This window comes from Triturus cristatus, chromosome 7 (genome assembly GCF_964204655.1).
Source record: "Triturus cristatus chromosome 7, aTriCri1.1, whole genome shotgun sequence".
NCBI lineage: Eukaryota > Metazoa > Chordata > Amphibia > Caudata > Salamandridae > Triturus > Triturus cristatus.
In genome coordinates, this window is record NC_140590.1 from 79002820 (window position 1) to 79074908 (window position 72089).

General features: G+C 42.4%; 1 protein-coding gene across 1 annotated transcript; it reads right to left on the bottom strand.

Moving 5' to 3' along the window:
- Positions 1 to 18923: 18923 nt before the first annotated feature.
- Positions 18924 to 37941, bottom strand: LOC146808866 (phospholipase A2 inhibitor and Ly6/PLAUR domain-containing protein-like). Its single transcript, XM_085615680.1, has 5 exons — positions 37838 to 37941; positions 35944 to 36063; positions 30498 to 30647; positions 22983 to 23129; positions 18924 to 20502 (listed from the first exon to the last, which is right to left on the bottom strand). The coding sequence occupies exons 1-5, from the start codon at positions 37887 to 37889 to the stop codon at positions 20369 to 20371; spliced, it is 603 nt and encodes a 200-aa protein (XP_085471806.1). The 5' UTR covers positions 37890 to 37941; the 3' UTR covers positions 18924 to 20368.
- Between the last annotated feature and the right edge of the window lie 34148 nt (positions 37942 to 72089).

Consider the following 72089-nt stretch of genomic DNA (forward strand, 5'->3'; position numbering starts at 1 on the left):
TTCCAGAAGTTCACCGAGGCCTCCTGCTGGACCTAGGCTGTCGTCGTCAAACCCAAACTCGCGGTCGAGCGAAAAAGCTAAAAAAAAGGGACTAGGTTAAAAGGTAAAAACTTGACTGGGGCCTACAACTCACTATATCTGACCCACGCTACATTTAGGCAATCGACGGGGCAACTATCGCCCATGATATCAAAACCGTTTCCAGAATCGCTCTCAGGGTTTCCAACACAGGGGTCAATACCAGGACCCAGCGCAGCCACAGAGGTATATTCAAACCCGCCAGCACCAGTATTGGAGGACATGAATACTATTCCCATTTTCAACTTATCGAAAAGTACAATGGACCATTCTGCTGTGACGCTACTTACTAAGGGTCTGTCCTTTATTCCTTCCACTAGGATCAACAAATTTGAACTCTTCAAAGATCTGCATGCATTTTTTCGCAAAGTGCGTCTTAAAAAGTTTTTCTTGAATGAAGAATCTAATACTAACCATGACAACTTGTCTGGTCTGAGGCCCCCTTCCAACTTTACTCCGTCCCTAGAGACATTAGGCATGGAAGTTAACTTATTTGAAAAAGCAGTCCTCAACAAAATCCAGAAGGCAGTCAAATATGTTCCCAAGCCTGCCTACAACACCACTAGGGAGGAAAACCTTGCACTCATGGCTCTCAAGAATGATAATGATCTTACGATTAAACCCTGTGATAAGGGTGGGGGCATTGTCATTTTGGATACCGTCAGATATAAAGAGAAAATGCTTGACCTTCTTGGTTCGACTAGACACTATTGTAAAAATGTTGACGAATCCTGAACCCAGAATCAAGCGTCGTATCCTACGAGATGTAGAACAAGCGGTCGAAAGAGGAGACATTTGTCTGTCGGAAGCCCTTTTTCTTACACCTACCCATACCTATAATATATGGTTTACCGAAGACCCACAAGGACCAATATGATCCACCTCTGAGGCCCATTGTCTCTACTATTGGCTCGGCTACGGAACCACTGTCTAAATATCTGGATAGGTTTCTTCAGCCGATTGTGGGCAACCTACTATCTTATGTGAAGGATACAGGTCATTTTATATCTAAGATCGAGGGCCTTGACTATGACCCAGAGCGAGAAATTCTAGTCACACTGGACGTTGAATCGCTTTACTCTAACATTCCCCAAAGGGAGGCTTGCAGGGTGGTAAGCAACATCATTGCCTCTGATCTCTCCTTAGTCAATGGCACTTTTTTGACACAATGCCTCGAGATTGTTTTAGAGGAAAACTTTTTCGAATTTGATGGGCAACTCTATCAGCAAGTGCAGGGAGTTAGTATGGGGGCGGCCTGCGCACCGAGCATTGCATGTCTATACATGGGCGACTACGAGAAAAACAACATCTTCAATGAAGTAGCTCCTTTCTTCGAGAATGTCCGACATTGGTCGCGTTACATTGATGATGTTTTTTTCATTTGGACTGGCGACCAACCATCTTTGAATGACTATATTGAATGGTTGAATGCGGCTGACCATAACATCAGGTTCACTGCCCATGTTAGTACTACCAAACTTGAGTTCCTTGACATCTGGATAGAACACCATAACTGTAAGCTCATGGTGTCACTATATACGAAACCCACTGCCAGAAACACTCTGCTTCATTTTGAAAGCTTCCACCCAAGAAGTCAGAAGGATGGGATCCCCTTCAGCCAATTTCTGCGTCTTCGCAGAAATTGTACTTCTGTTAAGGATTATCTCCTACATGCGGAAACCATGAAGCTTAAGTTTATCAGCAGAGGGTATCCCCCCAGGATGGTGAGAGATGCCTCTAAAAGGGCACGTTTCTACAACCGCGATGCCATGTTTGAACCCAAACTGCAAAAACAAGTAGACAAACTTGTTTGTGTCACAAAACACTCTCCATTCAATAATAAGTTAAGACAAATTATCAATTCAGAGTGGCATTTGTTGAATCTAGGTGAACAAACTACCTCTATACCAAAACCAGTTTTTGCATTTCGCAGAAATAAAAATCTCAGAAATCTTTTGGTGAGAGCAAAGGATTCAGATCAGAAAACCTGGGTGCAAAAATCCATTAACGGCCCATCTCCTGTAAGAGGCAACCACAAGTGTGGCACTTGCCATGCATGCGCTAATGCTATTGTTGGCACCTCCATATGTATCAACGGATATACCGCTGAATTGAGGGAGATGACCAATTGCAGGACATCCAACTGCATATACGTTATTCAATGTCCCTGCTTGCTCTCCTATGTAGGTGAAACCTCTAGAGAAGCCAGGGTTCGGATTGGGGAGCATAAATCCAACATCAGACGGTCCAAACATACTGCACCCATGGTGACCCATTGGATGGAGAAAAATCATAAAGATGATGAACTACGCTGGTCTATCCTTGAGAAAATCCGCCCCCAGAAGGGGTATAACCCAGACAGCATTCGCAAGAAACGCGAGGTGTTTTGGATTTTTGTCCTTAACACGAAGGAAAGGGGCCTGAATGAATCCCTCCCATGGGAAAATGAACTTTTGTAATTATTTTTGGCCTTTCTGCTGTTACTTATGACCCGTTCTTCGCAAGCTTTTGACATCTATCTGTACAGATCTTTATTAGATTAGATAGATTAGTTTTTAGCTACCTTTTCTCCTCTGTGACCATTCTTTTATATTGTGCTATTTGTGCACCTTCTATTATGAGCGATTGTCGACGGTAATCTTCTTCACTTACTACATTGAGGCTGTCCCTTTGACATTCTCTGGTATTCCTTTAGACCCTTCATTTTTATTTATTATTTATTTTTATTTTTCTCCCTTTTTTTAACTGTATTTAATTCGTTAGCGATTAGATTGTTATTTATTTTTGTTCTTCGTGGATTTTAGCGCGATGTGTTTATCTTATGCTTATGGGTTGCTACTCCTTTAAATCTGACGGATCGGTCCTTCAACACACCCCCGATCGACGTTCATTCGATTGGAGGGTTTAAATAGCCTGACTAGAGCGGGCTTTTTCTTGCAAGCGACCGCTTTTCCTAGACGCCGCCTTTGAGACGTCGGTTTATCTGTTCAGACGCTCGTTGAACTTTGAAGGTATTGCTGCCCTCTTTGAGCTCCCTTTTTCGTTTGAAGTTATTTACTTGCGTTGGACGTATTTGTTTGTCCGCGCTTTGCTCAGTTTCCTACGCCCTTATCCTTCCCTTGTTGGTTTGTCTTTTCAGCTTATCCCCAGCTTTCCGCTGTCCCGCTCGGTCTACTAATCATTTGACGAATCCGAGTCTTATCATCTGGCGATTCGGCCTTCTATGACTCTAATTATCTGGCGCTTTTTGCTCCTTTTGGATTAGGCATTTGAAACTAGGTGAGTCCGATAATCTCAACCTCCTTCAAACTTGACCTATCAGTCTAAATCTTCCCTGATGTTTTAGACTTGGGCATTTCTTTTGACCTAAACTATTTCTTTTAATAGTTTGATTCTTTTCTCCCTTTCTTTCCTCCTTTTATTTTTTATTTTTTTCTGCATTAGCGGTGAATCTGCTGGAAGTGAGGTGTCCTCGCCTCTCCCTCCCCGCAAAGATCGAATTTGGCGCTTTGGCTTCTCTCTGTCCACTAATTTTGGAGAATCAGCTACAGTCGTATTTAGTTTAGGTAAATTCCTTTGGAGATGCAATCGCATTATGTTAAATGTTGGTCTATTTGTATATATATCCTCATGTTTTTACATCTATTATTTTTCTGTGTGTTTAGTATGGCATCCCTTGGCCGCATTGAAACATTGTTGTAGAAGCTATTACGCTGAACTATTTCTCTCCTATTGATACAGGTAATTTAGGGTTTGAGTACTAAATGATTTTCTGTCTATTATTCTTCGTCATACGAAGATTCGCCCCTTTTTCTTGTCTGTGCATATTTCCCTATGTTCTCTTCATTTTTTCATTTTTTCTCAAATTTCCGTTATCCTTTGACAGTTTTCCTGTTATTCTCTGGTGCGCACGTTTAACCTCCTGAATTTAATGCTATTATGTGTATCCGTCTCCATGATGCAGCTGAGTTACACTCTATGGAAATAACACATATGAATCTGTTTTTATTTGTTTGATATAGGTTTTCTTTTATGTACATACGTTACTTCCCTCTTCTCTGTTTCAGGTCCCGATTTTGATTTGTGTGGTTCTGTTTGCCCTGAAGAAGGTGGTACTCCGTCTTTCGGAGTTGTTTCACCGAAACGTGCGTCGGCGTTTTGCTCAAGGGCCCCTCCCTCTTGGCTCTCCGCACTGGATTTAACATCAAGTCAAACTGTTTTCCTTTGAAACCCCTGATTCCACCAAGGTCCACATACTCACTTGTGGTTTTGAGTATTTTTTGTGAAGACCCTTCTGAGGGTTGGGATTTCCCTTGCACCACTTATTCAGCACAAGCATAAACAGTACAGTTGTATGAACTTTTGATAAATGTGTGTGTTGGTTGTGAATGAACGTATATGTGATTAGTTCCTTTTTCTTTCTCTGCTGTTTCTGAGTGGGAACCTGTTTTTTCTGATTTTTTTGTCGCACTAAATGTTTCTAATGTGCTAAACTTGTATATATTAATTATTCTAAGTAGTGAAATTTAAATAAAAAGAACTTGTATTAAATATAAACTGAAGTGGTTGTATATATATGTATGTATATATTTTTGTGTTCCATTCCTCTTGAGTGTCTCTAGCTTGCATCCAAAAATATTTATTGATACTGTGTACTTCTTTCATATAAAGGGTAGAGTTTATTTTTCTTTGCACTGAACTGGTTTCCTCCCCATAGTCTCTACCTTTATATTTCACTTTGGGGCCCCCCTGTGTTTATTGGCCCACGCTCCATAGTGGTCAGCTTGAAACTTTGGGTTTGCCACAATCCAGCATTACCAGATGTCTCAAGTTGGCGCATTTGACTTTTAGGCAGTAGAAAGTGTTTATTCTTTAAAAATTCGTATCTCCAGGTCCCTACATTGAATGTTTGCCATTTTGGTGTAATTTTAATCATGAAAATATTTCCTATTTGAATAAGTTGGTGTTGGATTTTTATTGTGTGTTGTGTCTTATTTAATGTATTTGTGATTTTAAATGTTTACACACCTTTCTCCTAAGTTAGCCAGCTACCAAGGGTTGAACATGGGAATAATTTATATAGACATTGACTGAACCTTATATTGTGATTGTGAACGCATTTCTATCGATAGGTCCCTGCTTCATCCTACTAATAAACCACCTTCCATCATTGCTGGTACCCAAAAGGATTATTTTAGAATCCTTATGTCCGGTGCATAAAAGCTTTAACGGAGTTTGACCTCTATACCTACACACAAAAGTGCAGCGATATTGTCAGAGGAGCACATTTCACTCTTCAGATGGAGATCGTTTAGTGGTCTCATGCATACATTACGCTATTCAGATCCCAATATTTTAGTAGTATCAAAGTTTACTCACACTTGACTTGGCAGCAGGGCCTTTTCGGTCCAGATGGCTTATCTCTGGAACAAGCTGCCTGCGAAAAGTTTGCCCGGTATATGATGTCCAGTAATGTAAGTAAGCACCTTGCACCAGTCCAGAAAACCCTTATGGTGATGTAAGAGGTCTTAGACAACCTTTGAAAGCTCTCTAAGTGGTAGCTGGTACATATAGAAATATGTATTTATTATATGATACTCTCTAGTACGTTCCAATATCTCAAACACAGAGATAAACACACAATACTTCAGCAAAGAAGCACAGTGAATAGCCCGAAATACACATTGTCCCGGGGGGGGGGGGGGGGGGGGAGGTGCCCAAGCCATATACTAAGAAAGTGGGATAAGAACCACGACTCGGATCAAGACAATGTTGAGAGGACGTAGAGATGCAGGGACTCCCAAGGAACCACCCAAGGGTAGTAGATAGGGGCCCCACGGAGAGCGTGTGCTGTATGGGAACAGGACCGCGTGCTCCGTACATCTCTACTTGTAAGTCGTGGTTGGATTTTTAAAGATTAAGGTCCCTTACCACAGAACCCTGAAGAAACCCTGTGGCATACTGAAGGTTGGAGAGCCACCCCACCCATGGATTACCCGAGTAATCACGTTACCCACACCAGGGAAGCAGGGTGCATACGCGTGAAGTGGTGTCAGAAACCCCAATCGAACCCAATGGAGGACTTCAGGAAAGTGCCGCTGTTGAAGAAGGAGAAAGTGTCTGGTGGAATCCAAAGATGTATTCTAGATGAGATGTACCTGCAAGCAGAGGGGACAGAGTCTATGTCACTCAGGAGTGACCAGGAGACTTGGAAGACAAATGCCTTCCAATGTTGGGTGTTGCAGAATGGATGACCATGACCTTGACTTTGCATCTGTGAGGACCAGGCGATGCTGAAGAGGACCAATACAAAACACCAAATATATATGTATTGCCAAAAGTTCATTAAAGCATTGATGATCCCCCAGGAAGGCCAATAATTTCGGCCTGTGGTTCTTTGCTGGAGCCACTTGCAAATTATATTGACACTGTTTTGATTCTGTTTGTTAAAAAACAGATTTATATGTTCGTGACACCATGGATTTTATAAATAAGATTGAGAATCTTCCCTATGACAGTGACAAGCAACTATTGGTAAGTTTTGACATAGAGTCACTGTACACTAATATACCGCAGGAAGAAGCGCTAATAGTCTTAAGGAACACTCTTGACCAGCGAGAACAACCCCATCCAGTACCCACTGACTTCATAGTATCTTTGGCTACAATATGTCTCAGGAATATTTTTTTCTTGATGTCTGTGTACATTCTAACAGCGGTGTTTTAGAAGTTAGTCTATATACTAAACCCACAGATAGGAACGCCCTATTGCATTTTTCCAGGTGTCTTCCAAGATGTCTAAAAGAAAACGGGCAATTTCTGAGAATACAGAGAAATTGTACGAATAAAAACGACTATTTTGCAAATGCAGAAACTCTCAAAAGTAAACTGTTGTGTAGAGGGTACCCATGCAAGTTTGTCAAGACTGCATTCAAAAGAGCCTGGTACACACCAAGACAAGATCTCCCCAAAACAGAGATCTGAAACTGCTCAATTGTCATGTGTGCTCACATACAATCCAAAAGCTAGCAGAGTCAAAAAGATCATCCTGAATAACTGGAGGATGGTAAGCCATTTAGGTATCCCAAAACCGCTCTTTGCATTACATAAAGGAAAGAACCTTCGGCAACAACTGGTGAGAGCTGCACAACCAACAGAAAAGAAACATAATCTGAGAGGAATACTAGGTTTAACACCAGTAGTAGGACACTTTCAGTGGCAAAACTGTGCCGCATGTGCACTTACAACAGACTCAAAGGAGGTTAAAGTTAATGGACAACAACACATTCAAAAATCATTCTCTAATTGTAACACAAAAAATTTTATTTACTGTCTAAAATGTCCGTGCAACAGGCACTATATAGGACAAACGACACAACCAATAAAACATCGAATTCTATAACATAAATCCAGGATTAAGTGTAAGATTCAAGGAGCACCATTAGTCGAGCATTATTATAATCACAGCCACACTGAAAACAATATCCAATGGACAGTGTTGATTACACTACAAAATGTTACCAATGAGACTACCCAAGTGAGACTGAATAGGCTTGAAGCTAGATTAATTTAGAAATACCACACAGCGACCACTGGTCTACATGATAGGGATGAAATCTGTGCCCTTCTACAAGAATAAATAGTTTAATGGTAATTCTAAACCTATACTATGGATTAATATTTGATTTGGTTAGACATAACACTGAGTTTTTCTCTATCTCTGTACTTTCCTGTTAAATTGATCTAGATGTAGCACAATAAACTGTGATTAGATATACATTTTTGTTAGGCATGATATGGATTGGTTGATATTTTGTCTTGATACATGTATTTTCAAAACTAAATATTTTTTTCCTTTGTACCTACAAATAACAAATTTTGGATTATTAGGATTCTACACTATTAACCATTACTGTAGACTGTGAGGGGCAACATAGAGCAACATGTCACGGTGATGGTTTATCGGTGTTATTCTTTGATTTACACATTTATTTACTTTTGTGTTTATTTATATTACTCCTATTATTTCCTTCTTTTATTGAATATGACGACTAGGGCGTGATTGTTTAGTATCCTTAATGTAGTGCCGTTCTTTTCTTTCTTTGGAGGCCAGGACAGCAATCCAATAGATAGTTAGCTGCAGTCTGTTTTTAGTGTTTATAACCACAGCAGGTTCATAACGCGGTTAAGTACCCGTCTGCATGGCGTGCTGCTTGGTGCTCAAACAATTCATCCAGAGAGTACTCTAATTCTTTGAATTCACTTCCTCAGTAAGTTTTTATCTATATGTTGAGAAAGATTACCTGTAGTGACGCGTAGTTCGATTTGCCCGGATCACTAATTCCTGTGCGCACTCATTTTTGTAGATCTTCCCAAGGTGAAAATTAGATACCGGGGGAGTCGCCTTTAGCTCCTTCAACTAAGGATTTGTAGAAGTCAGCATATACTACCAGATACGCTTCTGAAAGTAGGTATACACGCAGGTTCCATTTTTTCGGGCCATGTAGTTGCCGGTCTCGATGTGATTGTTTTATAGATTACACTCAACAAGTAGCCTGATGAGTGTTCACCTTGTCTTTTCAGAAACGCTTCCGACATAGCAGTCTTGTGTCCGCCGTGCCGTAATTTTGCCCAGATTGATATAAAACTATTGGCGTGTTACAGAGGTTGGAAGCTAATTGCTGTTTATTTTGTGCACCAATTTTCTATTCACACTCTTTCGTTTATTTCACACTTTTGCACGTTAGGTGATATATAATAGAGGAATTTAGGATATTGGTCTTGTGCACTTACATGCATGGGCCTAGTTCTTACCTTGTCTTATTCAGTATTCATTTCTTTAAACTGAGAGTTGAGTTGCACTCTAGACTCTGTTCTCCTGCACATTACTTTACCATTTATGGGTTGAGATTTACACAGTTGATACATGGGATGTATCTACTTTTGGGACTTTATTTCCTAAAGCTCACTGTTGCCCACAGAAAATATCCTTTTGTATTTAGCACCTGGTAGACCTTCTTTATGGTGAGGTAAATCTCAAAGGTGTTAAATCTTGAACATATTTGTATATATTTATATATGTAAATACAAGGATTGTATTTTATTTGTTGTAGGTTTCTTTTGTGCCCCAGTCCTGATGAAGCCCAGACAAAATTGGCTGAAACGCGTCGACCTTACAGGCTAGAGAAGCCCTTATAAATTTGATTCATAGCAAAAGGAATTACGCAGAATCAGTTAATATAGAAAGGGGTTGAGACATATAATTCCCCTGATTGATGTTGGTCTAAGGGGGATCCTTCTAATATAGATTGTGAACCATAGTTGTTGAAAAAAATGGTTCTTTCGCAGCCCTTTAAGAAATTGTGTGCTGCTTTCTGTATGTTGAATTCATATGTATACAATTTTTGTATCACTCTATTCAATGTATGTGTAGATATTTCATGTGTTATTGCATCTAGACAAATATACATATAGAAACAAACATCTGGTTCACGTACCAGTGTGTGTGTTTTTTCAATAAGACAAATTGTTTGAGGATATTATTTTCCGCTTGCTTTAATCCGGGATTAATTAAAGTTTCCTTCAGATACTGAATTTTTTGCTGATCGATTCCGCCTCATCAATTTCAGTTTTTTCTGCTGAAGAGGGCCAAGAGCCATGCCTGAGCTGTCCTGCGAAGGATGTGGAGAGCTGAGGGGTCGGTGTCCCGCGGGAGCACCAACAAGCCTTGGCAAATGCAACCAAAGCTGGAATCGAAGAAACAGCAACGTCGGAACCACCAAGGACCGGGGGACTCAGCAAGAGCAGGAGAGTCAGGAAAGGCCAGAGCAATCAGGTAAGTCCAAAAGAAAGAACTATGACCTTTAAGTGGACCCACAGGCCGGAAGCACTGGAGTGGCGAGAGGACCTCAAGCAACTCACCAAAAGATGATGGCCAAGATGCACACGATGGGGTGTGGCTGAAGATTCTGGTCACTGGAGGTACTCAAAGCCCAAAGATCTTCTAGGAAATAAGTCAACAAGCCTTTGCAACTGCAAGTTGATGTGGTGCACAAGGGTTTGATTATTGCAACCCCCACAAGGGATACTGGCTTCAAACTTGGTGACAGGGCAGGGCAGGCCTAGGGAGCTGTGGAAATCCAACACCTGTGTAGTAGAGCCTTTGGAGTCCGGAGTAGCTCAGGACCAGGCGACCGGTTATCTTAGTCACGGTGCCTACAAATATAGGGCAGTGACTCCTTTACTCCAAGGGAGATTTCTTCAAGTGTCTTTGATGCTTCACAGGCCTTGGAATGTTCCTGTATGATGCACAGGTACAGACGATGCAGCAGGATGCAAAGAAGACGAAGTCAGGCCCAAACAAAGTCCATCAAGTCCAGAGTGGCCACACGGTAGATGGTAGAAGTGCAGTGGTGTCTGATCTGAATCTTATCCCACAACAAATCTAGGGACCTACACCCAGGTAAGCCCTTAAGTACCCCAGAGAAAGGATTTGGAAGATTCAGAGGACCCTCTCAGGGGGGGTCTAGACATGAAGGAGGTTTCTCCCAAGTCCTTTATCCAGTTTCATTCCAGAGCGGAAGCCAACGGCTCCCAGAACAGGTTTGAACAGGACCAAATGTGCCACTCATGCAGACTGAGTGGAGCTGGCAAGCATATCCACCCCATACCACTACACTAAACCTTGTCTGGTAGGTGGTCACACCTCCCTGTGACAGGATGCCTATTGTTCCACCTTCCTCTGCTCGAGCCTGGCTTAGCAGCAGGAGGGCAGAAATGTGTCTCTGATCAGCAGCAACCATTTTGTGCTGTCCGGGTCTAGAATGCTGGCACCGGAAACACAGAGAGCATAGCGGAGGGCTCTTCCAGTGCTTGGAATCATACCCCCACACCATTTACAGAGAGGGGTTATGATTCCAACATTATTGATACCAAACATGATAGGATTTGTTCCAGCCATTTTCAAGATGTTCATCACATAATTACGCGGTGCCCCTCTATATAGTATATGGCTGCTTACTGACAACACGGAGAATGAACTCTGTGGGCTGCAGGGGTGTTCTGCTCATGCAGGGGCACCCTCTCACTTAGAACCAAGCACCCTGCCTTCAGGATTGCAAAGTTGGGGTTGATTTTATTGTGCTGTTTTGAAATCATTTTGCAATTGTTTTTTACCTCGCATCTGTGTTGCACTGCTCATTTGCTCATTTGCACTGAACTTGGTGAACTTGGGGAAGGAGCTGTGTGCAATGCTCCGGGGGGACCTTTAGGCGGGCTTCTCTAAACGTAGGTCAGCACTCCAGCTGCAAAGGCCTCGACGTTCACCACTCCTCTTACGGGGCGGATGACGTGGCCGCTCAGCGGACGCACGCAGCGGGAACGCCAGAGGCACGCCTAAGACATGCCTAAGGCAAGCCCGTCTGCGTCCGTCCGTGCCTGACCGGGTCCAGGGGCCAAGACCCCTGCATCCCCAACAAGAGGTAAGCTCTTCTAACCAACTGTTTCATCTTAGAGAGTCTGTACCCCTTAAATGTAGTCACTCAATGGTGCCAGATAACAGCTATAACAAATGTTTACGCTGTCCTTTTAAACTCAGATCCTCATTTAAGCCTATCGCTGAAAATACTCAGCATGTCAAGGGGACTTTTTTTAAATGTCCCTCTTGAACTGCCGCTCATTACCCAAACACTCCATCGAACTTCGTCTACTGCTGGAGGAATACGATCTTGATGCCTTGTTTCTTACTGAAACCTGGCTCTCCAGCACTGCAGACACAGCGGTAGTTCAAACCCTACCCTCGGGATATTTAATTCAGATACAAGATCATGAATTGAGTCGAGGCAGGGGTCTTGCTATTATTTATAAAGATAATTTCAACTGCCAAATCACAGCTAGCTTGATCCCTGATTGCGAGAGCTGTTTCTTTGCTCTCGGCTTCTCCCCTATATGTACCTTCTCTGGTGTTCTTATCTATCGACCGCCAGGTTCTATTGGCCACTTTAGTAAGGAGCTCCCAGAAATTATAGCTAAATCAGTGAGCTCTTCCTCTATTTTCTCAGTTTTAAGCAATCATAACATCCATTTTGAACTGTCATTCTCCCCTGACGCCGAGGCTGTAACTGACAATTTGCATGCACTGGCTTTGAAGCAAAAAGTGTCCGGTCCTACTCACTTTACGAGAAAATAAGCGTGTTTAGGATAGGAGAAGGCTCTCAAAGTGGCCATTAACCATTGGAAGCCAATCTGAGCTTGACTTGCGAAAACAAAGCAGAGGAGCAAAAAAACCAAACTGGCATAGAGTATACAGTAAACTATAGACGAATAAGGTGTAAAACGTCAGATATCGAGAAGTTAGCAGTTAGCGCAAAAGTTATCATACATCAAACACCCAGCCCACACTCTAACTTAACTAACATCTGGGCAAATTTAACACAGACACTCGGTGCTAAACATGGGACTGAACTAAAAACCCACAAAGGACACACCTCATGGTCTATTTTCGGTAAAATAACAACGCCAGATATAAAAAACATAAAATGAGGTATAACAAATATCCTCAAGCGGCTCCGGAAAGACCCCAACATCGAAACCCTACAACAGGAGCTTCGCACTCAAAAAGCTCAATTAAAAAAGAAAATTTGGGCAAGGAAAAGACAACTGAATGAGGATCTCTGGGTAAAAATCGCCTACAGTTGTAAACAAAAGAATAGCACCAACTTCTGGAAAATAATTCACAATCTTCAGCACCCGGGCCATAAAGGAATGGACTCTAATATATCAGAATCCGACTGGGCCAACTATCTAGTAGCACATTTCAACACAGTTGCTCTGGAAGAGGAGACCTCCATCGGCGATGATCGGCCAGATGATACGTATATGAACCTAGAAAAGGTCTGTACATCTAACAAAGTAGAGAATTCACCTTACACGAATAAGTCAACTCACCACCAAGCACAAAAGGAGTTCAGAGAACAACTATCACCACCTAATTTATTAGAGCATAAGGAGGAAACCCATTACCCAGAAATAGCGGGCAGAATTATATCCCAAATATCTAAAGGTAAAACAGAGGGAGCACCCGGTCCAAACGGGATACCGCCAATATTGTACAAAAATGATGCAGCATTTTGGAGCAAAATTCTAGCACCAGTCTTCTGTGAAATTAGAACAACAACTATAATTCCATCATCCTGGAAAGGATCAATCATAAGTCCGATCTACAAAAAGGGGGCCAGAAATGATCCTAGAAGCTATCGCCTCATAGCTCTAATCGACCCAGAGGCGAAATACTATGGGGGCCTCATTTTGTAGGATTTAACAGCTTGGGCAACAGAAAGAAACATCATTACAGTAACCCAAACCGGGTTTCGAAGCAGCCATGGAACTACAACAAATATCATGGCGCTAACCCTTTTGATAGAAGCGGCGAAAACCACCAAAACCTCCCTATTTCTAAGCTTCATCGATTACTCCGCCGCCTTCGATAATGTGGACCGGCACAAGCTTTGGCAGAAACTGGATTAATGGGGAATTCCAGGACCACTTATACAGCAGCCGGTAATGCTCCATACCAACACTTGGGTCAGGATCAAATTAGGATCTGGGAGGTTTCTTTCCAGAAAAATACAGACCAACAAGGGACTGAACCAAGGCTGCGTCTTGGCCCCAATGTTATTTAACCTTTTTTTAGCAGACCTTCCAAGAGAGCTTATAACAATCACATCTCATGCACCACGGTTGGGTGACACATCATTGTCTAATCTCCTTTACGCCGATGATCAGGTCCTCATCAGCCGGTCCCCTATTGGCCTTCAACATCTTTTAGACAAAACAAACGAATTCTCCAAAGTTAATTCATTAACAATCAACCTAAACAAAACCAAAATAATGACAATAAATTATCATAAAAAAAGGAAATGTCTATGGCGTTTGGATAGTCAGAGGCTAGAGCAGGTACTTACCTACAAATATTTAGGCATTATAGTAGACTGCAACGGCTCCTTTAAACAGCAATTAGAAGCCATTCGTCGGAAGGGCACAACTTTTTCCATGTCGATAAAGCCACTTCAGAAAGCCCTTCCAGACCGGTCCCTGGGTCCTCTCTTGCAGGTAATAAAAGCTCGCTTACAACCTATGCTTACTTATGGCTTCGAATCTATGCAAGGCAAAGACGCAACTACATTGGATAACACCATTAGTCGTGCATATAGGGCAATATTCCACCTTACCACTTACTCGTCACCAGCTCAAATTCGCCTAGAGTTCGGCTTACAAAAACAAACAGTGGAGAGAAGAGGCGCATACATAAAAAGCTGGTGGAAAATCAGAAAAGCTGAACAAGGAACACTAAATGCACATCTCTGAATTGAACTGATAAAACGAGACAAATCCCCAGCAAGGACCTATTTAATGGAATCACTGGTCATCTTGGGTCTAACAGAACTGTGGGAATCTCCAACCGATGCCGGTACCTTCAAAAGAGTGGTAACAAAAGTCACCAAGGCGATCTCGTTAAAAGAGGATAAGGCAACTTTAGCCAATAGAGAGCATGGATGGGGAGTTTTGAAAGATTACACAACTCTCAAACCACAACAGTACCTAACAACGGGTCTCACACACAAAACAAAAAACAAGTTCCTTAACCTCCGCTTAGGAAACATACCCATAATGCCACATTTAGCACCCTGGAAGAGGGATAAAACAATAAATCTTTGCAGACTATGCCTCTCCGGCAAGGAGGATCTAATACACATTTTCTGCATTTGTAAAAACCTTCTGGACATAAGGCGTTCCCTGCTCCGGACCCTTTGGAATCATAGGAGGATAACCAGCTGCAGACAGGCCGTGTTGCTCTGTTTTAACCCCACGGAAACTCAACTAAATTGTAGAACAACAACATTTTTTGATATAGTTGCGGACAGACTCAAAGAAAAAACTGGACACTAACAGACTCAAACTAAGACTTTTTAAAACCTTTTAAAGACTTCAAATAAGCTGATATTTACTTTTTAATTTGTTTGTTTTAAATCCAAATTTTTAGCAATGAAATTATGCTATTAAATGTTGTGAGTTTTTATTAACTGTGCAATAAACTAAATCCTACTCACCAAAAAGGCCATCTTCTTGACCCGCTCTTCTCTAATATTAAAAGCCTCGTAGTGGAAGAACCCATTCCCCTACCTTGGTCAGACCATTATCTGGTCCCCTTTGTTTGGACCCTACAGGAGGGGGGACAGCCACGGGAAAGGTTAAAATCCTGCAATCGGAACTGGTCTAAACTCTCTATGGAAGCCTGGGCGTCTACTCTTGATAATATGAGACCGGTGCTAGATAATGACCCTGAATCTGACAACATTAAAGTTAAACAATGGCTTGAGATGTCATTATATACTCTAATCCCTAAAAACTGGACGACTAGCAAAAAAGTGGGTCATGGCGCAGCATGGTACTCTCCCAAACTTAGAGAGCTAAAACAGCGATTTAAGCGCCTTGAGAGAAGTTGGAGAAAGGATTTCTCCACTTCTGAGAAAATTAAATATAGAAACGCCGTTAAGGCTTATAAGGTAGAAATTAGAACTGCCCAATCTGGTTACTACGAAAAGAAAATTATTTTAATTCCCCCGTGAAATTTTTAAAATAACTAAATCACTCTTGCAACCTCCTGAGCCCCCTATGCCCCCAGAGGGCTCCCTAGGACGGTGCAATAAATTGGCACACTTTTTCCATAAGAAAATTGAAGATATTTATTCTGCCTTTCCCCCCCCTACCAGCCTTGGCAAGTTCCCCTTTGACTGAGGACCAAGTCCAACCCTTAAACCCTCTTATTGAATCCATCCCACCCATGGATATGAAAGTTTTAAAAATGCACTTTGATCGTTTGAAATCTGGCTCCCCATGTGATGCAGCACCCCCCATCATTCTCAATCAGGTTTTTGATTCTGTCACCCCTGTTATTATGGACCTGTTTAACAGCTCTTTCTCCTCCGGGATTGTTCTCTCCCCATGGAAACGGGCTATGGTCAGAGCCCTTTTGAAGCAGCCTACCCTGGACCCCGAAGTCCTTGCTAATTATCACCCGATCTCGCTCTTACCTGGGATCTCCAAAATAAGCGAAAAGTACGTTAATTCCGTTCACTCCGCATTCTTGGAGGAGATCGAACGCCTACATCCCTCGCAAACGTGCTTTAGACCCCAGCAAGGCACTGAGACAGCCCTGCTAGCGGTGATTGAAGAATCAAGGAAAATTCTGGATGTTGAAGGGTCCACAGCTATTATTTTACTCGATCTTAGCGCGGCCTTTGACACGGTCAAACATTAACTATTGATAGCAAGACTTAGATCGAGTGGGGTGACTAGAACTTTACTCAAATGGCTTGAGGTTCTCCTAGTAGATCGGTCATTTCAAGTCTTTGAGGACAATGCCGCCTCTGATTGGGTGCCGCTGCAGTGTGGCGTGCCTCAGGGCTCCTCCCTGAGCCCCGCACTTTTTAATGTTTATATGCGCCGTTTGGCCGATGTGGTCAAGCCTTTCGGGATCAAGATCATCACGTATGCTGATGACACTCAGCTTGTTGTGTTCCCCAAGCTATTAGACAACAATAAGTCCAATCTACCTAATTTTCTGGAAAAGGTCACAGCATGGATGGACTCTTCTTTCCTAAACCTGCATGCTGCTAAAACTGAACTGATGTTTTTAGGTAAGACCACCAATTTGGAGATCAGCGCACTCTGGCCTAAATGCCTTGGGGCCGTGCCACCCCCCAAAGATCAAATAAAAAGTCTTGGAGTATGGTTGGACCATAACCTGAACTTTAAGGTACAGGCGGGCAGGGTAGCAGGTACCTGTTATGGCATCCTAAAAATGATTAGGAGGATTGTTCCCCTTCTGCCTATTAGTGCTAGGAAATTGCTGGTGCAAGCCCTGATTCTCTCGTGCTTGATTATGCCAATGTGCTCTATCTTGGCTCCCCCTGCTCGACCATAAAAAACCTGCATATGGTACAAAATTGTGCGGCATGACTCCTTATGCAGGGTCATAATAGGGAATCCGCTAAACCACATATTAACTCTTTGCATTGGTTGCCAGTAGCCGAAAGAATCCAATTTATGGCCTTGTGTATCGCCCATAAATCATTGTCGGCTAGTGCTCCGCCGATTCTCCGATCCATCATCTCCCCTTATCTCCCTAAAAGATCACTTCACTCTGAGAAGAAACATCTTGCTACCGTTCTCAGAGTCAACCGAGCTTGGAGCGGTGGCTGTCAATTTTCTGTCATCACAGAGAATTGCTGGAATCAGTTACCAGATCATACTTGGCTCGAGGCCAACCATCTCCTATTCTGCAAACGTCTGAAGACTCTGCTCTTTCCCTGAAGTTCCCAACCTATGCGGTTTAGGCTCTGTCTTTAGCGCTGGGAGACCTTTGGTAGCCATGCGCTTTATAAGTGTCAGTCATTCCTTCATTGGGGTGACTTATAGGTTTTAAGTGCACGACCCTTAGATATAGTAAACCTATATCTTCAGTAAGTGGTGCATGCACCAACCTACACAGGCTGCAATGGCAGGCTTGGAGTTCCATTTTGCATGGTCTCCTATGGGTGGCAAAATGCATGCTTCAGCCCATGGGAGACCTGTGGGGTACATATTCCCTGACTACTTTAGTACCATACACTAGGGACTGATAATGGTACATCAGTATCAACTCTTGAGTGTATGTAAGTACTCAACACAGCAATTTAGGGCGAAAGCAGATAGACTGGGGTCCTGATTAGCAGGATTCCAGTAAGACTAGTCAAATTACAGCTGAGCGCCAGGCAAAAAAGTGGGGGTAACTATACAGAAGGATCCTACCTTACTACACTGCCCGTCTCACTATATTTCAGTTCTGGCTACTCAAGATCAGGAAATCTTTGTAATCCTGGCTTTGTAAAGGATAATCAAACTATAGCTGTATCTAATCTAACTCCGGCAATTTTCAATACTAGGACACCTTTCTAGGTATCAGTGCTCTCTAGAAATGTAATAATAATAACAATAAAGATCATAAAAATAGTTATTTCTAGGTGTTGAATATTTTAGATTTCTACCAATGTTGTGTGAACCACCGTAAATGTATTCTTCTTGCTGTGTGATAAAGGATGCCAACTATTACTTACTGAGGAGTCCCAAATCGTGTTCAAATGAGGCGCACGTGATTTCAAGGAGGCCGTGGCTGAATGATGTCACAGTACATCTCAAAACCCCAACTGACATCATCAAATAAAGCGACGTTTTACAATGCCTGTTGTTGGTGATTGTTATGCAGGACTGGGCAAAAAGAACTGTGTTTTCTCTGAAGTAGAAGACCCCTTGAACATGTAATGCAGTCCCCAGCACAATACTTTCAGTGAGCACACAGAGAGTTATAAAGAACTCTAGAATGGGGATTTTAGTTGTCCAAGTGAGCACACCCCTGTGGAAAAGTCCAGGAAACCCATCATTCTATTCATATTTTTATTGTAAAACGCATCCTATCACACAAACCGGGCATCAATATATAGGGAAACAGTCAAAACAGATTGCAGATTATTAATTTTCATATTTTTGAAATGAACATCAAAGAGTCAGACAAACAGGAGTGTGGCAGGACTGGGCACAAAAGAACTGTGGATTCTCTAAACTAGATGACCCTTCAAATTGTAATGCAGTCCTCCCGGCAAAATACTTTCAGTGAATACACTGAGACTTATAAAGAACTCCAAAATGGGGATTTTAGATGTCCAGGTGAGCACAGCAGCATAACTTTATTTGTGGAAAATTCTGAAATAGGGGTCACATCCCTGTGAAAAAAGTCAAGGAAACCCATCATTCTATTCATATTTTTATTGTAAAATTCATCCTATCACACAAACCGGGCGTCAATATATAGGGAAAAAGTCAAAACAGATTGCAAGTTATAATTTTGATGGTTTTAAAAATGAACACCAAAGAGTCATACAAACAGGAATGTTGTGTCTATTTAGAGAAGCTCTGTATTCCAGAAGTGATCCATTTCTAGATATTAAAATAGCAAATAAACCAGTGTTGGCTAAAGGTCTTCTAGGTTTACCAGGTCAGCTCATCTGTGGATTGCAAGGCAATAGTGCCTCACACCCAAAGGACTAAATAACAATAAAAACATCCTTGTGAACGTCACTGTACAATGTCGACATGTGATGACTTTTACAGAATAGCAACCTATTTTTAAAAGCTGGTGTTTGATCATACTGCATCTTGGTCTGCTTAGTTTTACAGAACCGATGAGGTTAGAAAAATTGATTCTGGAGCCTTCACACCCAGGGAGATTATGGCGTTTTCAATCCTAAACTGATCAGACCACCTCTTCTTATCCATTCACAGAGGCATGCACCTGCAATATCTGCCTAGCCAGTCAGTGTTGAGGCACCATCTTCCTCATATCTTTGTTCGACCACTCGGTGTGGAAAGCTTTTAAATAAGCCATGGCAATCACTTTGCAGACAATGTGAGCTTCTGGCCGACTCCAGTCTGTAAATTAGATTGCAAGGAATATTCACCTTAAATATATTTAAATAATTTAATTTCAAATTTATTTGAACTCCCAAATCTTTCAGACTGACTAACTGTCAAAATTCATCTATGAATTCCAAATAAATGTGTTGGAGCAAATTGAAGAATACATTTAGGTAAACTTGAAAAGAATGGCTCCAAAGCTTGATTGAACCCCGAGTTTCATGGAGTGGGTGCTGCGATGGTGGAGTCATCTTCCCATCGCAAGTGATGGGGCATGCTGCTGTTAGTATAAATACTTGACCTTCTGCCACTTATTCCCTGCCTGAAATCTACATTCCCTTCTACTCTGTACTGACATCATGTGTCCTCCTGTGTGCAGTACCTCCATTTCCAATCAGAACTAACTTCACATGTCTGTTGAACCGTAGCACATCACATGGAAACCTATATATTGATATTATATGCCCTGGTAAATTTATCAAAGGAATTACATAGAAACATTGTGACAATCACTGATCATTTCTTCCAAACCAATCAATAGTAGCATGATGTAAATGATGAGCATGGCTGTACTTAGATGCAATGAAATTGGCAGATTGTGCTAGAAAACAAATAAAATCAATGTATGTGAAATGGGCTCATACAAGAGGTCAATGGCTGGTTGACCAGGAGACGATACTTCTAGAAGAGCATACTCAACAGATGCAGAATTCTGAGGAGGAACTATTTTGCTGGGGAAAGGAAGCCAATTGCTGATCTGGAGACGTTGACATGCCCTTGTTTTAGGAATATTTCTCACCGTCGGAGCAGTGGAAGTGCTCAATCTCTACTGCTGGACCATCTGAACAATACATTATTGGTTGTTTACAAGGGTCTTCATTGACACAGGTCTTGGTGGCAACTGTCAAGATCTTGTCTGTGAAGAGAAAAAGAGATGGGTCATGAGAAAGACTGGAGGTGCAGCTTACCACGCCTGACATCAAGGACATTGGCTTGGCCACATCACTGAATCCACTAAATACTAGCCAATGAATAAGGATTGTGAAAGGGGTATTCTCAATTAAAGGATACTAGAATATAAGTCTATATCACATGTACTTACAAATACACCCTGTATAATGTTTATATACTTCCCTAAAATGTATTAAATATGTCCCTGGAATTTACAAGATAACATGAACTAGAAAGAGAAGTGTAACACAATTCTGTGCATCCACACAAACAGCACAAACTGTTTGTCCACATGCACAGCAGCATGTATTCTTCTTACACTTCTATTTATTCCATGCACTTGCTACAACCCCCCTCCTTCTCAATAAACTTCTCAATGTTACCAAAAACTAAGTGTAGAACTTTAAATGTCCCCTGAGGTTGGGACACCAGGTAGAGCTTATTCTTCCACCTTGCTCTAGAACCAGACTTCACTCCTCCCCATTTTTACCTAACCCGCAGCTCTTATGATGCAGCCTTTTGCTATACCCATGCATGATAGGGAGGACTTGGTAAAGCGATGACAGGTACAAACCATCAGTTCAAGGGAAGCTAGGGAAGCTAGAGTGAGCAACTTTTTTACTCTTACAGAACTTTGTGGAGAAGTGTGGCTCAATGGTTAGAGCGGCAGACCTCGATGCAGAGCCGTGGTCCGGGACCAGGGTTCGATTCCCGCCGCGGCAGGGTCTCGGGCTATAAATTCCTCGGACCTGATATTCTCGCCTCTGTGCCTATTCTAATCATGGGTCCCATGCTGCAACTCTGGGCAATAGCTTGCTTAATCTCCACAACGGCCCCAACAGCGCTGGGATGCCTGGCTTCACCATGGGGGTGCCCAGGAGTGGACACTTCACATGGATAGCCAGGAAGGGTTCCTACAGCGGTATGGGTACAGCGCTGAGATACCCCTAGGGGTGATTCGGCGCTATGTAAATACATACACATTTACATTCCAAAAGCAAAAAAGACTGGTTGCATTTTGAGTGACTGAGTTTAAGCAGGAACTTCATAGGAAGATATTAGATCTTGTTCTGAATGGAAAGAAGTCATAATATGTACAAACGAAGGGCAGATATGCAAAGACCTGTGGACCAGTCAGTTATTATTGAATTTTGTCAAATGCCTCTAAGGCATTGGGTGATAAGGAAAGTTAGGTATTTGCCTTTCTTGGAGAATGCATGTTCTGAATCTATGAAGGAGTTAACATATGAGGAGTAGGAATACGTCCTCAATAGATTTAAAGGAACAGATGTGAATCAATAAATATATCTATGAGAGGTAATCCTGCTCCTGCCGCACTGTGCTTTTAAGGAAGGTCCTTGCCTGTGGGCCCACACTGATGGTCCGATCTTTCAAGGAACTGTTCAAAGTCAAATCCCAGCATTTCTCACAGTGAACAATATGCTTGAGTAGATAGAGCCATGTCCTTTGAAACCTGTCTGCATCTTTCATATGGAGAACCGGTCTAGCTCTAAGTCTTTTTTTTAAGGTTTATTTATCCCAAAAATCACAGGGACATGGTACTAAAGAAGCAATAAATCAATAATTCAGTGGCAAAAAATAGTAATGTGCAGTAATAATTCATAGATACATGAAATTACCTTTATAGTCGCAAAATACATAAATTCTGTTTTTTTTTCAAAGAAATTCATTTTGCATATCTTATCAAATTTATTCTGGTACTCCTAAAAACTACACACAGTTACGGAAAATGTCCACAGTTGGCCCTTCATTACTAATGGTTGGCTTATATGTGTCTATTGCTGCCCCTCTTCGCCGCTATTCTTGAAGCATTTAATCTTCTGCCCAGATTTGTATAAACCTATGGGTAGTCCCTCTTCTAAGGGAATACAGTTCTTCCTAATCTTTAGATTGCCTCATTTTGACTACCCATGGTTGGAATCTGGGTGGATCCAGCAGTCTCCAGTTTTGTAAAGTCAGAGACTTGGGGGCATATTATCAAGGACTGCATTAAAAATTATCGCCGGTTTAGCGGGCAGAAAACTGCCGCTAGAGTGGCGATAATGGGCTTGATAAATATGCCCTTGAGAATTCCAATAGAAGTCCATGTTTTGGTGTCAACATGGGCTTCTATTTGAATTCTCCAGGGCATATTATCAAGCTCATTATCGCTGCTGTAGCGGCAATTTTCTGTCGCTAAACCGGCGATAATTTTAATGCCGTCCTTGATAATATGCCTCTTGGTTGCCAAAGAAGCAATAAAAACAAACTGCATTTTGTCGAAGAGTTAGATTTAAATTGGGAATCCCACATAAGTTAATCATCTAACTTTAAATCATGCGCTTTGATTCCATTCCTGCCTGACTGACACTCTGTAGGTGACCGCTTCCCTTACAAAGCCCCTTCTTAGTCAAATACCCCTAAAATCATGATGGGTTAGCATACCGTATTGGCGTATCTTTCCTCCAAAATCCATGCATTTGGTCTCCAGGCCGGTGCACTCCATTGTTTCAATAGACTGGCAGGTAGTGGCGTTTTCAGAATAACACACGGGGCATCGCACTCCATTGGGTGTGTCGTTCCTGGGCGGTACTGTGAAGCCAAAGGAAAGGAAATTATACTTTGGTTTGGGTAAACTTGACTTTATTATGTGCATTGCTGGGTGGGATGTATACTTATGCAGGTCAAACACACTATGGTCTCGAGGCTTGTATTAGCTTCACTTCTTTTTAGGTCTCGCCTAGCGAAAGCAGCGCATGCGCTGCCCTCGCTATTGCAAGTACCTTTTGGAATCGATTCTGCCGAGGGCTTTCATGCACGCGTCTGCATGGACAAACATGGCTGATCTTGCCATTTGTTCATAGCAAAAAGCATGCGAATGTCTGTAGTCCGTAGGGACTGTGGGCAGCCCAATGCCATTTTTCATTCTGGTGTCATAGCAATGGAAATGCCGTTTCCTGTACGGCATGGAACTTGGTGCGCATTCTTGTGTGTTTTGGTTGTTATTTATTGTTACCGGCACGTTTCTTAAAAATATCACTTTCACTATGCCGCTTTCACTACGCAGCTTGTTGTTATTATTATTTATTTTTTACGGTTACCAAAAATGCCGCTTTCAAATGCCACTTTCACTACGCAGCTTGCTATTATTATTTATTCTTACGGTTACCAAAAATGCCGCTTTCAAATGCCGCTTTCACTAAACCGCTTTCACTACGCAGCTTGTTGTTATTATTATTTATTCTTACGATTACCAAAAATGCTGCTTTCATATGTCGCTTTCTCTATGCCGCTTTCACTATGCAGCTTGTTATTATTATTTATTCTTATGGTTACCAAAAATGCCGCTTTTAAATGCCGCTTTCACTAAGCCGCTTTCACTACACAGCTTGTTTGCTTCCTTGTTTATCTGCAAAGCTGACACAGTTTTCAAACTTTTATTGGTGCAGAAATTATATAACTCCGCACAAATATTACAACATATTTAGGGTTAATGGTCTTGACTCTATATTTATCGATCTGTCTATACATATGTATCTGTCTTGTACATTTATGGCTCTGTCGGAACATATGTGTATCAGCCTTGCAGATTAACGTTGTGTGTGCGTGTGCCTGTGTGTGTGTGGGGTGTAGCTGTAAGTTTAAATACGTGTACATCTGCCGGTCTGTGTGTGTGTGTGTGTGTGTGTGTGTGTATATATATATATATATATATATATATATATATATGCATATATATATATATATATATATATATATATATATATATATATATATATATATATATACCTGTAATGTCTATCTGTGTATTCAAGTATCTATACACATGTGTATAGAACTGTACGCATATTTAATATTCATCCATATACATATATGTTTCTGTCGCTATGTATATGTATCTCGCGGGGCACATATTTTTTTCTCTATGAATACCCAGACAGAACAACGTATCTGGGGGGTGGTCAGGGTGGGAGCTGGGGGGTGGTTGAGGTGGGGGGCGTGGTGTTGTGTGTGTCTGCCAGACTTGTCATTTCCAAAATGTTTACTTCTCCTGAGATAGCTTTCTGATTATGGGAGGTGGGGGTCACCAGATGGTTATGGGACTGTCTCTGTGGGGTGGGGGCTGTGAGATCCAGTATCTTCTGGTGCCCCCCGCCTTAGAATGCGGCTCGCCCTTGCGGGCGGGCTCCACCCCTGTGCATGTCAGCTTGTGTTTCTATTCAGTTCTGAGTGTTGTGCAGTCGCTATTTGTTAAGAAGCTGTTACTGATACCTCCCAAAAATATACTTTGGCTCACACACTAGTGAGCAGTGCACTAAATAACTAAATGATTGTGTGACTAACCCGTCCATGAGAATCCTCATATGTTTTTAGTCTAACATGTATGCTTATGTGGTTTTAAGGTGTATCAGTGTGAAGTTAATTCTAACAACAAACATACCAGAGAACGGTCGTGTTGCATTTCTTTAAAACATGTTGCTCACATTATAATGGCGCTGGACTTGTGTGTGAGTGTGAGAGAGAGACTGGGTGTTGTGTGGATGTTGGTATGTATTCTGCGTGTTATTTGTGTTTCTCTGTTTTACTATCTGCATTACTGTGTGCTTTGTTGTGTAGTGGTTTGCGTGTATGGTTCTGAGTGTTGCTGTGCATGGTCTGTGTTTGTGTGTATGTTGCTATCTGAGCTGCTGTGTGGACTGTGTGCCTTGTGTGTGTGTTTTGGACAGGTGGGGGCCTGTTCGTGTTTTGCCCCACTACACATCTGCAATCACTACATGGATCAATAAAGAAAGTTTGGCTATGGAACATCCTGTTGTGAGGATCCTCCATTGCAGGCAACTTTGTTGTTGGATATTAGGTGGCATGCCTGAGCCGTGGAGGGAGTCCCGGTGCTTTTGAGCACTCCTGTAACAACGCCATCGACGCCGCTGCGTGTGGGGCAGGAGCCGGTTATTGAAGGAAGATTGTGTCAGCGGGGACCCAAGTTATTCCCCTCCGCCCACTGTGGTGTTTTATTTGAACAATATTTGGGGGCCAAGGCACGGCATCTCACCTGAGCAATACTGGGCACTACGAAGACCATCAGGTCACGGGAAGAGGCCACGCTCACTGAGGCGGAGATTCGCATTCGTGTGGTGCTTCAAAAACTGCTGTGCTGCCGCCTCTTCAGTTTCCTTTGCCTTTGAAGAAGTGATGCAGATCACGAAACGCGTCAGGCTGGACAATTCATTTGGTGGGGCATGGCTGTTGTTTTCCTCGCTGCAACCCCCTCAATAAAGAAAGTTTGGCTATGGAACATCCTGTTGTGAGGCTCCTCCATTGCAGGCAACTTTGTTGTTGGATATTGGGCGGCATGCCTGAGCCGCGGAGGGAGTCCCGGTGCTTTTGAGCACTCCTGTAACGACGCCATCGGCGCCGCTGCGTGTGGGGCAGGAGCCGGTTATTGAAGAAAGATTGTGTCAGCGGGGACCCAAGTTATTCCCCTCCGCCCACTGTGGTGTTTTATTTGAACAATATTTGGGGGCCAAGGCACGGCATCTCACCTGAGCAATACTGGGCACTACGAAGACCATCAGGTCACGGGAAGAGGCCACGCTCACTGAGGCGGAGATTCGCATTCGTGTGGTGCTTCAAAAACTGCTGTGCTGCCGCCTCTTCAGTTTCCTTTGCCTTTGAAGAAGTGATGCAGATCACGAAACGCGTCAGGCTGGACAATTCATTTGGTGAGGCATGGCTGTTGTTTTCCTCCCTGCAACCCCCTCAATAAAGAAAGTTTGGCTATGGAACATCCTGTTGTGAGGCTCCTCCATTGCAGGCAACTTTGTTGTTGGAATTAGGCGGCATGCCTGAGCCACGGAGGGATTCCCGGTGCTTTTGAGCACTCCTGTAACGACATTGACGCCGCTGCGTGTGGGGCAGGAGCCGGTTATTGAAGGAAGATTGTGTCAGCAGGGACCCAAGTTATTCCCCTCCGCCCACTGTGGTGTTTTATTTGAACAATATTTGGGGGCCAAGGCACGGCATCTCACCTGAGCAATACTGGGCACTACGAAGACCATTAGGTCACGGGAAGAGGCCACGCCCACTGAGGCGGAGATTCGCATTCGTGTGGTGCTTCAAAAACTGCTGTGCTGCCGCCTCTTCAGTTTCCTTTGCCTTTGAAGAAGTGATGCAGATCACGAAACGCGTCAGGCTGGACAATTCATTCGGTGGTGCATGGCTGTTGTTTTCCTCGCTGCAACTCCCTCAATAAAGAAAGTTTGGCTATGGAACATCCTGTTGTGAGGCTCCTCCATTGCAGGCAACTTTGTTGTTGGATATTAGGCGGCATGCCTGAGCCGCGGAGGGAGTCCCGGTGCTTTTGAGCACTCCTGTAACGACGCCATCGGCGCTGCTGTGTGTGGGGCAGGAGCCGGTTATTGAAGGAAGATTGTGTCAGCGGGGACCCAAGTTATTCCCCTCCACCCACTGTGGTGTTTTATTTGAACAATATTTGGGGGCCAAGGCACGGCATCTCACCTGAGCAATACTGGGCACTACGAAAACCATCAGGTCACGGGAAGAGGCCACGCCCACTGAGGCGGAGATTCGCATTCGTGTGGTGCTTCAAAAACTGCTGTGCTGCCGCCTCTTCAGTTTCCTTTGCCTTTGAAGAAGTGATGCAGATCACGAAACGCGTCAGGCTGGACAATTCATTTGGTGGGGCATGGCTGTTGTTTTCCTCGCTGCAACCCCCTCAATAAAGAAAGTTTGGCTATGGAACATCCTGTTGTGAGGCTCCTCCATTGCAGGCAACTTTGTTGTTGGATATATATATATATATACCTGTAATGTCTATCTGTGTATTCAAGTATCTATACACATGTGTATAGAACTGTACGCATATTTAATATTCATCCATATACATATATGTTTCTGTCGATATGTATATGTATCTCGCGGGGCACATATTTTTTTCTCTATTAATACCCAGACAGAACAACGTATCTGGGGGGTGGTCGGGGTGGGAGCTGGGGGGTGGTTGAGGTGGGGGGCGTGGTGTTGTGTGTGTCTGCCAGACTTGTCATTTTCAAAACGTTTACTTCTCCTGAGATAGCTTTCTGATTATGGGAGGTGGGGGTCACCAGATGGTTATGGGACTGTCTCTGTGGGGTGGGGGCTGTGAGATCCAGTATCTTCTGGTGCCCCCCGCCTTAGAATGCGGCTCGCCCTTGCGGGCGGGCTCCACCCCTGTGCATGTCAGCTTGTGTTTCTATTCAGTTCTGAGTGTAGGGCAGTCGCTATTTGTTTAGAAGCTGTTACTGATACCTCCCAAAAATATACTTTGGCTCACACACTAGTGAGCAGTGCACTAAATAACTAAATGATTGCGTGACTAACCCGTCCACGAGAAGCCTCATATGTTTTTAGTCTAACATGTATGCTTATGTGGTTTTAAGGTGTATCAGTGTGAAGTTAATTCTAACAACAAACATACTAGAGAACGGTGGTGTTGCATTTCTTTAAAACCTGTTGCTCACATTATAATGGCGCTGGACTTGTGTGTGAGTGTGAGAGAGAGACTGGGTGTTGTGTGGATGTTGCTATGTATTCTGCGTGTTATTTGTGTTTCTCTGTTTTACTATCTGCATTACTGTGTGCTTTGTTGTGTAGTGGTTTGCGTGTGTGGTTCTGAGTGTTGCTGTGCATGGTCTGTGTTTGTGTGTATGTTGCTATCTGAGCTGCTGTGTGGACTGTGTGCCCTGTGTGTGTGTTTTGGACAGGTGGGGGCCTGTTCATGTCTTGCCCACAGCTGCCCTCTCTCCCTGCTGCTCTCCCTCAAGCCTTCTAGGCCCTACTCCTTCACCCCCACTACACATCTGCAATCACTACATGGAGGATGAAAGATGCCTTGCGCCCTGTATCAAGAAAGAAAAAGAAAAGAAAGAAAGAAAAAAGAAAGTAAGAAAGAAAAAAGAGAGGAAAACGGTGGTGAAGAAAGAAAAGAAAGAGACAATGGAAAGAAGAAAGAAATAAAGAAACATCAAAGTAACAAAAGAATGAGGGAGAGTGGTGATGAAAGGTGGGACTTAAGAGGGAGAAAGCCGGAAACAGAGTGGCATTTGCAGCCATGGATAGAGTTGGCAACAAAGATATCCTTTTCACGAGGGGTCTGTGAAATTTACGAAATTGTATTTCGCATAACTCCACGTAATTTTGGCAAAATGAACACAAAATTACTCCTAATCATGGGAAAGACATGTTCGCCATTTAGAGCTCTATTTTTGTGCGAAATGAGCCCTCATGTCAAATTTTGGCACGAGGACGCATATAACAAAAGCATCGTGAACAGCAGCCACTCGCGTTCTGTTGTTTTCATGCCTTCCCGGTCGGTTTTTACCACAAATGGCACAGAATTATGTGAAATGGTATGATGGAGTCATTTCAGGAATTAAAATGCAATAGGTCTCGCCTTTCATTAAGTTAAAGCCATTTGCTTTGTTATACAATACCATTAGCAAAGCAAATGGCTTTAACTTAATCAAAGGCGATACCTATTGCATTTTCAATGCTTGTTATATACTATTTACACCTAGAAGAATATCATGCAACCACCCCTCACAAAAAGTGTGTGTGGGGGGGTCGTTTGTCATTTCTGTGCATCCATGCTTCTTTCTACATATACAGACACAGATGAGTGTGCCTGTATGTATGTACAAGTATGTATGTGAAGATTGTTTTCATGTAAATACACATGTAGGCATGCTGATCTGTAGGGGGGAAGGGCAGTGCATTTCTCAAACGTGCAGCCACTCCAAGCCAGTGGTGCTAGCTTTTGGGCAGCCATTATAGCTTTACACCTACTAAATGTTATAAATTTGCAGCGGTGCAATATATCCATAACTCTGGCTCACTAGCCCAATTAGATATTCGCATGCAGTGTGAATCAAATATAATTAAGGACACATTCTTATGAAAGCATCACACATTGTGCTAAACTATGTGAACAGAGTTTAGATAGAATAGAGAAGAACATTGTCACGTTGAGATCTAAGGTCCCTCAGTTAATGGTGCTGAATTTTGTTAACGATACATTGAAAGAAAACTAAGATATTAGAGGAGATACTACGGCAGGCATACAGAAGACATGTTTTGGGAAGTATGATGGGTCTTCTTAGTGCTTAATCTGAACCGGTGGTTTCCGGTGGTCGGCATCTGCACTTAATTGTCAACACCAGAATGTTTGCCTTTCAGCCACATGGTGGTGCTGTTTGCCTAATTTTGTGATGAAGAAAAAAACTGTTGTTTTTCTATAAACATTAAACATGACTAAGACATGTCATCTAAATAATATAAGAATAGCTTGGGCGGCAGGCATTAGTCATTTTTTTGTTTAAAAAGTCTGAATTGTCCCTGGCAGCGCGGACACTGCCATTGGGTGGTGCTCACTGCAGTGGTCTCCGGACAAGGATCCTGGCACATATTTATTTACAAATTAAGTGATGAATACACAGAGGCTGTGGTGGAAGGGAAGTTGAACATTGTCCTGTTCCTTTTAGCCACTGAAAATGAAATGTGTGTCCTGGTGGGTTGGTGTGGGCAGCAGGCATGAAGGCAGGGGAATATCACCCACCGAAGAAGAACCAGGGATCATTGAAACCTCCTGGCCAAGAACAGCACTGGAATGGTGGCCATATGTGGCTTTGAGTTGTCTTTTGATGAGGTCTCCAGACCCATCAAGTCTTGCATTGTGACTACTAATTTCAGTCTTTCTAAGAAGCGAATAATATTTTGGGACCTTCAAAGAGACTTTCTGCTAATGGAGGAATGGGGCTTCTACTCTGGACTGTTCTGGTTCAGACTGCAAGGCTCAATGTTTTACAGGCCTGAGCTCTTCAACTAATTTGGAATGAAAAAGAGAATTGTTTTTAGTCATTTTCGTTTCAGCTAGGCACAGTATGATATTTGAGGTCCACTTACCAACGAGATCCCTAGCGTTGCAGTTTTCCTCCTCGCAGAAGCTTTTCTGCATCCGGAACTGGAAGCCTTTGATGCTTTCACTCAAGAAGTAGTTGCTGCAGTTCTGGTTCTCTGCACAGCCCTTGAAGGTTATGGATGTTGTTTGGCCATCTATGGAAACACAAAGTCAATAAGGTCACCCCGCCTCAAAAGCCAACAAAACACATTTCCATGATGGAGAATGCCCAGCAAATCAATGCTCGATCAAAACAAACAGGCTGTGAAGCACTCTCCTACAGAGAGGGCTTCTAGCCACCACTTTGCAACTTTCTGCAGATACCATGACCTGTGTTCATAAAGCACACTTTCACTCCTTGGGGTATCTTGGAATTGTATAAGAGATGTTTATTCCTAGGCAACTCAATGCCACTCCCTTGATCAATCTCAGAAAGTTGAAAGGCTGAGTAGACCTGTTGAAATTCATAGAGCAGATTAATTAGTCCTCTGAGGCACCATACCTTCTTGTGACACCTGATGGTCATAACGTTTTAATGTAAATAATGTGTTCATGTTTAATATACAGTACAAATGTCATAAAAAGGGTGTAAAGTGTGCAAAGCAGGCAGTTTTTAGTCGTCCTAGTTTGGAAAGTGCCAACAAACCCATACGTTTGCGGATACTGCAAACTCTGATCACATCCTTCCGCCCCTGGAAATGGCCATAGAATGAGTCCCCTTCCAAGATGTTGGAGAGCAGTTTATCACCGCCATATTTGATAGGGACGAAGGGAAAGGGATTTGTCCAAATCAAAAATGTTTTCCCAATGGAGAAAAAGAAAGGGTGCATTTGTGTAGCAGGCTGCATCCGCCGTTTGCATAATTCTATGCCATGTACAAAACACAGTTGTTTTCCCCTTGTTTAGGCGCCCAGCCCTCCCGAAGCGTTGGGCAGCTCTAATGCTGCTCCTACCTCCCCCATGATATTGGAAGTTTTTTTTCCCTCCATCACACAAATAACGATTTGTTTTTAATGCAAATTTAAAGATGGCAAATAAAAAAATCAAATGTAATTAGGGATTTGTGATATTTTAGACGGTGGTGAAATTCTAAAGTATTAACATGCTCACCCAGTAACTATTTTAAATCCTTCTTGCTTCAGATCTACACCTAACATAGGGGAGAACACAATTTCTGCGTTCATGCCAAGTTTGCAGTCAATCCTATCAGTGTTTCTTGCTCATAGCAAAATTTCATACAGGATGCTAAACTGGGAAAACAGAACATATAGACAAGTCCAAAGATGCCTGTTCAGTGTGCTAGAGTTGCACAGTGCGGGTTTGGCGGCTGCAGCTGGCCTATGGCAAGGCTTGCACCAATCCTGCCCCAGGCAGGCTACTGAGATCCAAGTGCAGCTGGAATTGGCTACAGGGCCTGGCTTTGTCCAGAGCCAGCACCCAACCAATGTTGAGCAGCCAAGACCTGCTGTGCAAACCTTCTTCCATGTTCAGTGTACTTTGGCCACAGAGACTCCGTGGCTGTCAGGCCGTGCACTGACCCAACCCCTTGTGGGCGCCAGCCCCTGGTGCGCGTGGCCTTTGGGCATGAGCTCTGCAGGTAGGCTACAAGGATTAGCTGTGACTGGGCCCTTCACCCAAATCATCGCAGTGGGTGGTGAACCTTGTGGCTGGGTGGAGTGGGCAATGGCGATAGTGCTGGTCTTTGACCAGGTCACGTGCCGAACCTACTGCCAGTGGCAAACCCCCGTTGATTGATATTGTAGGCAGCTGTTTCCAGCTCCACGCATTATGTTTCCTATTTATTGTTTTAAATGATAAATTATTTCCACGTTTGGATAGGAATGTCCTTTGCATGGCATGCGGGAATGTCCCAGTGTCCTGAGTACTTGACTGCATTTCTAACTGGTATCCTGACTTCTTTTTCAGCCCTGCTGTCACTCTAATCTAAACATGTGCAGAGTCCTAGAAATATATTTTACAATGTGAGGTCCTGGCACTATCCTGTGTCCTGAGGTTGGAACAAGCCCGCCTTAATTGTGTTCAGAGGACTGTTGTCCCTATCCTGAGCATATTGTATAAAGAGGGGGTGAAAACATACCATGTATCTGACTTTTGAAACTGCTTCAGCTGTCTTGCTGGACTATTGTTTTTCCAAAGACATAATACAAAATATACACATACACATTTGTCAGCGGGCGTCATCCAGTGGCCTGATCAATTGTCATTTCCATTTTGCTTCCACCCAACTCAGCATACTGCATGGGCCACTGGGGCAGCCTACTTTGCCCATCAGCTGCCTTCTCTTTGAGTCACTGCACAAACCCTGTGGACATTATTCACATCCACCTCCAAATGGTTCCTTTCTCTTCAGTTATAAACCTGCTTCTAAGCTTGCATTTTCACTGAAGTAATTTTTTATATTGTCTTTAAATATCGGCTATTTTCTTGCTTGTAATCCTAATTACATTTGTCCATGATCATGTAAACTTCTGCTGCTGTGCGTATGCCTAAACCCTTGTGCTGGTACCCTCTGTGTATGTAAGAGTGTGCGCACGTGTAGTGCATGTAGCACATTTAATAGTTGGACTGATTGGATACCCTAGTCCCGGCATATGACTTGTGAAGGATAAGGGTGGAACCTTTCTCCCAGCCATTGTAAAGCCTCCATTCCTGTGCTTGGTGGGTTGCAATCCAGACCCAGAGGTGAGGAGGTTGGATACAGGACTACCTTAAAAAATTCCATAAAGTCTTTTGATAACAAGGGACTGCTGATTAGTTTTCCTGAGCACTACCATTTGTTTGATGGTAGAAGGGAGGTGTGGGGATAGAGGTATGTTGTGTGGGGTGAGGGCATGTTCTAGGTCAGTCCTGCCTCTATGCCTGTCCTAAGTACTACTTCAGTTTAACAGATGACATCCAGATGAAAATACCTCATACCTCATTGTGCCTGGGTGCTGTGTGCTCCAATTCAAAGACAGCCATAGTGCTATCTACAATGAGAAACATCACTCGACACTTAGTCTGTGTCTGGAGAGCAGCCTGAAGACAAAACTTGAAATAAGACCCACTTCAATCAAGTTCTATTGTTTGTTCCAGTGGATCCACATCCCCTGTCTGGAAAATGTGTCTGGCACTGCGGCTCAAGCCACCCCACTTTGTTCAAGTTCCAAGTCCTTCAAGGCCAGTGAAGGAGTGCTGTGCAGGGAACTTGAAGGACTGCTGTGAAACTAAGGCTGATGGCTGACTGACTGCCAGTATCCCAGAGGTGAGGGAAAATGACCTGAAGTTTATTATTTCTGCTGTGGGAGCTGCAGATCTTCATGAGATGCCTAAACACTGGCCTCTCCTCACACTCAACAATAGTTGAAAACAGCCTATTGCACTCTGTGCACCTGCTTTAGGCACCACTGCTCATTTTTAGGAATGGGGAATGTATTTGTATACAAGATAGAGAAAGGAAGAAAAGAGTAGGAAGCAGAACATTACAAAACAGTGATAAGGGGAGAAAGGAGGGAGGAAAAGATCCTGCAAGAGTGAGATAAAGAGACCGTAAGTGTAGAGTGGTGGAAGAAAGAGGCATGAGATGGGTTCAAGATTAGGCAGCCTTGGTGTTTGGTAACCCCAGCTTACAACATGGCTGGTGGCGGTCTCCTAAGAACCCTCAGTATTTACAAACCTAAGCACTGGTTGGGGTAGTATTTAAAAAAACAATACAAAGATCAGGAAATAAAAATTATGATTACTAATTATTCAAGCACATTGTTTATGTTATTTTATGTTTCTCATGAGTCTCTCATGAATACTCTTATTATTTACATATCGTTGGATAAAGTTCTGACTGCTGGGACACAAGCACCCAGATACTCAATTTCTGTCTTACATAAAAAGCAAAGAGACAAGAACATGTTGAAGCCCCTGGTGTATATAATCATTGAAAGATGAAAAACATTTTACCATTGTGTCCCCATTGGACCTCAGTGCTCCTGACATGTACGGATCCACCCCATATCTGTTCTTAAACTAGCCTTACATTGCCTCATGATGCTCTTTCAAAGGCCAGGCACATCTTCTAAATGTTCAGGATTTGTTTCATTGTAGGATTGTTTTAAATTAGCTCACTGCTCTAGTGCACAATCATTCGATCAATACAACTGTGCTGTCTGTCTCTGTGCCCTGTGATTACAACCCTAATGTAATATTGTCAACCAGGGACTCGTGTGGCGGACCCTGCATTTACCTGTTGTAGTGTTCAGGGTTTGTGTTTGGACCTGCACTTCCCCATTATCTGTCAAGTAGCCTTGCAGCTGGGCTCATGGATCTTTTGAAAGACTGGTCCCTGTTGCAGCCCTTCTAATAGATCAGCAGCATTCATGAAGTCCTTCCAATGGATGAGTCTCTTCCACTAATGTATAACGGAGACATGCCATTGGCTCTCAGTATTTCACATCACCCATCGGGGAGTGCTGAGGGAGCAGGTCAGTGGCTGGTTATGCACTTCCCCACTATCAGCCATGGCTCTGATCTTTACATGTCGTTAAATGTGGTCTTTTGATTGGAGGGTTCTTCTCTATTGGACCCTGAGATTAGGGTTTCATTTTCTCATTATCTGCTCATGAGTCCTGGTTTTGTTTCTTCCTAGTTTTGAATATAGGGTAGTATTTTAGACCTTCACCTTCTCATGGGATATCACTGTGGCATCAAAATATTGCTATACAATCCCATTGTCTATACTGCGGAACTTTTGATTGGACCTTCTTATAATTATTATTTGCTATGGAAAATGATTCTAGTGACCCTCACCTTCTTATTGTGTATAAATGGCTGTGATTGGACCTTTGTCTTCTGGTAGTGTATCTCTGGCGCATACAGATGTTCCAACATGAGGCCATTCTCTGTACTGAGACACTTGCTAGGACTGTCATCGGATTACTTTCTGTGAATAGCAGTGAATGGAGCCGCACCTCATGGTAGAGGCCTCATCGTATTATTTTCTATGGAGTGCTGGGATTGGACCTGTGCCATGCCTAGGTCTATACCAAGGCACTTTGATAGGATCTTCATCTTATTATTTTCAATGGAGGATTCTGATTGGACCTGCACCTTCCCATCTTTAACCATTGCTCCCTGTGATTGGTGCATCATGTTACTTCTGTATATCAATGTCCTATGGTTTGACCCTGCCATCCATTTGCCTTCCATAAACCCTCAGATTATCTCAGTCAACAAAGAGGTTTAGTTTCCTCGACAACATTCCCCTGTGTTACAGATGACCAATGCGACCAGTTGTCCCTCACTGGCCTCTCTCGTGGCGCACCCCTGCCTCAGCGGACAAGCCCATTGCCACCCCTGTCTCCCTTTCAAAGAAGCAGTCTACACTGCTGTGGTGTACCTTATATCCTCACAATAGGGATCCTGCACCGCAACCCTGGTGCGTGGCCGCATGACACCTACCGTATGTGAACTCCAGGTAGGTGTTGTCGCACCTGGTTGTGTGGCCTTCACAGACGGTCTGGTTGCCAGAACATGTTGTGCCATTGACGTTCGAACAAACTTCACAGCTCAGTGAGTCTCCTGCAAGAAAAAGTCCTAATTATTAATTTATTAAGAAGGGGAAGGAAATGCACTACAGATGAATGTACCAAATGCCCACCCCCCCCCAAAAAAGAATTCCTTAATGCTTCCTGAACAGAAGAGAAGCATAGCCAAGCACTGGGAAAGCCAATACGTGTGGCTTTGTATCAGCTAAGCTGCTGTTTCATTTTTTGACAGTAATGTGCCTGTGCAGATGGGTGAGTTAGTGAATATAGTGTAATGGTTCAATAGCTGAATGAATACAGTAATGTGTGAGTTGGTGAATTGACGAATACAAGTGTGGTCGAGTACATGGATTCAATGTTAATAGCCAATGCCGCTGGAAACAGCTGGATTTTGCTATGCGAATTTTTTCAGCATAACTGTGGATCAACACTGTGGATCAACTGGTTTTGCCACATAATTTAACCTCTGCTGCTGAGTGAGTACATTTAAATAAAAAACATTATCAAATGTTGCTAAAATAAAGCTGCAACTTGTGGTAACTAAGCCTAGATGCAGACACTTTGCTGAGTTGTTAATTGCTGTATTAAGGACTCTCCGACTAATGAGGTGCGACCTTCGCCCAGACGGTGTGAATATCCCATTTGATGGACTGAGTGCTGGCTTTTGTCAGGAGCCTGGAATACATCCTAAGGCCTTTCAGATGCAATTAAAACAGGTTAGAAATCGCGGTTCTTTCTTTGTCTATGACGAAAATGTAAAGAGAGCATTCAAAGTAAAAAAAACACAGAAAGTAAAGAAACAATGAAAGACTTATTTATTATTCATTGGGGCGCGTCATCGGCGTCCGAGCCTATGCAGAGGGCACACACGAGGAAATGAAAGAAAACAAGCGGCCCTATCCACGGCTGTCCCCCACAATGCATAGCTCTACGTTTTTCTGCAGGGCTATTTCAATACCAATTTATACATGGGTGCAAACACCCCCGAGGGCTGAAAACTGAGCGCGCGGTCTGACGCACTATGACGTCGATTAAGAAAAGCTGCAACACTAACAGAAGGGGGCCTGAGTTCTCTGGAGAACTACAAGAATATTGAGACTATTTTTTTTAAGATATTCGGGAAACAATAATATCTGAGCCAGGCGGTATTTCTGTCGATGACATTCCGAAATACAACCACAGGTTCACCAGAAGCCAGGGTGAAGCTGGGAGGAAGTATTGTGTCTACAAGTTACTCACTTTGAAGAAGTTGACACAGCTGAAGCACAATGTCATGAAATGGGCTCGGGTCAGGAAGAGAGAGCAGGCAGTGGAAGTGGCAGGCTGGATGGCCCTGCCTGGCCCGTGAAAGAGCAGATACTGAAGTCTCTATAATCTGGAATAATTCAGCTTTGTATGCAAGATGGCAGAATGCTTCTGGGCAGTGTAAATGGACGCGTTTGTGTTGCCAGTGACTGGAAGCCAAAACATGTGCCTGAAAATCGGAATAACTCTGGAAGTGTCCAGGAGTCTGTTGTAAACAATCTGTTCCCCCCCCCCCCCCCAAGGACTTCTCAAGTTGATATGAAATGTGTGTGTTGGTCAAATAATCAATAAATGAACATCTCCAAGTGCATCAATCAATGATCCTGTAATTGAACCGAGAAAACATCTTATCCAATAGAAAGACTTGTAGCAAAATCTCCCCAGGTCAATAGATCTTACCATAACACACATGCCAAAAAAAGCATGGCAGAAACTACAGCTAACAACATGAAACATCACATCTGTGCATTACAGAGATTCAAAATCTGAGGGATGAAACTGACCTCTAGATATGAAGGCAAAGAGGATGCTGATGCTTGCAAGGAGCGCCTTCATGGTGACGAAGAGCTTGGAGCTTGATGTGACGCGGCTGAGGATCTGATAGTTGTCTCCCACAGGGTGCTGTAGAGCAGGCTATTTATTCCCTGGTGTAGATTCTGGGAGATCCCCAGTTTGCATAATGAGATTGAGAAATGCTTTCCCTGGCACACCCTGCTCTCATCTTCCACCTCCTCACCCGCCTCTCAGGTGAAACTACCTGTTCTCGATTGCTAAAATCTGTCCTTTAATCGTGGCCATTACACTGTGCACTGTCAGTAAATGTACACCACTAGACCCACATTTCATCCTAGTCCCATAATTGCCAATGACTCCTTTAACAGCTGGCTGGAGTCCTCCTTAGATATCATTCTTCCAAAAAAAGAGATACAGATAAAAACTGGTTCTAAGAAAAATCCCTGGTACTCTTCGGAGCTCCGGAAGCTTAAACAAGAGTGTAAAGTACTCGAAAGGAAATGAAGAAAAGACTTTTCATCCATTAACAAAGTCAAATATAGGGAAGCTATTAGATGCTACAAAGTAGAGATAAAATCTGCACAAGGCAATTACTGCCAGGAGAAAATAATATCTGCGGTGAATTCTCCGCGTGAAATTTTCTTGAGTGCCAAATCACTTTTGACATCTACTGCTCCTTCATTGGCCATAGATAATGTTCAATCTTGGTGTAATCAGCTAGCAGATTTTTTTTCAGCAAAAATTCAAACCATCTATAAATCCTTCCCTACGGAAAGAGATATGCAGCTGTCACATAAAATTGATCCCATCCAGGAGCAAGCTTCATTGGAAGAATTTCCCCTTCTGGACGAGGCCTCCTTAACCTAAATTCTAACTCACCTCAAATCTGGCTCACCCTCTGACCCAGCCCCACCCACTGTTCTTCTTAAGATTAGGAAGACCATCTCCTCAGTCTTGGTTGACATGATAAATGCCTCCTTCCTTACAGGCATTGTACCTCCTCTGTGGAAGAGGGCAATGGTCAAGGCTTTGTTGAAGAAGCCTAATCTGGACCCGGAAGACTGGGCGAACTACCGACCTATATCCCTGCTCCCTGTTATCAGTAAAATTGCCGAGAAACATGTAAACTCTGTTCTGTCAAGTTTCCAGGACAATAATGATCTGCTGCTTTCCTCTCAAACAGGTTTCAGATCGCAGCAGGGCACTGAGACCGCCCTTCTGTCGGTTGTGGAGGAATCTAGGAAGATTCTTGACAGCAGAGGCTGCGCCGCAGTTATCTTATTAGATCTCAGCGCAGCCTTCGATACCGTCAACCACTCGCTCCTGATCAGCAGACTTCGTGGCATTGGGGTTGGGGGTGCTGCATTGAAGTGGTTGCAGTCTTTTCTGGAAGACAGTGTTTTCTCTGTCTTTGAGGAAGACTGCACCTCTGATCCAGTACCCCTTACCTGCGGGTCCCTCAGGGCTCCACATTAAGCCCCACTCTGTTCAACGTCTACTTGAGTTCGCTGGCCCATATTGTCACCCCATTTGGGGTGCAGATTGTCACCTACGCAGATGATACTCGGTTAGTCGTTTCCTTGAACAAAAATGACAACTCAGGAGGGGCTCTTACGTCCTGTGTGGAAAAAGTGGGCAGTTGGATGGATGCCTCCTATCTGAAGCTCAATGGAGCTAAAACAGAAATTATGTTTCTTGGTAAGGTGACCACTCTGAATATAGACTCTTGGTGGCCTATCAGCCTTGGACCCCCCCACTTCAAAAAAGTCCATAAAAAGTCTAGGAGTCGTCTTAGATGTCAATCTAGACTTTAAGGAACAGGCGCGGAAAGTTGCAGGTACCTGCTACGGCCTTCTGCGGATGATCAGGAAAATTCTCCCCATTCTTCCTTTCCTGGCCAGAAGACTGTTGGTACAAGCGCTAATCCTGTCAATGTTGGACTATGCGAATGCTATATATCTCGGAGCTCCGCTGTCCACCACTAAAGTACTACAGACTGTGCAAAATTGTGCAGCACAGCTTCCTATCCAGGAAAGGATTCAATTTAAGACCATGTGCATCGCACATAAATCATTGACAGGAAAAGAATCCCGGCTGATCCAGGCTATGGTTCACCCTTATCAACCTAAAAGAGCTTTAAGATCAGAGGGTAAACATCTGTTAATAGTTCCAAAAGATAAACAAACCAGATGTGGAGGCCGTATGTGCTCATACTGTTATGTTATGTTATGTTAAATAATTTATATAGCGCTACAGCTACCCCAGCACGGGGGTGTCCCGGCGCTAACCTAAAGAGTAAAAGGAACCGCTACCAGGTGGAACAGCTTACGGCCTAATCCCTAGGGAAAAGGTATGTCTTGATTGCCTTCCTAAAGTGTAGGTAGCTGCTGATACTTCGAATATGAGATGGCAGAGAATTCCAAAGTCTGGCAGCCTTCAATCTAAAGGCTCCACCTGATTTTCTTTATCCGGGGAACCAACAACAAATTTTGGCCAGAGGAACGAAGTTGGTGCATAGGCTCATAGGGCGTGACTAGATCTTTCAGAATCTTTGATGAAGTCAGCCTCCATGCTTTAAAAACCATGCAGAGGGCCTTGAACTCAATGCGCCTCTGCATGGGCAGCCAGTGTAGACGCCGTAGGGCAGTCCTGGCTGAACTTGATCTCTGCTGTCTTAAAAGTATTTTAGCCGCCAGGTTCTGAACCCTCAGGAGCCGATTGATCTCTGACTTATTGGCTCCCAAATGCAGAACCGAGCCATAGTCCAGGCGAGACAAAATTGTGGCCTGGACAATGATTTGACGCGTAAGAGCATCAAAAAATCTGAAAGTGGGCTTAAGCTTCAGCAATAGCCCAAAGCAGGTTCTTGCCACTTTCTTTGTTTGAATTTGAAAGTTGAGAGCCTTGTCCATCCAAACCTCTAAATTCTTCACCACAGTCCTAGGGGTAGGGGCGGCGCCAAGATTAGTAGGCCACCAACGATCACTCCAGGAGCCCTTATCTTTACCTACTATCAGGACCTCGGTTTTGGATGCGTTTAACTGCAGACAATTTGTGGACAACCATTCCACCACAGAAGCCAAGCTGTTTTGAAAATCCCCTGCAGCTGGGGCAGTGTCACAGCTATTAGTGCTGGAAAGAGCTACCACCAGCTGCGTATCGTCTGCATACGAAACCAAGGTCAAATCTCTGCTCCTTGCTAGCAAAGCCAGCGGCAAAATGTAAATATTAAAAAGCAGGGGACTCAGAGAAGAAGGTATTAGAGGAGAATGGGGGCACATCCACTTAAAATGTCCGCTCCTCCAAGAAAGAGGTCAGCCAACTCAACGCCAAGCCCCGGATCCCCACTTCCTCCATCCGTCGCAAAAGAATAGAATGGGACACCGTATCGAAAGCTGCACTCAAATCAAGTAATAAAAGTGCCGCCATCGAGGGTGGCCCATAGATGTTCAGTCACCGCCAACAGTGCGGACTCTGTACTATGGCAAGGACGAAATTTATTTTGCGAGGAGTCAAGGATATAATTAATAGAAAGGAATTCGGAAAGAGTGGCGTTGACATGTGCCTCCAAAATTTTTGCTGCCCAAGGGAGTCTTGAAATAGGTCTATGATTCTCAACACTGGCAGGGTCTAAATTAGGTTTCTTTAGCAGTGGTAGAACCTTAGCCTGTTTCCAGGAGTTGGGGACAGAACCTGAGGCAAGAGACGCGTTCAGTAGTTGCCCCAACGGCTGTAAAAGGACCGGCAGCAATTTAAGAAAATGAGCTGGCTTCAGGGGATCCAACGGAGACCCAGATTTTATTTTTATGCAAAGAGCTTCCAGTTCTGAGTTAGTAATCTGTGGAATCATACTCAGAAAGGAAGTGGACGATCGTACCTGCTCTGATGAATATACTAACACCGGAAAGGCTTTGTATATCTTATCCACCTTAGCGATTAGGTGTTCAGCCAAATCATCGCATTGTTTATTGGACTGAATAGCTGACTCACTAGTGGCCTCCGTCAATGAGGCGACCAATGAAAAGATACACTTTGCCTTATTCTCTGTGTTTTTCAATTGTTCTGCATAAAAGGAGGCCCGAACTACCTGGATCCTTCTCTGGTACTCCTTTATAGCTGACCTATGTTGGTTTTTGGCCAGTAAATCGTAGTCCCGCCTCCAGATACGCTCCAACCCTTTGCAATGTTTCCTAAGGGAAGCCAGCCCTGCATTATACCTGCGGCTACCCTTAGCCTTGCGAACAGGTGTCCATTTTTCAGGAACTAGGTGATCTAAAGGTCGCCTAATCCATGATACAAACTCATCATAACCCTCCGTAGGGTCTTTGTCCAACATAGGGACCGATACCTGAAGCTCATTAGTGAGATCCTCCCAATTGAGCTTATGCCAGGCACGTTTAAATAAATATTGATGAGAGCCTCTAACACTAGGCTGTTCAATCCGCAGGTTCATCTTGATCAAATAATGATCTGTCCGCAATAGTTTATCAGGGGCATGCACCACCAGTGTATTTAAATTTGAAAAAAACTGGGTCCAAAAGATGACCCGCCACATGAGTGGGTCCTTGCACCAATTGCGCAAGTTGAAACGCCCCTAAGTCCGCCAGAAAGTTGACTATATCTGGCTCTTCTAGATTCTCAAGATGGAGGTTTAGGTCTCTGTTTTGCCAAGCTCTGGAATCAGGTCCCTCTCCATATTCGTTCTCAACCTAACCACTGTCACTTCCGCAAACAGTTAAAAACCTTTCTCTTCCCGTGATATGTTATGAATTGGATCTAGTGTCTTCTTAGCGCTGGGATGCCTCCGGGTAACCAGACGCTTTACAAATGCTTCTTCATTCATTCATTCACATGCAAAACACAAGTTAATATTACCTCTGGAGAAAGAGGCGCCCATTAAATAGTTGAACTCGCTAGCCCCAGTATCCGTTCCCTGAGTGCAGGTACCTTCATCTTCTCTGTGCTGGAGAAGGACCAAGAGTTTACATGAAGAATTAAATAAAGAAAGAACCTGCAGAGTAGGTTGAATTGTGAAGGCAGCTCTAGTCTGCTGTGGCCAGCTCACACTCCAGTGAGCTCTTTACACACAGGGATGCCCATGCCTAGTTCTCCAAGGAGGAAGGACTCAATTATGTTCCAGATTTTCACTGGCTACCACCTTTTGGAGTCCATGAATACTAAAAACATTTATTGTGGTTTTTTGCTTCACTTTGTTCTGTACTTTACAAGGGACCTGTGATGCCTTGTTTTCTAAGTTAGGTAGCTGCAGATGGTGCAGTGACTGAGGGCATCCACATGGGCCAACTACTGTTTCTTTGCATGAAAGCCAACAGTGAGTCACCTTTGGTCCAAGCCAGGTCAGGAAGCCTTGCTGCATAAGGGAGGAAGCTGAGTGGTACCTGTGAGATTACCTCGTCCCTTTCAGATCACATAATAAGTGGGAAAGGATAGGAAAAGGAAGGTATAACTGTGATGCAAACACTGTATCCAGTCAGTTGGGAAATAAAAGTTCTCGTAGTCATAGATGACGTTTCTAATAACAATCTGTTTCTTCCAAAAAATAAAACTTCTAGACATAATGTACATCTTTTACGATTCCAGGTGCAGAAAACTGCTGACAGGCAAGAGGTATGCCTTAAGAGGATGAATATTGGAAAAGCCCTCTCATCAGCTGACCCATCTGACAACTCCTGTATCTAGGTTTAGTTGTCACACTGAACAATGCATTTAATGTGTTACAAATATTGATACTAACCCAGAGCAGATGAAGTTACTCGTTCCTTGTTTGTACCATGGAAGAGCCAATTCTAGAAAGAGTCTGGCATCAGTTAGTGACCAACCTCGAATAAAGGGCCTGAAGCTCAGACGGGTCACCTCTCACCAGGTGTGCAACCATCGTTCAAAGAAGTGACCTCGGTGAGCCACAGATCTGGCAAGCATGGGACTTCTGTTAGGTGGCTTGGGCTAGGGTATTAGTATTAATGTCTGAGGACAACATATGAATTGTGCCGCTATTCCTATGGGAATCTTCTTGGTGCAACCACAGAGCTGGCTTGAATTACACTACCCTCGAAGATGACATCAATAGACTTAGCCAGTCCCTCTTTCACACAGTTTAGATTATAAACTTGTACCCCACAAAAGTAGGATTAGAAGTATCCGCCCTTGAGTGAAACTACTGCTTAGAGACAAGGAAAGTAGCAGCATGAGAAATTGAGCCCTTATTGGGATTCACCAGAACATACTGAGGTGATATCCTGCAGCTATAGTAGCATCACCACAAGGCATTAGTGTGGGACTGAGTGGTTCAACAGTGAAGAAATTTAATAAGCAAAGATAAACTGGTGTAATCTAGCGGCTGGTGGAAGTTGAGGTGCTGTGGTCTCTCATATAATTTCTTCTCTGATACCTTGCTTTCAGTAATGTAGTCACTTATTGTTGGAAGACGGAAGGGTTGGAATGGTGAATATTTCTAATCCAAATTCACAAATTGGCTTCAGGATATTCCCAGCAGAAATATCTGATTTAACTTCATTTCACTAATTGTGACATTTTTTCGGCCGTCATACACTGACATGACAGAAAACCTGTACAGTCGCCAATTTTGCAGTCATTAATCAAAACTACCTGCTTCTGGAGTGGTATAAATCACTATTCCAACTCCAGTCTGTGCAACAGTAGGGTAAGTGTTAGACTTTATAGTCCAACACCGCTTTCCTTATGTTATGTGTGGTAAAAAAATGCATGGTAAAGGCACATTCATTGTAATTCCTGGGCTGCAACAGCAACACGTGGCTTGTGCCGCCTCTTTAATGTTGTTTCCCACTCAGTGGTTAAGCTGTAACCAAATAAGTGCCAGGGCTCTCATCAGGAGGCCACTATTACAAGTGTGACAATCCAGACTAGTTCAGGCCCCCAAAGCTATAACAATGGCGTGGGCAGCAGATAATAGTCAATTTGAATGTATAATAATTAATAATTAACAGTTCTGGTCATCTCTAAATTAGCCAGAATGCGCCAGCTTGTGGCAGACTGTCACAAGCGTCAGTGTTGATAATCAAGTCCTGGTGTTGAGTACTAGAAACCACAGGCTCAAATTAAGCACTGTTTCTGCTGATTTCAGAACAGAGCAACGCTTACGATGAGTGAACCAAGTAAAACAAAGTACTTCTAGGCAGTACTTAAACAACCAGTAATGAAAGGCTTGAGGGGGGGTTAAATGCTTTTGGAAATCACTGTCCCAGAGGGTGGAAGGCGAGTGACCGCGTGCAGGGAAAGAGTTAATGTTGTCAGAAGCAGACTTCAAAACAGTAAACTTGAAGTTTCTGGAATCTAAACTTAGAAATAAAAATCATGAGACATGGTCAGAAAGAAAACTAAATCTTGGGATTCCAAATCAAGAGTTGGTACTTTTTAAAATAAAAAATACCATGAAGAAGGAGGTGTTCCTCCACACGCCAAATCTTTTCCTAAGATAATAAACAGAGCTCAATTTTACCCCCTTTCATGAGTGGGTTGTTTGTCTATGCATTTTTGTCAATTCATTCTGGGACGTATAGTTTTGGTTATCCCTTTATACAGTTGCCATCTGCCGGTACCAGAATAAAAAAAAACACAAGAACGTTGGATGAGATCAATTACTCATGCATGGAGAAGTACACATTTAGGAGCACTTGGAGAATGGAAGCCCTATCTAGGAATTCTCAGCTGTGTTAACCTGGGCACATTATTTTATTCCCGGATGAACACTATCCTTTTCCATCTGAAACCACCGAATTGCGACCCTCCTATTTATTAATACAGAAAAAAGCTTAATATCTAGGTTTACCAGACATCTTGGATTTCCCTGGACAGGTCCGATTTTCAGAGGATTGTCCCCCATCATGACAGTATTTCCTAATTTTCAATATATATCCTAGCTTTTGGCGCAAAAGTCATGCCATTCTGAAAACCAAAATTGAAATTATCCTCTCCTTTCCACAGGTGCCTACAAAGTCTGCAATGATTTAGCATATTTTATAAAGATATAGCTGTTATTATCCGTTTCTTTCATGAAGGGCAAGAACAGGTTAGCTGCTTGCTCGCAGCAGAGGGAGGCAAAGTGGGGAGGAGGGCAGGGGGGCTCACCTTGGAGGCATTTCCATAGCTAATGTTATATAAACTGTAGCTTTGTAAATATGTGTGCGTGTGTACATATGTCTATCTATATATATATATATATATCTATATATATATATTACCTACTGGCGGTCGCCAGTAGGTAGTTATAGTTAGGACCCTGTTTCCATAGGAAAACCGCAACATTCTATTTTGAATAACTTTGGCGCCGGTCAACGAATCCTCGCAAAATTTTCAAAATAGGTGGGGCGCTGCGCTCCGCTCCTACCCTGAAAGTCTCGGGGTGATTCGTCAAGCGGGGGCTGAGATAAAAGGGGGGTCCCAAAACACGTTTTTCCCATGCATTTTTCCATAGGACCTTTAGACACAGCTACAGCCCGAACGGCTGAACAGAATTCCTTGAAATTTGGCAGAGAGGTAGCCATAAGGTCAAGGAAGTGCCTTTTGCAGGTCTGGTGTAAATCTGTTCAGTATTTCCTGAGAAAATAGCATTTAAAAGCATATATATATGTGGGCGGAGCCTAACCACACATCTCGTCCTGAGATCTGATTGGCTGTCAGCACTTCATCCAAGAAGTGTTGGCAGCCATCTTGGGACCAATATACATGATAGCACCTCATTAAAAAGCATTGCAGTTAATAGAAGGTTTTAAGACTTTAGTTACATTATAAATCATTTGTTGATGGTACCATACTCATTTTAGGAATTGTGGTATGTTCTAAGGTGATTTCACCATGTGAAAAAGCCTTCTGCTGGGATATCATGATTGAGAGAAAAATATTTACTCATGCTTTTACCACAGAGGTTTGGAAGGTGAGCTATAAGCTAAACTGAGAGCTTATTTTCTGTAAATTCACATTATCTTTCTCAGTCATGTGAGAATGAAGTCTGACATTCTCAGTAAAACATGTACATCCAACAAGGGCAGAGACTGTCAGTTGATTCCTTTGTGTTCTACTGCAGCTTCCCAGAGTGTTCCAAAGAACTACTAGAGCGCTAACAGCCCTACTTATGATAAACGTATGGCACACCTGAAGCCATCTTGCTTGGATTAAAGTGGTAACTCTTAAAACATTTAATTTAAAAAGGAACAAAATGAGGGGATTCATTTTTCCATAAAAAGTATGATTAGTGCTGCAGAAAGAAAAATTAGGGCACATTTTGAGTGACTTCTCAAATCCTCTTCTATTTCATAAAAAAATTCTGACATGCAGACTGAAACATGCATTTTCAATACCAGCAGCAGTTTTCCCTGGTGAGCAGTAGCTTTACTACAGTGATCTAATGAGCAAAAAGAGTGCTAACATTCTGAATTTATGGCAAATGTGTGACACATCTGAATGCCTTCTTGATGGAATCAAAGTAAAAAACTGAAAGTATTTCCTACTGAGGAGACTGCAGTACATGAGGAAATTAGGAAACTTCATAACAAATAAATCTCCCAAGATGGCCACCGGAGACAAAAGAGCCCAAATGTAGCCCAAATATCACCCAGATGTAGCCCAAGTATAGCCCAATGACAGAATGTCCCAGAATGTTCTTAAAAACAACTAGAGCGCTTACTGTCTTCATTATGACAAAAGTATGGCACACCTGAAGCCATCTTGATTGGAATAAACTGGTAACACTTAAAACATTTAATTTAAAAAGGAACACAATGAGGGGGTTCATTTTGCCATAGAAATTATGATTAATGCTGAAGAAAGAAAATGAGGGCACATTTTGAGTGACTTCTCAAATCCTCTTCTATTTCATTAAAAAATTCTGACATGCAGACTGAAACATGCACATTTAATACCAGGAGCAGTCTTCCATGGTGAACAGTAGTTTTACTACAGTGATCTAATGAGCAACTAGAGTGCTAACATTCAGAATGTATGGCAAATGTGTGACATATCTGAATACCTTCATGATGGAATCAAAGTAAAAAACTGAAAGCATTTCCTACTGAGGAGACTGCAGTACATGAGGAAATTAGGAAACTTCATAACAAATAAATCTCCCAAGATGGCCACCGGAGACAAAAGAGCCCAAATGTAGCCCAAAATCACCCAGATGTAGCCCAAATATAGCCCAATGACAGAAGTGTGCAAAACACTTATTATTTTGTGTTTTTGCAGTGTTATATAGTGCAGACTTGTCAGGTATTGGAGTGCTTTACATGAGCATTGGTTACATCACACAAGAACAGATTCAATTTGGTTGTAGACATGGGGAAACTAAGTGATTTGACCAGAATCACAGAATGTCGAGCTGAAGCAGAAACATCAACCTGGTTCCCCAGTTGCAAAGTCTGCAGTTCTGGAAGTAACACCACATCCTCTCCCCTAAGTGCAACATTTAATCAAGTGGTCAACTGGATAAAAAAACATAAAGATAACAAATAATTTAAAAGTGCTTTGTCGCTATTTGAAAACTCAGAAAATATGTCCTTATTTTAGTCTTTTAGAGCACGAACCATAATTTTGATGCCAATAAGACCTTCTCATATATGTAATTTCTAAAGGAAATGCTCTAGGTATTACAGTTTTGATTACATCAAGATGATGTCAGGCGTTCCACACTTTTGTAATAAATATAGAATGTTAGCAATCCAGTTGTTCATTAGGATACTGTTGAGAGGCAGAGGCCAGGGGCACGGACTCTGAAAATTGAAGGCAGGTAGGAGGGTGCAAAGCCAACAATTTAACCACACTGAGCAGGCAGGAAGGGCCGTGGAAGCACAACAGACTATGGAGGGCAGTGGAAAGGGGGGCAGGGGCAACAAACCAACAATACAGGACTTGCAAGAGAGGCTGTTGGAGGGAAGATCTATTACGGGTCAAGGAAGCTAGGGGCGGTCCCAAGAGCCCCGGGAGCCACCACAGAACTGAGCAGGAGAGTGAGTCAGGGACAAAAGGGGCACCTTAATTTGAGCCAGGGTGCCTAGGAACGCTTGCTCCAAAAATGAAGAAAACAGACATATGAGACATGGAATTGGAGGCAGAATACAATGGCAGTTTAATGAGAAGATGCAACTTCAAAGAAACCGCAGAATAGAGACATAAAGTACAAAATAGAGAATCCAGATAATCATACAGCTGTCATGATATTCTCTGTATCTCAATTAATGTACTGACAGAGAGAGAGAGAAAACACATCTATAAATGCATCATGAGAAACAAGTTACACCAAGGAAAATGTTACCTAGGAACACTCACGTTTACTCTTAGAGCAAGCATTCCTGCAATTACAATGCAAAATCTTTTAAATGCAAAAGTAAAGAGAACAATGGTTAAACATAACATGACATTTCATATAGGTAAAATAGAATAAGATACTTCAAGCAAAGCAGAGCAAGACATTTTAAGCAGAGGAAGACAAGAGCTCCCAGCTCTTGGGGAAAACCTGCACAGCCTGTTAACCTACATACAGACGGCGAGGTAGTCCCTCGATATCTGTGGGTGCTCCCTTTTTATATCATTTTGTGGGCTCCTTTGCACGCTACATCTACCTACGTATGCTACCCAAAAGCTTCGTCTGCAGATTTTACCAGACATTTTGTCATTTACCCACTTAATGCTGACAATGGACTGGGTGAAAAGGTCAGTCTCTCAGGCCAATCGCTTATCGTAAGTTCCATAGAGCAAGCAGAAAATAATGGGTATTGTACGGGAATTCAATATATTCATGTATAAAATCTTCTCAGTTCTCCTAACTTGACGCTCTGCGGTTGCCACTTCCTTAAAAGCGGGAAACCTGCCCAGGAAGCAAGTACCAGTCCAGGATGCAGCCTACTGTATATCGACAGCTTCAGGGGGATGTTGAACTTTGATACCGAGCACGGAGCACTCGGGTACGGTGGGGGCTACTAGTTTGGAGCAGAAGGCCTCGCTGACCTGCCTTCAGACTGCTATACACTAAAATTGCAGAGCTGTGGTCAATTTAACAAAGAGGCCTACATATTGAACAGAAGGGCCTACACAGGGGTTTTATGCTGGCTGAGTGGTAAGGATGTCTCAGGATAATTATATAGCAACACAGGACCCGCTGGTCAATTTAATACGGCCTACAAATGCGGCTGGCAGGGCAAGGACAAGGGTCTCATACTTCAGGTGTGGACAGAACGGGCCAGGGGCCCCCTGTGATACAAAATCTACCCTCCTTCAAGGCTGTGGCAATGTAATAGACCATTGTGGGCAGAAGGAAGAGGCAATGGTAGTACAACCATACATGCCAACAGACCCGATTCAGCCAGGAAACGTCCAATGTTTTTAAGCTCAAATGGGCTTTATTTGACTGTCTCCTGTCTACAATATCCTCTTTTTCAATGTAACTCAAAGGGGAAAATCAATACCCCAGATTTTTTTCAAAATCTCCCTCTTACCAAGTTCAAAATGTTTGCAAGTATGGTACATTGGATCATGGAAGGAAATGGGATAGGGACATGGACTTGGATAACAGAGGACAGGAGGGACATGGAGAGGTGCACCAAACTGATCCTGCAGGGCAGGCATCAGGGTTTGCAGCAGCACAATACACCACACAGGGCATGCAGGACGGGAGTGCAGCACAACAATCCATAGAAATCAAGAGGGAGGGGACAGGACCATGCACATGGACAAAAGAGAACAGAGGGGCAAGAGGCAATGGTAGCTAGCTGACCATAATGGACAGACAGGAGAGAAAGCTGCAGCATAACAGAACATAAAGGGCAGGAGGGACGGATCAGGGGCATTACAATGGAACAGACAAGCCAGGAGGGAGGGAGTAGGGGTCTGCACATGTAAACAGAGGGCTGGGGGCAAGGGGGCAGGGCAGGAGCAGCAAGATAGCCATGGAGGTCAGGCAGGATGGGCACTAGAAGCAAGACACACCATGAAGAGCAACAGTGAGACTGTGATGGCATACACACAGACCATGGAGGTAAGGTGGGAGGGGGTCAGGGGCAGCTAACTGACCACACAGGGAAGGTGGGAGGGGCCATGGCAGCACAGAAGACCATGCATGGCAAGTGGGAGGGTTAGTGGCAGCACAATGGCTATGATGGGCAAGAAGGAGGGTGCAGGGGCATGCACAAAGGACGATGGAGGATAGAAGGGAGGGTCAGGACCTGTGCACAGACAAGAAAGTTCAGGGGAAGGGACCTCACAACAGACCACACGGGGCAGGCAGGAGGAGCAGTTGCAGCACAACAGACCAGGGAGGGCAGAAGGGTGTGGCAGTGCAATGGACCATGTAGGACAGGAGGAAGAGGATAGGGGCATGGCATGTGGACAGGCAGGGTGGAGGTGGCAGGGACAGGTTACAGTCATCTGACAATGCTAGGCAGGTGGGAGGGGAGTGGCAGCTCAACAGAACACTCAGAGTAGATAGGAGTGGCAGGTCCATGGAACATGGTGGGAAAAAAGGATGGAGCAGGGGCATGCACAAAGACATCGGAGGGCAGGGGGAAGGAGAATAGGGGCAGCAAGCTAAGCACAGAGTTTAAGCAGGAGGTCAATGATGGGGCATAGAATTGGGCAATGGAGGGCAGGAGGAGTGGACTGGTACATCATACTAAATTGAGGGCAGTGGCAGCACATCAGACCATGCATGGCAGGAGGGAGGAGGCTAGTTCATGGATTCACACAACAGAGGATAGGGAGGAGGGGGATGGGGCAGCAAGCTAACTGTTCAGAGAAGGCGGGTATTAGGAACTTTATTGGTTTTAAAACATTGTGTCTGTGCGAACTACTTAAAATATGAACAAGTATGCAGCATAATCTCACTTTTATTCAGGAAGAAGAGGACGTTTGTGACTGTGACTCCGGGCTCACTTGGCAGAAACACCCCCTGACCCTCCACCCCCTATCGCAAAATGTAATGCCCGTGAAAAGGGTAGGTGAACACAGTGTTATATAGAACATAGTCCTGAGAGCACGATTGAAAATGAAAACTAGATATAGTGTATGGTATAAACTATGCACCAAAAAGTGTGATATAAGATGAACCGGGCGTGAAATATAATATGCAATACATTGTGCGCAATGACAGATTCATTGGAGAGCGCGAGATAGCACAGGCACTAGCGCGTGCTATGCGATATGCGCCTTGGAGCGTAATATGCACAGGGCAGTGTTGTGTAACCTAACTAGTCTCTAAAGTTGTAATATAAAATATGTGCTGGGGAGTGTAACGTTGCATATGCACTGTGACAAAGATATGGATCCCAGATTATAATATGTATGACATAGCACTGTGCGTTATAACATAGGCATCGAGGAAGGCACGTTAGATGGGGCAATATAACCCGTGCGAAGACAAGTGTGGCATGACATATTCACGGGGTGGTGTTACAGTGCACATGGGCTAGAGAGTGTCATAGCATATGCACTAGCTAGTGGAATACAACACAGAGGTGTGTGGCACTCGGCAGGCAATGGTGGGTGTAACACAGCATTGGGCTCTGTCAGGAGCGCGCTGTGACTCTCAAGTGATGTTCATCCCCTTTCCAGAGAGTAAAATAAAAAGTATTACACATCCGGCAGTGGATGTGTGCTTTATTAACCGTGAGGGGGGGTTTCTTACATAGTTTTGGTCGAATTTTTGTCGAATCCTCTTTGAATGGCTTGGTGTGCATGTGTATTAAATGTGCCCGTCAATAGCTACCCATGTTTGTATAAATAAACGACAAGGGTGTCTACCGGCATTAGGCACGGTAGGGCATCAGACATGTCAGAGCTTTACTAGTGGTGTAAATACATTCCACTGGGATTCATTGCATGCATAGTCGCCTTTTAATGAATATCACGCAAATCGTCATGGTGATAGGTACGTACGGTTTGTCCAGCATGTCCTAGGTGTGTCTATAAATATATATTTTTTAAAAATAATAAAAAACAGTGGCCGGCCCTGGGGATTGGGGTCAAAAAAATATAATTAGGAGACAGGCCCTGGGGGATGGGGTCATCAGGGCCTATAAATTAGAATAAGAAGGGGAACCACACAGCCCCCTTCTTAAAAAATTAAAATAAATAAAAGACTGGCGTTGTGCCGGAGGCCATACCCCCTCCGTGCAGCACTCTGCAAACGCACCCCCAATAGGCATCTCCAGTATGCGCCAGGGAGCTGCGCTGCAGACAGGTGTTCTGAGGCCAAGCCCCTATTTACACCTCTCTGCAACGCAGCTCTGTGGCGCTTACTGGAGGTACCTAGTGGTCTAGTTTGACCCTAGGGACCCTTAGGATTCAAGGGGACTTAATCTCTCAACTTAGAACAGCCACAGGGCGCGTTTACACAGTGGTGAAGGGAGGGGACGGGGCCTGAGGTGACGTGTGCAAACACGCACTATGGCACGTTTTAAATTGGGGATATAATTTCCCTTCAATACTGAGGGCCCCTGGGGGCTAACTAGCCCACCAAGTGCTTCCAGTAAGCGCCACTGAGCTGCATTGCAGAGAGGTGGTCCAGGCCGTGCCACTTTTTACACCTCTCTGCAACGCAGCTCTGTGGCACTTACTGGAGGTACCTAGTGGGCTAGTTGGACCCTAGGGACCCTCAGGATTCAAATGAACTTAATCTCCCAACTAAAATTGGACACAGGGCGTGTTTACACAGTGGTGAAGGGAGGGGACGGGGCCTGAGTTAACGTGTACAAAAACGCCCTGTGGCCTGTTTTAAGAGGTAGTTTTAATCCCCATGCCCTATTATATACTAGGGGCTTACAGAGGAGGTCATGCTAATCACAGGGGGACCCCAACGCATAATGTTCCCTAGTGTATGTAGGTGTTTTCACTGTATTCTAAGTGTCTTTTAACATAGCACTGGCTCTAGGACTGGTTAGTCAGACTCAGTTACCACCAGTATCCGTCTGAAAAAGTAGAGGGTACAGGATGATTTTGCAACAAGGCTTCTTTCTGCTCTTCTTTTTGTTCTTTCTGCACGTTATCCTTCTTCCTGCACTTATCTTCGTATTTGAGGACTTCTGTTGCTTCTTTCTGCACTTCTTTTGTTTCTTTCTGTGCATTTTTTCTTCTTTCTTCACATGTCCTATCTCTGTAGGCATAGTTAGAAATTAGCATTTAAAAAACCTTTGAAATTCACAGAAAAAACCATAGGTTTCAGGCACGTTATAGTTAGGAATTAGCATTTAAAAAACCTCAGAAATTCACTGAAAAAACCATAGGTTTCAGGGGTGTTATAGTTAGCTGGACTTTTCACTTGTACAAAACCATTGAAATTCCCCCGTTATAGTTAGTTCAGCTAACTATAACTCGCGCGCCCGCAATGCACTGCTGATGACGTCACATATTACATCACTCATGACATGGTCAGTGACATCACTCATGACATCACTGATGACATCTCAAATGACATCACTGATGACATCACTGATGACATCATCCTTGTGCTAGAGTGGCAGACCTCCTCTCACCCTAATATAACCTTTGATACACACATTCAGAAATAGAGACTAACATTTTCAAAACAATGGACATACCAATACCAGTTACAACAACCTCTTCAGTAATTCTAAGATCCACATACACATCCACTCATTCACCAACAGTCCTATACAGTCACTCATACATGTACTCACTCATCATATGTACTCATACACCTATACATCCTGTTACACAATGCCACTCATCCATAGAGTTACTCACACACATAATCACTCATGCTAATAAAGAATCAAACATACATTTACTTGCATATACAGTTATACACACACCACCACACTTACTTCTACGGAAACTTACACATACTTAGTCTTTCAAACAATCACTTATAGAAACACATACTTATTCATACAGGAACTCTTTCAATCTCTCACTCTCACATATACTCACATATATACACCAATAGTCACATATACTAGTTTAAAACATATGTAGTTACTCATAAAGACACTATTGAGACAGTCATTCACTCACTAACACACCCATACACACACTCATCCACCCATACAGTCCTGCACACATGCTGTGTTCAACACATACAAACAGTGAGTCACTCATTCATGCACCTATGCACTACGTAATACCCCCCACCGAACCATGCAGACACTCAGACTGATACTCAAAAAAACAACTAATAACCTATATAGACACCCATGTAGCTACTCACCAACCCATGCAGCCACTTATACACAAAGTGAGAGACTGATACAGATATTTACATATTTAAACATTACTCACTAAGCCATGTATTCACTATGATACACTTAATCAGTCAGTTACACAATCCATTTTTCAAAAACAAATCATCCATTTAGACACTTATATACCCATTTATTCTTCCATCGACCTTGAGATATACATATATAAAACATATTTAATTTTCAGAAAAACACACATTCACTGGATGATGTCATCAGTGATGTCATCAGTGATGTCATTTGAGATGTCATCAGTGATGTCATGAGTGATGTCACTGACCATGTCATGAGTGATGTAATATGTGACGTCATCAGCAGTGCATTGCGGGCGCGCGAGTTATAGTTAGCTGAACTAACTATAACGGGGGAATTTCAATGGTTTTGTACAAGTGAAAAGTCCAGCTAACTATAACACCCCTGAAACCTATGGTTTTTTCAGTGAATATATATATAGATATAGATATAGATATATATATATATATTATCAACCTACTGGCGGTCTCCAGAAGCATTTATAGTTAGTTAGAACCTAGTTTCCATAGAAAAAGAGTTTTTGTCTTGGCCATGTCTTTGGTGCTGTTTGACGAATACTCAATACATCTTCAAATGAAAGTGCACCAGTGATCCTAGTAGCGTGTGGAGCGTTTCGGGTGATCTGTCAAGTGGAGACTGAGAAAAAGGGCGGGTAAAAAAAGTGGATTTCCTATGGTAATTCCCAAAAGGATTTTAGACACAAATATAGCCCAAACTGTTCAATGGAATTATACCAAATTTGGCAGGAAGGGAGCTCTTGGTTTAGAAAGTGCCCTTTTTGGTATTTGGTGTAAATCTGTTCAGCAATTTTGGCGATATTGAAGAAAATTCAAATGTGCACATATATATAGGGATGGAGATCTTTTGCGACTCCAATGCGGAGCTTCGCAAACCCACATACAAGCAGCAGTGTTGTGATTGGCTTGCTGCAACTTGTGTATGGCGCATCGTCCAATTTTTGTTGAGGAGCTTTCCATGGCCCTGGGCATGGTTATGTCCGAGGGCAGGTTTCAACAAGGAGCCGTGGTGCCTACGCCATGGACTTTGTTGTTTGCTTTCCAAGACTGGGTCTATGCAGAGTTGCGGCTCTGTCATAGTAAACTTTTGCTACACTTGATGGAAGCGAGAGGAGGACATTTGCTCTCACTTTCATGAAGCAAAGCAGATTTGTTTTTGGGCAAAGGGAGCTTGCATTGAGCTGCTGGCTTTTTTGAAAAGGAATAGTGGGTGATGTTAACAAAAGGGTGCAGGTCACGAGTTCACCAAATTTTATCCCAAGAGTTTTCTGCAACATTGAATGCCACGTGCAGGTCATAAGTTCACAATATTTCATCCTAACAGTTTCTGGAACATTCAACAGTATGTGCAGGTCAGAAGTTGACTATTTTTTTTAAGTTAGATCAGTTCCTTCCAGGTGCAAATAGTAGGTGTGGTTGCGCTCTGCACGTGTGATCTTATCCTATGTAGTGTACGTTAAAAAAATAGTTTTCCATGTTTGTGATGTTGCAATGGTTACATGGTCTTGTGTGTAACCTATAGGGATGAATTGGGGTGTAATATAGGCCAGGGTAATGTAAAAGAAATGTCCTTTTGCATATTGGAGCTTGTGGGAAAATACTGGGGGGGGGGCTTTCACACGGACATGCTTTATTAACTTCAGTGAGATGAAAAAAAAGAAATGTTGTTTCCACACTTCCTGCATTGTTTTATGCACACTTGTGAAGCACACGTTAAGGTATTTAGAGGCACCCAGCTCATGCTGTACCTAGGTATATCACAGGGGTGACAGATCGAGAGACTGGGAATGACACATTCCTTGAGCCCCCCCACAATCCCCACCCTCTTCCTCCCGGTCTCTAACAGTGTTTCTCCCATGGTTTGTAAAAGTAAGGTAACAGTGGCCCTTGTGCGTTGACTGTCACTGGGCTGCTGGGGGCATGTGACAGGCAGACAGAAAGTTATAATCGATTTCTGTGCCATATAAAAAAGCCGCACACCGGGGCATATTATTAAGGAAGTGGCGGAGAGAGGCGTTAGCGTTCTTGGCTTAATGTGTTTTTCTGCCACTTCGGAAATGTGAGGCTGCACTATATTAACTAGGATACGGTGGAGCCTTGCGTTTGTCAATGCAATGATGCTAAGTTTCACAACTTAGCGCCAACGCTGGCACCCTTGCACCAGTGTGTAAGGGTGTCTGTGAGCAGGGAGGCTTGTTGATGTATAGGAAGGTGTCCCTTTCACCACATAAACAAACCTAAAATGCTAGTTTGTAATTTATGTGTGTGCTGATTCATGCAGTACAGATGTAAGTTACAAAACGGTGTTTTGAAAAAATGTTTGTTTATGTACATGAAGGTACACCTTCCTGTACATAATAAAACTATGGCATTTTGTTTTTTGCATGTGTGTTGCACAAGGGAGTTCACATTGAAAAAACAAAAACGAGTAGAAATAAAGCATTTCTCCTCGTTTTGCTAAATTAAGACCAGGGTTTTTCTGGTCTTAACTTTGGTGTTGCCTTCTATTAATGCTGCCCTTATTAATAGGATGCTGCATCAAAATCAATGGGTGTTGAGGTGGAATGCCCCTCACAATACCCACTGGACGCCCCTTTCACGGATAACATAGCATGAAAGGGGGCTTTTTTAACAAGCAGTGTTAAGCTACGTTAAATAGCTTAACGCTGCCTTGTTAATAAGGCGAGGCCCCTAACGACACCACAACGTCAGTGAAAGTGACATTGTGGTGGCGATAGGGGCTTGTAAATATGCTTCACAGTTGTAACTTACATATCGCTCCAATTTACATTGCTTGACTATTTGTGTTAACATTTAATTTTGCTAAGGTATGTCTATGCTTGAACATGTATTTTCACACGAGATATATATTGGAAGATGCAATAGCTATAAAACACAGGTATAGATAAGTGTATCTTTCTTTTAAGTATGCTGCCACTATGAAAAGGCACAGGAGATGTATGCACTGTAATAGTAATATGGTGATACTGTCAACTGTAACTTGAAAAGAGATTCTGGTTCGCATTTGCTTAGGCTGAAGATTGTTAGTAGTTGGTGGGTACTGAACATGGGCAGGCAAATGACATTAAAAACATGGTGGGAAAGGAATCAACTGTGAGTAATGTGTTTGTAATATATGACACAGACATGATACATTTAATTTTTTTTATTTTAAAGTAGATGGCATAATGCGCAGTATATGTGCCATACCAAAAAATGAAAGTGTATGATAGAACTATAATCAGTATAGTAGTAAATCATATCTGTTAAAGGGAGATGTTATCAGAAAAAGAGAATAGTGAAGGGACCGTTTTGAGTCACGTTTCTCTCTCAGCTAAAAATAACTGTTTTATAAAATAGAACATGTCAGAGGTTTGTCTTCAGACTACATAACTTTTTATATAGATAGTAAAGTCCCCAAATGCCAAGTTGCCCGTTTCTTCCAGTAGCTCTGTAACAACCAGGCAAACAGAGTGAAAACATCAAACGAGCGTAATCAAGTCTGTAAAGGGGAATTCGTAAAGAAAGTCAATGTCTGAAAATCCAAAAAGGAAGGAAAAGTGAAAAGAGAAAAAGAAAAAAAAACAGTGTTCTTGAACTGTAGACATAAGAGCTCGTCAAATCGGATTGCCATGCGCACTTATGGACATTCATTGAAGCTCAAGAACTCAGAAGCACCGTGATCTGCAATCCGTTCCAAAAGGTCATCTGCACCTCTCCTCGCAAAGAGGGTGGCCATCCAATTTAGCAAGTCGAAAGAACACACATGGTCATCGTAATCTTCTGCAAGCAGGAGCATGTCAGGGCAACTTGCATGATATTCAATGATAGTCTGCTGCAAGAGGCTCTCCGTATGAGCGCATGTACTTCCCCTTATTGCATTATTACAGACATCCATCAAGCGTGTATCTTCGGAATAAAGTAGGTCATGAGCCACTAATGGAAGCGGCAACACTTCATAATCCAAGGGATCGTATGAAGTAGTAGAGAGGCAGACTTGGAGGTCACATTCATAATGGCACCGGAGACAATAGAAAACAGGTTGAACACAGGTAAAGTACATGTTGTGGAAATTCAGGCAATAACTGATGCCAAATATTGCCAATGGCAAGCATTTAAAAAGTTGTAGCATTTGTCCACGGTATAGCTCCATTTGCCGAGGATGAGGTTGAAACAGAGGAAGGGAAGCCATTTTGTAGTAGGAGCTATAGAACGACTACAAGAAGGAGCACAAAGGGACTTGCCAAATGCACTTGCAAAGTTAGAATGAATTAAATTCAGAATTAATATGAAAATAGTCTGAAAAGAGATAACAAGGCGAGAGTGGAATAGTTTAGAGAAATGTGGTAGGCCTTGAGTTTCAGACTGATTAAATCGTTGGTGTCTAAATTGTGCAAAATGTAGTGGGAGATTTCAATAGAAGACTGAGTCAATGTCAGTTGGTGGTTTAGCCACCTGTTATTTCAAGGTTGCACAAGGTAATTTGAGACCCGCTTGATGTTGAAACAATAGCGTTTCTGTTAGTGTTCGCTATTAATACATGTTTTCAAAGTAGGAATAGAAGGCCAGACCAAACTATCTTCAAGTGCATGTGGGGGAGGAGAAAAGACAGTGGTTGAACATGTTACACGTTGTGAAAGAGTTGCTCTGTACGGGACACCTGCTTGTAGGTCAGAGACGTGCGGCTATTTGGAATAAGATAATTTATTTATAAAAGCACACTGAGCATGGGATTAACAGCAGCTACTGGAGTTTGTTTAAAAAAACAGTTTAAAATAGGAGCAGAAAGTTAGAATTGTCATTTAATTGAACTTGTGTATAAACTATAGAATATTGAACGGAACAAAGTGTGGTCTCTGTTACAGAAACATACTTATCTTCATTATGACAGCAAAATACAAAACCAAGGAATCCAATTCATGAATAAAAGTAGTTTCAAAGTAGTTAAATGTATAAAAGGGGTAATGTTTTATGCAATCATGTAGGTTGTGGTGTACAGAGATCAATCAATCAGACATTACTAACAGAATTATGCAATCCCCCATTTGTATTTTTGCACTAAATTAATGATTGAGGCAGTAAGAAAACACTGATGGATTCCCTCAGGTACTACTCATGCACTCCCACAATGACCGAGAAATTACTGTCAAAGTCATTATTTTACTTAGGCGGTGTCCGTGGAGTATTGTAAACAGGAAGGTATAATCTTTTTAATGATATATTTACTTAGGCAGAAGCAAAGCAGTTATAGAATCAAGTAGGCACTTCTACTACACAAATGAAATCAATCATGGATTACTTATGCGGCTATGCAATGAGCGAGGTAGGGAGTACTTTTGCACTGAAGCATTCATAGAGGGAAAGTAGTATTTTCAACATATCCATTCAGTGATGTACAAAGGAAGTATTTCTTTAATTATTGTGGGAGTACACTGTAACTCATAGAAACTGTGCCCCACCGCCCTGCAGCACACCTTATGGAGCCGCCAGTGCTTAAGGGCCATTAATATGTATTCCAGATTCTTTAGTCCTGGTGTCGACAGGCCCCCAACCCCTTTGAGGTACTACAGGGTCACAGTAGTAGAATGTACACCGTGACACTATAATAGCTCATGGGAGAAGGAGAATATGGATGAAAAGACAGAAAAAGATAAATGACGAAATGTTATCAAGCCTTTAACATCTTTAACGTTTCTGTTCTCTGGGCCTTTGAGTATGTTAAGTCCTGGCACCGGCAGTCCCCCAACGCCTCTGAAGTGAAATAGAAAGGCTGTAGTAGAATATACACGGCCACACTATATCACCCCAGGGGTGAAGGACAATAGGGCAAGAAGAGTGAAAAAGATAAATTACTAAATGTTATTAAGCGTCTTTCTGTTTTTAACTTTTTGTTGTTTGGGACTCGGGAATGTTGAGTCCTAGCGCTGAAAGGCCTCCAACTCCTCTAAGATGAAATAGAAAGGCAGTAGTAGAATATACACAGCTCCTCTATATAATCTAAGGGGAGAAGAGGAATATGGACTAGAAGAGAGAAATAAATAAATGTTCTCAAGCGTCTTACTGGTTTCATGTTTGTGTTCTCTGGGACTTGGGAATGTTCAGTCCTAGGGCCGACAGGCCCCGAACTCCTCAGAGATGAAATAGAAAGACAGTAGTAGAATATGCACGGTCTCACTATCTCACCCCAGGGGAGAAGGACAATGGTAGCGAGAAGAGAGAAGAAGATAAGTTTCTCCTGAATTCTGTCTGTTTGTGAACAGGTGTTGCTGACGTTAGATATAAATGCAAATAAACAAACAATGTAACAACTGAATATCAAACACATGTTGAACTTTTTAGAATCTTTTATACAAATACCGAAAGTTTCAAATTCTTGATAACTCTTGATAGCCATATATAATAAAACTTTAAACTAAATATGATTCTTTTAAGAAATACTTTTAGATAGTTGTTTCCTAGAACACAAAAAGCATTTACAATGGTTAATTCCACCATTCGAATAAAGAGTTACATTTTATACATATCTACAATCCCTTAATCCAACCACTTACAAGTCCGTAATCTCTTTTGTTGTCGTAGAAGAAGAATCCGACGCTGGAGAAGGGAAGCTTCATTGACTGGAGACAGGGAAATGACTCGCAAAAACAAAACTAATCAATGGTCAAAGGGCTGGGTGTGATTTATATAGTCTTTGGTTACAAAGTAGTCTATGGAAGCAACGTGCTGCGCACGCATGTAGATATAATGTTTTTCGGTTAACATGTACTCACGTTTTGACTGTTTGACATGTGCATGTGTTGGGAAAAGGTGGAAAACTGTTAACCGCTAAAGCTTCTCATTTGCATCGTCACAAGTGTTAACTGTTTGACATGTGCACACGTGGGCAGAGGTTGTAAACTGTTAACCGCCAAAGCGTCTTATTTGCTTTCTTGTGACTGAAAACGCCTAATACATGCTATGATTCTGAATACAAGAAATATGAATAAACTATGGTTCAGATTACAAAAAATGTTAAACAATGTAGGAAACATTTAGCATTAGAATTGTTTAATATCTTGATTAGTGCGAAGTAAGTTTTAATCGTGGTTGAATTATGAGTCATGACACAGTACTGTTACAGTCATTTTTTGAGCACAGATGTATGGATTTATTTATGTAATTCACTGAAAAAAACATGGGTTTCAGGGACATTATAGTTAGAAATCTTCATTTAAAAAAACGTAGAAATTCACTGAAAAAAACATAGGTTTCAGGGACATTATAGTAAGAAATTAGCATTTAAAAAACCATAGAAATTCACTGAAAAAAAAACATAGGTTTCAGGTACGTTATAGTTAGTTGGACTTTTTACTTGTACAAAACCAGAGAAATTTGGATGTGTTAGTTAGTTGAGCTAACTATAACTAGCGCCCCCGCAATACACTGCTGATGACATCACATATTACATCATTAATGACATGGTCAGTGACATCACTGATGACATCTCAAATGTCATCACTGATGAAATCATCCATGTGATCCTCTGATGCACCTCCTCACACCCTAATATAACCATTCATACACCCTTTTATATTAAATGTGGATTGTAATAATTTTTATTAATTATGCAATAAATTTGAACATTCATACACCCACTCAAAAAAACTGCCATTTTCAAAACCATAGACACACAAATACCAGTTACTACATACCCACTCACTGATTCCTAGGTTTACACACACGTCTACTCATTCACCCATACAGTCACTCATACATGCAATCACTTATCTATACAGCACTATCATTTGCACTCATACACCAATACAGACACTCACACATCGCCACTCATCCATAGAGTTACTCACACACCTAGTCAATCATGCAAAGAATCATTCACACTCCTATTTACTCACCTATACAGTTATACACACACCACCTCACAAATTCATATAGATACTAACACATGCTTACTGTCTTATACAATCACTGATACAAGTTTACACTCATCCATGCAACCACTCTCACAATCACTCACTCTCACATAAAGTCATTTATATGTTCCAACACTCACTTATAGCGCGTTTCACATATGTAGTTACTCACACATGTACCACTGAGACATCAATTCACTGACCAACACACCCATACACACACTCACCCACCCATACAGCACTTCACAGATGCACTCTTGAACCATACACCCAGGGAATCACCCAACCACACATCTATGCACACTCTCTCCACCCACCCACACAGACACTCAGGCACCCATGCAGATACTCAGACAACCAATCAATAACCCATATAGACACTCAAGTAGCTACTTACCAACCCATGCAGCTGCTTACATACCAAATGACATACTGATACAGACATTCACACAGTTTAGTCACTAACCCATGCATTCAGTAAGACATGTTTAATCACTCACTTATACAGTCAGCCATGCACATACTAAATCATCCAATCAGACACTTATACACCCACTCCTTCTTCAATACACCTTGGCATTTATATATATATAAAACATATTTAAACTTTACAGAAACACACAGTCACTGGATGATGTCATCAGTGATGTCATTTGAGATGTCATCAGTGATGTCATCAGTGATGTCACTGACCATGTGTCATGAATGATGTAATATATGATGTCATGAGCAGTGCATTGCGGGTGTGTGAGTTATGGTTAGCTCAACTAACTGTGAATTTCTATGGTTTTTCAAATGCTATGGTTTTTCAAATTTCTAACTATAACGTCCCTGAAACCTATGCTCATTATATATATATACTGAGTTATAAGTGTCTGTTCAATGTAATAAAGTTTAAATATAAGCTACATATCCTGTAACATACCTAAAAAGGTACTGAAATAATGGATTATATGTGAAGTGAAGTGCTCATGAAAGTAGTCACCAATTTGAATAGTAACTAATTTATGCATGTAAGCAGTCTGACAGGTGTTTTGACAATGAAACACTCACTAACACATGTAGGTATGTACTGAGTCATGTAGTTGGAATTAGGTGACTGAAAACTTTATTAGTGATAAAGTGGAATTTTTCCTGTGCTATATATAGTTTCATTACCTTATCCACACTTAGCATATTTAATGTATTTGCAAAGCTGTAGTTCAGCACTGTAGCTGTGCAAGGAGCTGTAAGTTATATACTAGTAGCGGTATTCTAAGTCTGATTGTTCAACACAGAGAAGAAGGAATTCAAATATGTGTAAGGTGTGCCACTCTAGAACCTGTGTCTGCAGTTTACACTGCTATGTTGAATTGACAGTTAAAACACCTTGCAGAGTATTAAGCTTTCCTTTTATTAAATATATATCACCCCTAAGGAAAGCTGTAGGTAGTTAATACAGAAGGAAGGTATGTGTTTAAAAATGAAAACATGTAGTTTGAATTTTTTGTTAGTTAGAAACATACTTACAGACCAATATACCCAATTATACTTCCACTCATTTATCTATGCACTCACTGTAATACATATTTAGAAAGCCATAGAGCCATTCATACACCCAGTCAGACAGTGACAGAGGCACTCACACATTTACTCACAGACTGTCACAGTACTTATGTATCCAGCAGGAGCAGAGCCAGTTGCACACAGTAATACACCCCGAGAATCACTAACAGAGCTAGTAAGCAATTCATACAGTTACTTACATACATATTTAGAGAGCCACATAGTTTCTAAGTCAGCAAGTCATATAGTGACAAAGTTACTTACATATCCAGAGAAACACACACACCGAAAATGGTGTACTCACTCGGATATGTACACAGATACTGGCACAAACAAATGGTCCATCCAGGCAAGATGCCCTTTAAACATCTGAGGCCTGCTACTGCACTGCAGTTTTATTGCTAGGTTGAGTAGGTATTTAAAAGTCCTTGCTAAACTTTAAACTTGCCTTCTACTAAATATACGCCACCCCTAAGTTAGGCTGTAAGTACGCAGTAGGGCAGAGTTCTATGTGCTTAGCAGGTAAGACGTACTTTGAAGTTTCAGTGAGTCATATGCACCATTCCAGACCCATATGTGTAGTTAGCATTCAGTGTACCACCCCTACTGCAAGTTAGATACTTATTTAAAAAGGATTGAGCCACTCATACGTCCAGTCCCACAAAGACAGAGCCATTCACACACCTAATCACTCACCCATACAGCACTTATGTATCCAGTAGTAACTGAGGTACTTGCTCATATAGTTACACATCCCAAAAGTCACTAACTGAGCCAGGAAGCAATCCATACCATCACAGTTTTGCTGCCAGGCTGACTTAATATTCAAAAAACATTGATAAGCCGTAAACTCCTCTTCTACTACATATACATCACTCCTAAGGTAGGCTGTAGGTAGGTCATTGGGCAGGGAGCTATGTGCTTAAAGGTAAGACATGTACTTTGAAGTTTCATTGAGTTACATGCACACTTATGGACCTATATGTCCAGTTATACATCCAGTCTCCCACCCATACTGGAACTCACATACCTATGTATAAAAGGATAGTGCCTCTAATACACCCATTCAAACAGTGACAGAGGCACTTAAACATTTCCATATACATACACACAGTTTTTATGTATCCAGCAGTAATGGAGGCAGTCACACTCACATTTAAATACCCTAATACTCTCTTACACAGCCAGTAAGCAATCCATGCAGCTCTTTAAATACACATATAGAAATCCATAGAGTAACTAAGAGAGCCATACATATACCAACATACTTACTAACATATTCAATGACACACCCACATAGGGACTGCAACATTAATTCAGATATGTTCTGAGAAACTGACACAAACAAGTCACCCATCCAGATAAGTAGCCCTTTAAGCATTTCTAGGGTCTGCTACTGTAGAGCATGTGTATGCAGTTTTCCTGCTAGGCCGACTTGACCTTCAAAACACATTGCTAAGCCTTAAACTCCTTTTCAACTGCATATAAGTCACCCCTAACATAGGCTGCAGATAGAACGGAGGGCAAGGAGCTGTGAGCTTTAAAGATAAGACATATTCTTTGAAGTTTCATTGAGTTATATGCACACTTACAGACCCACATGTCCAGTTACACATTCAGTCTTCCAACCATACTCAAACTAACATACCTATGTATAAAAGGACAGAGCCACTAACATACCCAGTCAGACAGTGACAGAAGCATTTAAACATTCACTCACACACATATACAGCTCTTATGTATCCAGAAGTAATGGAGGGAGTTGCACACAGTTAAATACCTCAAAACTCACTAACATAGCCAGTAAGCAATACATTCTGTCCCTTACATACACATTGAGAGACACATAGAGCAACTAAGAGAGCCAGATATATGCCAACCTACTTACTTACATTTTCAGTGACACCCACATATGGACTAAGACACGCATCCAAATATGTACTGAAGAACTGACACTAACAAGTCACCCATCCAGACAAGTAGGTCTTTAAACAGGCCACAGGCCTGCTACTGTGGAGCCTTTGTATGCAGTTTTCCTACTAGGCCAATTTGACAACCAAAACATATTGCTAAGCCATAAACCCCTCTTCTATTACATATACCTTACCTCTAAGGTAGGCTATAGGTAGGCTATAGGGCAGGGAGCTACGTGCTTAAAAGATAAGACATGTTCTTTGAAGTGTTATCAAGTTACATGCATACTTACAGTCCCATATGTCCATCCAGACAAGTAATTGTTTACACGTCTCTCTGGCCTGCTAGTGCAGAGGCTGTGTGAGTCCTACTGCCATATTGACTGGGAACTTAAAAGCCTTTGTCAGGTCTTGAAGTACTTTTCTACTATATATAAGTAACCATTAAGGTAGGCTATTGGTAGACATAGGATAGGGTGCTATATGTTTTAAAGGTAAGACATATATTTAAAAGTTTCAGAGAGTTACATGCCCAGTTAGAGACACATGGGACCAGTTAGACATCCAATAAGTCACCCATACTGTAATTCACATATGTATTTTCAATAGCATAATGACAGTCACACACTCTGTAGGATAGCAACAGAGGGAGTTGACTATCACTTGCTAGCTCACTCAAATATGTATTCAGGTACCAAGACAACCAAGTCACTAATCCAGAAAAGCAGCTGTTTACACTTGTCTCGGGCTTGCTACTGCAAATCCTGTGTGTGCAGTTTTGCTGCCATGCCGACTGGGATTTAAAACACTTTGTCAGGCCTTACACTATTCTTCTACTTAATATAATAAGTCACCCATAAGATAGGCTGTAGGAAGGCATAGGGCAGGGTGCTATGTGTTTATAAGTTAAGGCATATAGTTGAAAGCTTTAGAGAGTAATATGCACACTTAGGGACACATGCGACCAGTTGTACATCCAATATCACCAATACTGTAATTCACATATGTATTTTTAAAAGCTGTCAAAGAGCAACAGAGGGAGTTAGATATTCACTCACACACTCGCACACCACTTATGTAGGCAGCAGTACCAAAGTTAGTTACATACATAGTTAAATACTCTAACACTAGCTAACACAGCCAGTAAGCTATCTATACAGTCAGTAGCATATAGATTTACATACCCATTGAGTTACTAAGAGAGACACTCTTATACTGATATAACCACTTACACAAACACTCACACATCTTTACAGGGTCTGATACACTCACCCAGATATGTACTCAAGTAGTGACACAAACAAGTCATCCATCCAGAGAAGTAGCACTTTAAACATGTCGGGGTCTTCTACTGCAGAGTCTGTGTGTACAGTTTACTGTCATTCCGATTTGGCATTTAAAACATCTTGCTGGGCCTTAAACTCTCCCTTCAGCAGATATAAGTTACCCCCAACGTAGGCCATAGATAGCCCATAGGGGAGGATGGTATGCGTTTAAAAGGTAAGACATGTGGTTTGAAGTTTTACTAACTTATATGCGCACTTACAGACCCATATGGACAGTTAAACAGCTCACACTTATATAGTCTGTATCACACCCAGTGACCAATACATGCAACCACTTAGATACAGAGTCAGAGATTCATACGGGTTTTAATATACCAGAAAAAAGGAAGGTGCACCAGTAAGAAGTCCAAACTTGACAGGAAGTCCTTTAAGTTTCTTTTATTCTTATAGATTATTTAAAAAAAAAAAGAGAGATCAGCCAACATGCTTCGTTCTTAACACAAGAACTTCTTCAGGGTTGAAACAAGCAACAAACAAATAAAAAGACATCACTACTTGTAAATATAACATATACAAATAGCCTGGACATAACAACACACAAGACCAAAGCATTAAAAAAATATACATATAAAATATATTATATATATATATATATATATATATATATATACATATATATATATTCACTGAAAAAAACATAGGTTTCAGGGGTGTTATAGTTAGCTGGACTTTTCACTTGTACAAAACCATTGAAATTCCCCCGTTATAGTTAGTTCAGCTAACTATAACTCGCGCGCCCGCAATGCACTGCTGATGACGTCACATATTACATCACTCATGACATGGTCAGTGACATCACTCATGACATCACTGATGACATCTCAAATGACATCACTGATGACATCATCCAGTGAATGTGTGTTTTTCTGAAAATTAAATATGTTTTATATATGTATATCTCAAGGTCGATGGAAGAATAAATGGGTATATAAGTGTCTAAATAGATGATTTGTTTTTGAAAAATTGATTGTGTAACTGACTGATTAAGTGTATCATAGTGAATACATGGCTTAGTGAGTAATGTTTAAATATGTATATATCTGTATCAGTCTCTCACTTTGTGTATAAGTGGCTGCATGGGTTGGTGAGTAGCTACATGGGTGTCTATATAGGTTATTAGTTGTTTTTTTGAGTATCAGTCTGAGTGTCTGCATGGTTCGGTGGGGGGTATTACGTAGTGCATAGGTGCATGAATGAGTGACTCACTGTTTGTATGTATTGAAGACAGCATGCGTGCAGGACTGTATGGGTGGATGAGTGTGTGTATGGGTGTGTTAGTGAGTGAATGACTGTCTCAATAGTGTCTTTATGAGTAACTACATATGTTTTAAACTAGTATATGTGACTATTGGTGTATATAAGTGAGTATATGTGAGAGTGAGAGATTGAAAGAGTTCCTGTATGAATAAGTATGTGTTTCTATAAGTGATTGTTTAAAAGACTAAGTATGTGTAAGTTTCCATAGAAGTAAGTGTGGTGGTGTGTGTATAACTGTATATGCAAGTAAATGTATGTTTGATTCTTTATTAGCATGAGTGACTATGTGTGTGAGTAACTCTATGGATGAGTGGCATTGTGTAACAGGATGTATAGGTGTATGAGTACATATGATGAGTGAGTACATGTATGAGTGACTGTATAGGACTGTTGGTGAATGAGTGGATGTGTATGTGGATCTTAGAATTACTGAAGAGGTTGTTGTAACTGGTATTGGTATGTCCATTGTTTTGAAAATTGTAGTCTCTATTTTTGAATGTGTGTATCAAAGGTTATATTAGGGTGAGAGGAGGTCTGCCACTCTATCACAAGGATGATGTCATCAGTGATGTCATTTGAGATGTCATCAGTGATGTCATGAGTGATGTCACTGACCATGTCATGAGTGATGTAATATGTGACGTCATCAGCAGTGCATTGCGGGCGCGCGAGTTATAGTTAGCTGAACTAACTATAACGGGGGAATTTTAATGGTTTTGTACAAGTGAAAAGTCCAGCTAACTATAACACCCCTGAAACCTATGGTTTTTTCAGTGAATTTCTGAGGTTTTTTAAATGCTAATTCCTAACTATAACGTGCCTGAAACCTATGGTTTTTTCTGTGAATTTCAAAGGTTTTTTAAATGCTAATTTCTAACTATGCCTACAGAGATAGGACATGTGAAGAAAGAAGAAAAAATGCACAGAAAGAAAAAAAAGAAGTGCAGAAAGAAGCAACAGAAGTCCTCAAAGACGAAGAAAAGTGCAGGAAGAAGGATAACGTGCAGAAAGAACGAAAAGAAGAGCAGAAAGAAGCCTTGTTGCAAAATCATCCTGTACCCTCAACTTTTTCAGACGGATACTGGTGGTAACTGAGTCTGACTAACCAGTCCTAGAGCCAGTGCTATGTTAAAAGACACTTAGAATACAGTGAAAACACCTACATACACTAGGGAACATTATGCGTTGGGGTCCCCCTGTGATTAGCATGACCTCCTCTGTAAGCCCCTAGTATATAATAGGGCAGGGGGATTAAAACTACCTCTTAAAACAGGCCACAGGGCGTTTTTGCACACGTTAACTCAGGCCCCGTCCCCTCCCTTCACCACTGTGTAAACACACCCTGTGTCCATTTTTAGTTGGGAGATTAAGTTCATTTGAATCCTGAGGGTCCCTAGGGTCCAACTAGCCCACTAGGTACCTCCAGTAAGTGCCACAGAGCTGCGTTGCAGAGAGGTGTAAAAAGTGGCACGGCCTGGACCACCTCTCTGCAATGCAGCTCAGTGGCGCTTACTGGAAGCACGTGGTGGGCTAGTTAGCCCCCAGGGGCCCTCAGTATTGAAGGGAAATTATATCCCCAATTTAAAACGTGCCATAGTGCATGTTTGCACACGTCACCTCAGGCCCCGTCCCCTCCCTTCACCACTGTGTAAACGCGCCCTGTGGCTGTTCTAAGTTGAGAGATTAAGTCCCCTTGAATCCTAAGGGTCCCTAGGGTCAAACTAGACCACTAGGTACCTCCAGTAAGCGCCACAGAGCTGCGTTGCAGAGAGGTGTAAAAAGGGGCTTGGCCTCAGAACACCTGTCTGCAGCGCAGCTCCCCGGCGCATACTGGAGATGCCTGTTGGGCTAGTTGGCCCTCAGGGACCCTCAGTATTGAAGAGGAATTAATTCCCCAACTTACAACTCGCCATGGGGCGCGTTTGCAGAATGCTGCAAGGAGGGGGCGTGGCCTCCGGCACGATGCCAGTCTTTTATTTATTTAAATTTTTTAAGAAGGGGGGCAATGTGGTTCCCCTTCTTATTCTAATTTATTGGCCCTGATGACCCCATCCCCCAGGGCCTGTCTCCTAATTAGATTTTTTTGACCTCAATCCCCAGGGCCGGCAACTGTTTTTTATTATTTTTAAAAAATATATATTTATAGACACACCTAGGACATGCTGGACAAACCGTACGTACCTATCACCATGACGATTTGCGTGATATTCATTAAAAGGCGACTATGCATACAATGAATCCACGTGGAATGTATTTACACCACTAGTGAAGCTCTGACATGTCTGATGCCCTATCGTGCCTAATCCCGGTAGACACCCTTGTCGTTTATTTATACAAACATGGGTAGCTATTGACGGGCACATTTAATACACATGCACACCAAGCCATTCAAAGGGGATTCGACAAAAATTCGACCAAAACTATGCAAGAAACTCCCCTCACGGTTAATAAAACACACATCCACTGCCGGATGTGTAATACTTTTTATTTTACTCTCTGGAAAGGGGACGAACATCACTTGAGAGTCACAGCGCGCTCCTGGCAGAGCCCAATGCTGTGTTACACCCACCATTGCCTGCTGAGTGCCACACACCTCTGTGTTGTATTCCACTAGCTAGTGCATATGCTATGACACTCTCTAGCCCATGTACACTGTAACACCACCCCGTGAATATGTCATGCCACACTTGTCTTCGCACGGGTTATATTGCCCCATCTAACGTGCCTTCCTCGATGCCTATGTTATAACGCACAGTGCTATGCCATACATATTAAAATCTGGGATCTATATCTTTGTCACAGTGCATATGCAACGTTACACTCCCCAGCACATATTTTATATTACAACTTTAGAGACTAGTTAGGTTACACAACACTGCCCTGTGCATATTACACTCCAAGGCGCATATCGCATAGCTCGCGCTAGTGCCTGTGCTATCTCGCGCTCTCCAATGAATCTGTCATTGCGCACAATGTATTGC

What these genes read in the sequence shown, in the direction of transcription:
- LOC146808866 (XM_085615680.1), bottom strand. Translation starts at nt 37,889, where the DNA reads ATGAAGGCGCTCCTTGCAAGCATCAGCATCCTCTTTGCCTTCATATCT. An exon ending in CTTTGCCTTCATATCTAGAG is followed by an intron (nt 36,064 to 37,837) that starts GTCAGTTTCATC and finishes TTTTTCTTGCAG; the next exon opens with GAGACTCACTGAGCTGTGAA. An exon ending in CTACCTGGAGTTCACATACG is followed by an intron (nt 30,648 to 35,943) that starts GTAGGTGTCATG and finishes GTGTTTCCATAG; the next exon opens with ATGGCCAAACAACATCCATA.